At 46.4% G+C, this 71305-nt stretch overlaps 1 protein-coding gene, 1 non-coding gene and 2 pseudogenes across 2 annotated transcripts; 3 read left to right on the top strand and 1 right to left on the bottom strand.

The window, feature by feature from the left end:
- Positions 1-15335: 15335 nt before the first annotated feature.
- Positions 15336-30941, top strand: LOC113888139 (annotated as a pseudogene).
- LOC113888272 lies at positions 29451-29536 on the top strand. Its single transcript, XR_003509908.1, has one exon. It is a non-coding gene; the product is annotated as a small nucleolar RNA SNORD62 (small nucleolar RNA).
- A 7176-nt stretch (positions 30942-38117) lies between the features above and the next one.
- On the bottom strand, positions 38118-39345 carry LOC113887795 (EKC/KEOPS complex subunit LAGE3-like). The gene is made up of 3 exons (XM_027535017.1): positions 39086-39345; positions 38628-38756; positions 38118-38451 (listed from the first exon to the last, which is right to left on the bottom strand). Exons 1-3 carry the CDS (start codon positions 39304-39306, stop codon positions 38328-38330), a joined length of 474 nt encoding a protein of 157 aa, XP_027390818.1. The 5' UTR covers positions 39307-39345; the 3' UTR covers positions 38118-38327.
- On the top strand, positions 39319-59020 carry LOC113888138 (annotated as a pseudogene).
- The last annotated feature ends 12285 nt before the right edge of the window (positions 59021-71305 follow it).

Genomic DNA, 71305 nt, shown 5'->3' with positions numbered 1-71305 from the left:
TGCAGCTGTGAGAGTTCCCGTGTCCAAGAGGCTGAAGCTGAGGTGCAGAGGGTCTGTGTGCTGGAACACCTTTTGGTGTGGGACCCAGAAGAGTGATCCCAGGACCATGTCTGGGGTGAGCATTGTTGACGGGCTTGTCATTTTCACTTTGCAACCTTCTCTTGTGGGCTTCCCTGGTTAGGTCAGCTGGTAAAGAGTCCACCTGCAATGCAGGAGACTCTGGTTCGATTCCTGGGTTGGGAAGATCCCATGGAGAAGGGACAGGATACCCACTCCAGTATTCTTGGACTTCCCTGGTGGCTCAGATAGTAAAGAATGCGCCTGCAATGCAAGAGTCCTGGGTTCAATCCCTGGGTTGGGAAGATCCCCTCAGGACAGCATGGCAACCCACTCCAGTATTATAGTCTCAAATGTCAGAAGCAAGCTACCAAAGACAAGAATCAAACCTTTTTTGGTGGCTGCCTGTCACCTCCTCTGTCTAGAGCCCTGATGCCTTCTCTGCCCCAAGAGGGAACCTAGTCCTGGGAGGGCGCAGGGCAGGTCATCACCACAGTTGCTTCTGTGGCCTCACCAGGGTCCCTGCCCATCCTGTGGGCTTCACCTGGAACCTGAGAGGGCAGCAGGCTGACTAAGAGGAGGCCAGGCAGAGGATCCAGCCTAATAGCTCCAGGGCCAGCCTTGCCATGCTCACCAGGTGATCCCCACATGGTAGCTGCCACACAGCACCTTCAGGCTCCTGGGAACAAAGCACTGCTCTGCTGTTGGGTCTGCCCTCCTTCTCCCACCCCCTTCTGACTGTGTGATGTGATGCTGGAGGCACAGCAGCCCCCCAGGCACCAGGGGGGCACGACTCATGTCAAGGAAGACATGAGATGCCGAGGAGGAGATGAGGAGCTCCCTTCCTGGTGTTGTCCCTAGGCCTTCTGGCAGGTGGTGGGGCCTTCTGTCTCTGGATTGTGTTACCTCAAGTGACCCTAAACCACTCCTGTTGACTCTTCCAAGTGTGTAGCCCAAAGTGTTCAATCTGAGGGAGTTGAGATCACACAGGTAAAACGTATAACAGCACACAGGGTGCTCAGTACCATGAAACTGACAGTCCTTCTGGGCAGCCATGACCCTAAGCAGTGATGAGAGACTTGTCCCCTCGTGGTCCCAGGGAGAAGGAAGCTGGTCTACCTGCTGTCCAGGTCCCAGCCAGTGCTGGGAGGTCCCTGCCTACCCTGATCACTTGAGTGGCCCAGGTGAATCCACCCTCTCGGGCCCCACCAAGCCCCTGCTCCACACTTGTCTGGAGAGTCCTTCCAGGCCTCCGTGATGGGAATCTGTGGTGGGAACTCAACAGAAAGGGCGTGAAGGCAGCTGGGACCTTCCTTCACTGAGGATGTGACATTGCCAGGTACACTGAGGCAATGTAGGTGTCAGGAAGGCCATTTCAGATGGTGTTATGTGCTGAGAAGGACACAGGGCACGGGGTGGCAGAGGCTGATGGGTGGTGAGTCCAGAGAGGCGCCTTCTTGGAGGAGGGGGAATGTTCAGACGGAACTGTGTCTGGAGGCCAGAGCTCCAGCAGGGCCGGCCGGTGGGCTGAGGAGGGTGAGGCCGGGGCTTGGCCACAGGAGGGGTGTATTTGGCCTCTGGTAGAGTTTCTACTCCCCAAGGACTGGGGTTATTGTCTGTCTCCTCTTGGCTGTCCCGTGCCTGGAACACGACCTGGCCAGAGGCAGGTGCTGAACAAATATCTGTGAATGAGTGGACAGTCTGAGTGTGGAGATGCACAGGACAGATGGCTTCAGGCTGCAGAGTGGGTGTTAAGTAGATTAGGAGGCAGAAACAGGAGAGTGGCATACAGGGTTTCTAAGCCCAGACTCCCAGCCCCTTGGGCTCAGCTCCACTCAAGCCCGTCTGTTCCCCCAGACACTCTGTTTTTTTTACAGTAAACTCCCTCTGGCCTTAACTCACCTGCATGTCCTGCCCTGCATGACTTAAAAGAGTCTCCAAGTCTGTTCCCAACACCTGTGACTGAAGCGTCTTTATGCTTAAGCTGGGGATCCCAAGAGCTCCCCCTGAGATGGGGCCCCTTCCTTGCCTAGGGATGGCTATACCTTGTCTGTGCCATGAACTCTGCTCTCTTCAGTTGTCTGCCTGTTCGGGTCACTGCCTGGCCCAGGACTGGGAGTGTTCATGGTCAGTGTCCCTGCTGATTCTAGCAATCCTCCAGGCTGAGTCCCGCTGGCCTGCATTGTGATACTACCATTTACTGGTGACACAGGGGCCACTCTAGAGCACAGCTGACAACATGTCCACTGGTCTCAGCTGGACCTCGCAGTTGGGCCAAAAGCCAGGTGGTCGGTGCTGTTGATGCTTGTGGGCATGGCTGCAATCACAAACCTTCATCTTGGAGCTCAGCAACTGAGCTGTCAGGATGTGTGCAGAATGTGCTGCAGACCGGCACAGGGGGGTTAGCGCTGGGCCTCAGCCAGAAAGCAGAGGTACCGAACATGGGGGGCCTCCCTCCATTAGAACACTTTCTGGCCTCCTGGGTGCTATTTTGTCTGATCTTGAGGGATGGGATGAGCTGCTGTGCTCATCCTGGCTCATCCTGGCTTACCGTGCTACAGAGCTGCCTTCACAGACCTCCCCTGGATTGGGATCTGACCAGTACATTCCTGGTCCCAGCACCAAGCCAGGGCGTCCCAGGGCCCCTTCAGTTAAGGGGTCAGGGGAAGCAGAGCCACTTCATTTTGAGCTGGAGGAGGAGTCATATTGGTAAAATTTTCATTTTCTCCAGCGACACTCATGGCTTAGGGCACCCAAGGCTCGCAGCCAGCCTGTGGGCCACTCTGAGATCCCGTCTCCTGTCGGCCCCTCTTCTGACTGGTTGGTCCATGTTCTGACTACTCAGGATGCTGTGCTCCTGGGTTGAGTATCTGTTGTAATTGGCTAGGGTCTGTTTTTTTTTTTTAATAATCAGGATTTTTTTTTTAATTTTTGAAGTATAGTTGGTTTACATGTGTTAATTTCTGCAGCACAGCTCAGGGATATACTTATACACATATATACATTATTTTTAAAAATATTCTTTTATGGTTTATCATTGGATACTGAGTATTGCTCTCTGCTATACAGTAGAACCTTGTTTATCCACTCTATTTATAAAGAGCTACATCTGCTCATCTCAACCTCCTACTCCATCCCTCCACCACCCCCTCCACCTCAGAGAACACTAGTATATTCTCTCTGTCCATGAGTCCATTTCTGTTTCACCTGTGCATGCTCACTCATGTCTGACTCTTTGCAACCCCATGGACTGTAGACCACCATACTCTTCTGTCCATGGGATTCTCCAGACAGGAATTCACTGCTGGGCAAATGCATCCTCATGGTAACTCTGGTCTGTTACAGACCTCTCAGAGGCTGTCTGCTGGGTGAGTGCAGGCTCATGGTCACTCTAGCCTGTCACAGACCTCTCAGAGGCTGTCCACTGGGTGAATGAAGGCTTGTGGTCACTCTGGCCTGTCACAGACCTCTCAGAGGCTGTCCACTGGGTGAATGAAGGCTTGTGGTCACTCTGGCCTGTCACAGACCTCTCAAAGGCTGTCTGCTGTGTGAGTGCACACTCATGGTCACTTTGGTCTGTCACAGACCTCCCAGAGGCTGTCCTCTGGGTGAATGCAGGCTCGTGGTCCCTCTGGCCACACAGTCTCCACAGGGCTGTCAAGAGACACTGTGTGGCTGCCCCAGCTTAGGGCCCTTAGTTCACTGTTTCTATCTCCAGGCTAGGTCTGGAGAAGGCCAGTCCCACCGAGAAGCTACTTTCTGACTTTATGTCACATCCCAGGAACTAGTCTTCCAGCTTAAGCAGGTTATTCGGGGTTTCCTCTGTTAGTGCTCATGCCTTATGTCCCCTAGAGAGAGTGCTTGAGCTAGGGGTCCCCTGCCTCTAGAAGTGACATGAGACTGTGCTCCCAAGGATGGACCACAAGAGAGGATGTGAGAACTTGTTCCCTACATGCTTGGAGGCATTGTGCCCCCAGCCCCTGCCATCTCCTCACTCGGGTGTGGAATGTGGGAGTACAGGAGGGGGAACTTGCATCCCCAGTGAGACCCTCTCAGCAAAGCTGGGGCTGGGTTGGGCTTGGAGAGTGTGACTGAGAGTTTGCTGAAAAGGATGCCACCTTTAGAGGGCCTCCTGCACTGTAAATTTCAGGGCTATATAGCAACTAAGTGCAGAGCATGGTGGCTGAGCTGATGGCTGTGGATCCTGCAGGCTGAACGCTGAACCCTGAACATTGGAAGATTGTCTGGAGTCACAGGATGTGCTTGCTGTCTCTGCTGAGATGATCTCAATGGGGACCCAGGTTCCCCTCCTACTCTCTAGAAGCTATCAGACTGCAGCCATTCCCCACAGTAAGCCCTGAGGAAACTCGGGAAAGAGAAGAATACCTGCTTTCTAGCAGCCATCAAAGAGCAAATACCCCCCACAGTAAGCCCTAAGGAAACTCGGGAAGGAAAACAATACCTGCTTTCTGGCAGTCATCAGACTGGAGCCATTTCTCATGGTGAGCCCTGAAGAAACCTGCTCTTTACCAGCCGTCAGACTGCAGCCACTTCCCAAGGTGATTCCTGAGGGAAGAAGACAGGATACTGGTCCCAGGTGGTAAGGTGTGCATCAAAGGGAACGATTTCAGTGAGATGGCTGGTGCATCTTTGCATACATAGAAAAGTGCTAAATTCCTTAACTTTAGATGCTGCCTTCTGGGTTTGAGTTCCTAAAAGATTCTTACTGAATAAAACATAACTGTCAACACCTATGTTATAAATATTTTTATGTCTAAACATATGAAGTAGAGACTTTTGGAACACTGGCACCAGTAGTGGGCACACCCCAAAAGATGTAACTCATGGAGAAATTAGAACAGTCATCATCCCTTTTTCCATAAGATTGAGGAATGGACACTGACACTGGGGAATTGTTACATGGAAGAACAAAATCTGTCTCCATGTTGAATGTTTTACTTTAGCCTTTGTTTCCTGTTGGTTTGTATACTACAGGGATACTGTCCATACGTAATGGCCTGCCTCAGGAAACTCTGACCCTCTGCCTTTGTTCAGGACCTGTCCACTTGTGGATGGCTAGATGAAGGGAGAAAGTAACACATCTTCTGAGACTGGCCATTCCAGGAGATATTTGCCAGAATAATGGCCTTTTTACTTTATTTGATCACCTCCCCAGCTCTGTGTTCTATAAAAGAACTGGCATCCAGACCTTTACAAGATGGTTTCTTCGAGATATTAGTCTGCTATCTTCTCAGTCTGACAGCTTTCCAAGTAAATTCGTATTCCAGGCCTCAGCACCTCGCCTCTGATTTATTGGCCTGTTGTGAGACAAGCAGAGTGAACTTGGACTTGGGAACAATCCCACATGCCTTGCAGTCAAAAAATCAAAACATAAAATCGAAGCAATATTGTAACAGATTCAATAAAGTCTCTGAAAATGGACCATATCAAAAAGATCTGAAACCAAAACCCAAAAGGAACTCAGTGGTTGTGTGAAATATTTATAAAGGAGTTAGTGCCCCTCCTGCCCATACGCCCTGAAGCCACACTGGAGAGTTAGGCTCTGTCCATTTAGCACACCCTCTCCATACCCCAGGTGGAGGTGCTCTGCCCCCAGTGCCCTGGGTCTCAGGCGGTAGAAGAGACACAACCTAGGGTGTCTCTTCTCTGGTTCAGGGGAACATCACACCAGCCACCCTGTCTCCCTGCCCATAATAAATAAGGAGGGTTGTTGGCACCTGGGGGAGTGATGCTGTGGGCACCTGGACTGCCTTGTCTTTGTGAGATTTGATGTGACGACAACACAGAAAGAGAACCAGCCAAGAAGGATCCAGTCAGGAGTAAACCCCTCTTTACCGGGAGCCTGTGAGACCCAAGCAGTCACTCTGCCCACTCTGCTCAGACTTTTGGGAACTGGCCTTTGTCATTTTCTGGGCAGGAGGTGGAAAGGACAACCCAGTGTCTCTTCCACCTCCTGAGACCCAGGTGGGGACTGGCGGCAGCAGCACTTCCACCTGGAGTCCAGAGAGGGTGTCCTGAATGGACAGGGCCTAACCATTCAGTGAGGATGGCCCTTTTCCATAGTGCACTGACCTGCTGCAGGGTCTCGGGGGCCAGTGGGACCCACATTCTTTCTTTCCTGTACCATCCAAAGGCTGGCCGGCCGGTCCCTCCTTCCCTGTCACCCTCAACTGGTGTCTTATTCATTGTCTTCAATAGACTCAGGTCTTTCCTGGAAGATCAGGGACTTTTGTGGGCACCACATCTCTTGGTGTGCTGTCAGGAGGCACTGGCAGTCGTTGCCCTGTCTCTGGGCTCCTGATCCTCCTCACCTGCCTCATCTCCCTCTACCTCTGGAGCATTTGTGCATGTGTGTGTGCATGTGCACATGTGCACATGAGCACATTTATTAGCTGGGCCTGACTCCCTGGCTTTCTCTGTACTCCCGCTGGGCTTTTGGGCACCACTTTTGCAGTTGAAGAGGTGCGAGTAGATGCACATATGTTTTGTCACAGAGCCTTTGTTTACACTGCAGCCTGTTAAAGTGAGCACTACTCATTGAGCCTTCCTGTAGCCTCTGCTGGGCATCTGTCTCCTCCTCCTCCATGCAGTGTGTGCATTGCTCCTCTTGCTCTTTCCAGTGCATCACACAGCAAGCCACCTTCTGCTATTGTGAGGGACATTTGTTCAGCACTGGGATGGGGCTTTGGCATAGACAGAAAGCCCAGGAGTGGGAGTCCTGGGTTCAACTCTGTTAGCTGTTTCTTGTGAACAGCTCCCAAACATCCTGGAGGCTCAGTAACCAGTCATTTAAAATGGAGGAAGTAGAGGCGTTTTTCTTTGTTTGTTTTTGCAGTACATGAAGTAATGGGTGTGAGGCATCCTGCCTGGAGCTGTGTGTTTAGGGCTGACTTGGTAAAGATAAACCTGTATGCAGGTCAGGAAGCAACAGTTAGAACTGGACATGGAACAACAGATTGGTTCCAAATAGGAAAAGGAGTACGTCAAGGCTGCATATTGTCACCCTGCTTATTTAACTTCTATGCAGAGTACATCATGAGAGACACTGGGCTGGAGGAAGCACAAGCTGGAATCAAGATTGCCAGGAGAAATATCAATAACCTCAGATATGCAGATGACAGCACCCTTATGGCAGAAAGTGAAGAGGAACTAAAGAGCCTCTTGATGAAGGTGAAAGAGGAGAGTGAAAAAGTTGGCTTAAAGCTCAACATTCAGAAAACGAAGATCATGGCATCCGGTCCCATCACTTCATGGCAAATAGATGGGGAAACAGTGGAAACAGTGGCTGACTTTATTTTTTTTGGCTCCGAAATCACTGCAGATGTTGATTGCAGCCATGAAATGAAAAGATGCTTGCTCTTTGGAAGAAAAGTTGTGACCAACCTAGACAGCATATTAAAAAGCAGAGACATTACATTGTCAACAAAGACTTGGAAAGACTGAGGGCAGGAGGAGAAGGGGACAACAGAGGATGAGATGGTTGGATGGCATCACTGACTCAATGGACACGATTTTGTATGGACTCCGGGGCTTGATGATGGACAGGGAAGCTTGGAGTGCTGCCGACCATTGGGTTGCAAAGAGTCTGACACGCCTGAGTGACTGAACTGACTGGTAAAGTGGTTGCTGTGTAGGTGCTCAGGGCATGTCTTCTCACCCGTAAAGTGGGTGTGGGGTGGATCTTTTATGAAGGAAATCGGTTTGTAGAAGCTAATTTTAGAATTCTTAATGGTCTGACCGGGAAGATGAGACTGTGCCTGGGCCAACCAGGAAAACCAACACTTTGTGATTCCTCCTAGGAACAGTTGGGACCCCAGGAGGCAGCGGCAGTTGTCCTTGAGCTCTGGAAACAGTGCTGATGCCAAGTGCACCCAAGAGGAAGGAAAATACTGGAGTGAAACAGGAGGCATGGCCCGTGTCATCCGGAAGGTGCCAGAACCTGAGCTGCCTTCCAGGAAGCTGCACACTTGGGCGTCAGGCCCTGAGTACTAGGTCCCATGGGCACTGGGGAGGGGGAGGGATTCTGTGCCCACTTAGCTGGGGGACAGACATGTGTGTGAGTACACACACAAGCCCTTTCCAAGTTCAGTTGACCAGAGATCCAAGGCAGAGACTCCAGCAGGTCACCTGAAAGGCTGTTTTGTGCATTTACAATGAACAGAAAGGGTTGGAGCCAGGGAATTTTCGGGAGCCCATCATGGGCGGGGGAGTGCAGGAGGAGTCTCAACCTGTTTAGAGAACACTGAGTAGTGGCCGGCTTGGGGACTCAATGTGGTGTGTACCTGGTCACTACAGACAGAGTCTAACTCTTTCAGATGGACATTCAATTAGGTTTCACTGAGTTTAGTGGTCTGGTCGGTTTTCAGAAAAATCCTAAGTGGACATTTCTCTCTCTTTTTTTCTAAGCTATTTTAAATTGGAGGATATTTGCTTTACAGTATTGTCTTGTTTTTTCCCCTATTTCTGAATCAATCATAGGTATACATATGTCCCCTCCCTCTTGAACCTCCCTCCTTTTTTTTTGTTTGTTTGTTTTTTGACTGCACTGTGCAGCATGTGGCATCTAGTTCCCTGCCCAGAGACTGAACTCCAGCCCCCTGCATTGGAAGCGCAGAATATTAACAACTGGACCTCCAGGGAAGTCCCAGGGAAGTCCCTCTTTTTTTTTTAAGTTAAAAATTATTCTTTTAAGATTTTGAGAACAGTCACAAACTTACAGAAAAGGTGGTGTAATACACAGAATATTTTTTCCTGAGCCATTTGAAGAGTAAGTTGCTAGTCTGAACAGGCTCTGTCATCACAGGACGCCTCTTAGATAAGCACAGTCAAGTCTAGGAAGCTAGCATTGACGTACCACTGCCACCTTGTCCTCAGACCCCGTCCCACTGTCCCCACTGTCCAGTTGATGGTCTTGATGCTCAGGAATCGGGGTCGGGGTCAGGGTCAGGCATCCTTCAGTGTGAAGCATCCCCTCAGCCTTTGCTTAACTTTCCTGAGGTTGAAGCTCTGGAAGATCAGAAGCCAACTGCTTTGTGCAGTGTGCCTCAAGTCGGGCTTGTCTGAAGCTTCCTTGTGGTAGGGTTCAAGGCTTCCCTTTTCTGGCTAGAGTCTCTCAGAACTGGCACTGACTCTTCTCATTGCTTCATGTAACCAGAGTCACATGGGTGACTCTGGTCCCTCTCTGCCCACTGTGACAGCCTTACTTTGATCTCAGGATTGAGGTGGTGGCTACTGGGTTTCATAACATGGAGCTTTCACATGCACTTCAGATTCGTAATTGATAGCAGTTTTGCGGCTAGTTACTTTAAGACTATGAATATCCTGTTTCTCATCAAATTTTTAATTAATTAATATCATTGTTTCTTTGGATGTTCAGGCTGTCTTTGGTTTGGGAGCTTCAGGCTGGCAGCCTTGTGCTTTTCACATGTCTCTATTATTTTCACATGTCTCTATTATATCCTTGCTTTCTGGTAGAACAAGCTTTTCCAAGCTCATTTTGTCCTTACCTAACGTTGGCCTTGGAGTCAGCCTTTAATGACACTTATAAACCAGTACATGGGCACCAGGAGTGCCACTGCTTCTGGCCATTTCCATGGACAGGGAATGTATGTATGTGAAAGAGAGACACACACACACATGTGAGAGAGAGACACATACAGGGAGAGTTAGGGAATGTATGTTTGTGAGAGAGTGAGACACACACACACACACACACACACACACACACACTTCATTCTGGCTGTTCCCATTATCTCCCTAGTCTCCCTATTTCTACCCTCACCCTCTCCCTTGCATAGGTGCCCTCCTCAGCTCCTCAGATGCCAGCCCCCCCCTCTCCTGGAGGTCCTGAATTTCCCTGCTGAGCCCTCTCTTCTAGAAGTTCCTTCCTCACCCCACTTGATTGGGTTTCACCTTCCTCATCAGCCGGGACTCTATGTGAACACCCTGCTCACCTGCCCTGAGGGCTCTGACCACCTGCCCTGAGCTGTCTGACCCCCCAGTACCAGGTGCTGGCCTGGTTCTGCCACATTGCATGACTTCGGGATGATACTGAGCAGGAAGATCAGAGCTGTGGAGGGGAAGGTATTAGTTTAAATAAACTTGGCAGACTTGCCATTTTCTATTTGCTATTTTGCTATTTTTCTATGTGCACTTTGCTATTTAAAGGACTCCTGTTCCACATCTTCCTCTAAAGTGGAAATTCCCTTTATCCTGAGCCTTTTGTGCTGAGCACATATCATATATCACACTAAGCATCGTGCTCGGTACAGGGGACACAAAAGTGAAAATACACACAGTACAGCTCTTATAAATTACGTTGCAATTAACCCAGATTTCATTCACATATTTGGATCGCTCCGTATTCAAAAGAAGCCTTTTTTTTTTTTTTTAACTTTGATCTGCGCATAAGAACACTGAATTATCTTGAGTGTTTTTATTATTATCTAGACTGGACAAAGATAAAATCTCTTATCATTTCATAAATCCAAATTTTGGAAAGGATTGTCATAGCTTAAATGTTTTACAGAACATTTAGCTTATAAAATGATAGCTCACTTTAGGCAATTTTGAAAGGCACATCTGTAGTCTTGATGATATGCACATACCCTTTGATTCTGGTATTTCATTTCCGAGAAATTCTGAAGGGAATAATCAGGGGTGTGCCTTAGGGATAATCTGAAAGGTGTCCTGAGTACCAGGGGGTGAGATGTGTCCTGGTGGAATCTCGCAGTGAGACAGTACATGGGCATTACCGTCAGTGCCTGGACAGATGGCAGCAGTCAGGGCAATGTAGGAGAGTACACACTTGGCCCCAATTATATTATGTAAAAATTACCTTTGTGCTTCTGAATTAGACATTTATAATCGTGTGGTAATTGTTTCTGGATTATGACAAGTTAGGTTTTAGGAGAAAAGTCACTGTCTACAGTCACTGTTAGTTACTGCTTTTACGGAGGTGTACTTTACATAAAGGGCTTCCCTGGCTTCTCAGTGGTAAAGAGCCCACCTGCCAATGCAGGAGACATGGGTTTGATCCCTGGGTCGGGACTATCCCATGGAAAAGGAAATTGCAACTCACTCCAGTATTCTTGCTTGGGAAATGCTTATGGCCAGAGGAGCCTGGTGGGCTACAGTCCATAGGGTCGCAAAGAGTCGGACACAACTGAGTGACTGAGCACGATTCTAAACCAGTGGCAGCTTTTCTCTTGAACCTTATAGTCCATGGGGTTGCAGAAGAGTCATACAAGACTTAGCGACTGAATGATAACAACTGAAATACAAGAAAAGTCACAGATCTTGTTTTTTTATGTCTGATGACTTTTGACAGTTACATTCATCTGTGTAGCTATCACTCAAAACAAGAAGTTGTCTGTTTTTCTGCCAGTCGTATGTCATTAGACTTCCAGCGGCTGGGGTCCAGGGACCCGGCCCATCCTTTGTACTGCTGCATATTCTGCCTGCAGCCTCACTTCTTGCAAATCAGTGAGAAATCTTCCCAGAATTGAGAGGTTTTCACACTGCATCATTGGCGCCCTGGTGGTTGTCTAGTAACTAACAATCAATGAGAGACTCAAAAGTAGATAAAATACCTCAAAGAGACGTTTTTAGAGATTTTTGTTGTTGTTGTTTGTTTGTTTTTACGTATAATCACTTTCAAACCTCACGTGCCAGATGATAGGTTTAGTTGCTGAAAGCTTCTAAGATGGAGGGCGTACTGGTGACCTGGTGGTCGTCTGTGCCCTTCTGGTCAGGGAACTCAGACTCTGGTCCTTCTGTAAATGTTGTGTCACTGACGTCTAAGTGAAGCCTGGGCCCAGAGTAGGGACTCACTGTGGTGGCAGTAGAGAGTCAGGGAGTGGACAGCAGGGTACAGACTGGGTCTGGGTGTGGGGTGTGTCCCCTGCTCCTTCACACCCGCCCTGCCCATCAGCATGCCTCTGGGAAGCTGCCACCACCCCCAGGCTTTGCACTGGTGTTTGCTCTCTGCAGTAGATTTCTTAAGAATGCAAACGTCAATTATAATAAAGCTGGAAAAAAGAATGCAATGCTGGGATGGGGAAGACAGCAGGGGATTCCAAGGGGCACAGTCTCAGAGACTGTGGGGAGCATTCCATTTGAAGTGCACTCTGTGGACCGGCCCACTTAATGCTCGCAGAAGCCCCATGGGGTAGGTGTGCTGTCATCCTCAGAGGGGCTGCCTGGCCAGCCTGACTCACATGGCTATGGGTGGAGGTGGGGGCACGTGGGCTCTCATTGAGGCCCCAACTGCTCTGTTGTGCTGGGTCCATTTTAATAGACTCTCTCCCACCTGGAATTACATCCCAGCTCTACTCCCGACCGTGCAACTTCAGGCAATTCAGCTGATCTCTCCACCCTTCATTTTCTCATCTGTGATGTTGGGGGACTGGGGGAGTCTTTGAGCTCGGGCATAGGAAGTGTTAGCCCAGTGCCGGGGTTTGGAGATGCAAATAGTTTAGCAGTGGAAAGTATATGCCAACAAGAAAAAGCATTTGCCATTAAATACTCACTCAGCCAAGCTTCCATGAGCTCACCTGGCTGCTTCTCCACTTACTTGTTCTGTAGGCTCCCCTGAGTTCTCTGCCCAGGAGACCACCAACACATTTTCAGAAGACGCCCCCACAGCTCCTCCAGCAATGGCTAAGAGCAGCAGCAGTGAGGAGGGGCCCAGGGAGGCTGGGTCCCTTGAGCAGGCGTTTAGCAAGTAGCAAAAGTCACTCCCTGCAGGTTCCAGCAGCAGCAGGTAAACAGGAGATGCTTAGCCCATATGGTAAACAGACCTGCCCTTCCATCTTCCAGGCCCCTTCAATTAAAGCAAATGACACACACCGTCCTGTACCCCAGTTGCCAGCAGGGATGTGGAGAGTGGGAGCCTCAGAGATCAGCCCCAGCCTTTCATTTCTCCAGGTAATTCATATTCTGAATGAAAACCTTTGTTGGTAGTTTACGGGCCCTGTTATCTAGTGTTGAAAGGAATGGTCGGTGGTGTCTGAGTGGTTTTTTCATTCAGAGTTGTACAACGTGGCTACTCTTCACACTGACAGCAACCCCGCCCTGGAGTCTCCACAGGAGGAAGAGACCTGGGGGCTGTGTGGAGAGCACTAGAGAGGCATGTTGGCTTTGACTTAAGGGCAGAGGTTGGTAGGTTTCATGTCAAACAGCTTTGGATTCTGGTCCTAACAGTGCTGCTTATCTAGCTGTGTGCGGCGTTGGACAGGTCAGTGTGAAGCAGAAGGAATGAAGCCCTGACACTCTGCGTGGCAGTGAGGGGTTCTTCGATGCCGGTAGACTAGTTTATAAGTAGTCCAGTAGTATCTTTATTGGTGTTCCCTCAATGTTTTTAAAATATTGAGTCTTTCTCTCTGTTTTGGCTGTGCTGGGTCTTTGTGGTGGCACGTCAGCTTCTTCGGTTGCAGAACATGGGCTTAGGTGCCCTGTGGCATGTGGGATCTTAGTTCCCTGACCAGGGATCAAATCCACATCCCTTGCATTGAAAGGTGTATTCTTAAACACTGGACCCCCAGGGAAGTCTGGTACATTATTGTTAGTAGTCAAAAATTGTCAGAAAAGAAAGTACTCAGTCATGTCTGACTCTTTGCGACCCCATGGACTCTAGCTTACCAGGTTCCTCTGTCCATGGGATTTTCCAGGCAAGAATACTGAAGTGGGTTGCCATTTCCTTCTCCAAGAGATCTTCCCAACCCAGTGATTCAACCCTGGTCTCCTACATTGTAGGCAGACACTTTATCATCTGAGACAGCAGGGAAGTCAGGGGAATTCTGTCTCCTTACAACAAAAATTTGAAGTGATGGACCTTAAAGCCCTTGGCATGTCACAGCTCTGGGACAGACTGTGTTACGGCTCCTTGTTTTGTGCGTTTTTCCTCCCCCTGGGCCTGCCCTATGTAAATTGGGCAAGCCAGGAGTGCTCTTTGTTCTACCTGAGATCCTCACTCTGGTCCTCAGACCTTCCTTTGTTCTATTTCATGGGCTTTCCCCTTCATTATCTTTTAGCCACCGCCTTTCTGGGCTCCTTTTTCCTATTCTAACTACTTAACGAAAATGTTCCAAAGTGTGGGTGCCCTGGGGAAACAGATGAAGATTCCACCTTTCCCCAGAATTTTTTAAAGGTGCCTTTACAACCTTCTCCCCAGACCCTATTTTTCTTGGGCTTCTAGGAAAAAGAAGCCCACTGTGGCCTATGTTCTAGAGAGTTACGTACATTCATTGTGCTGTTGTAGTTTTGTACTGTGGGCAGGCACCATGCTCACTCCTCGGTTTGGTGAAGATTTACTGCTGACTGGAGAGATCTCTGGAGTCACTCCAGCCAGACACAGTCATAACAGCTGCTCTAGGGAAGTTTTCTTGGGAAGATATGGATGGGCAGTGGCAGGTAAATCTTTCCTGAAGAGTAGGAGGAAGTCTGAATGTGCCAGAGTAGCCTGGTCAGCTTCCTCTGGGGACCTGGGGTCTGAACAGGAGGAGGAGCTGTGGGCAGATCCTGGGAGAGCTCTGCTTACTAAGTGCCGAGCGTTCCTAAGAGGTGCTGTGAGCACTGGCGAGCCGTCCAGGGAACCCAGCCCAGGCTGCAGTTGAGCCAGCAGGCTGGTAGGATAGGGTGTGCCAGGTCAGCTGCCCTGCTTGTTTGACTGCACCTGTGTCTGGCCAGGATGCTGGTTCGGGATGCACTTGTGAGGGAAGCCCCAGGGGTGCTGTGGACCAGGGTCTGAAATGAACCCTCATTAGGTCTAGATCCTTGAGTTTTAATACTCTATTGATGTGTTATGTTCATCCATTCATGCAATGAACATTTTCTGCACCACCTCCAGTGGTACAGGTGTGTGGACTGCAGTGAACTTGGCACACGATCCCCTGATGTAGGGAGGGGGGCCACAGGAGAAACCACAGGAGAAACACCAGTGCAGTGAGAGCCGAGAACAGGGGACCTGATCTTCCTTGGAACCTGTGTCAGGCTTCCCAGAGAAAGTGCTCTTTAAGCTAAAACCTGAAGGAGGGGTGTGGGTGAGTGGGGCCCAGGGAAGAGATGGCCCAGCATGTTTCCAGGGCCTGAAGCAGGTGGGCAGGCAGGTATGTCGACTAGAGGCCAAGGCAGTCATGGGAGGTTATGCTGGAGAGGCAGATGGGTCAGGACCCACAGAACCCTGTAGATCACATGCAGCCCTGTGGGATTCCAGCTGTTAGATGGAGAGCTGTGGAGAACCCAGGAAGACTCCGGCCATGGTTAGGGCATCGGAGTGTGGAGAGTGGATTGAAGAGGCAGTGGGGGTTGGGGGCAGGGAGGAGCATCGGGGAGCGTTGCTCTTGGAGGTATGCTGGTCATGTGTCAGCACCAGGAGAGCCTTTGATCTGTGTGCGCACCCAAGCTACCGCATGTAGTGGAGGAGCCCCAGGGTCCCGTGTGACAATGGCATGACCATGCATCCGTCCTGGGAGAGGGCCTGGGCCTGAACGTTGTCATGCATACACTGGGGCCTCCCCTCTTTGGTCTTCTGTCTGGGTGGGTTTTTCCTGGAAGAGTGTGTGTGCGTGCACACACAGACTGTCTGCTCTGCAGCACCTGTGCAGCCGGGTTTCTGTCTCTGCCAGGAGCAGCTGTACAAGATGCAGCACTGGCAGCTGGCATACCCTCTGCCATTCCACCTGTAGCACACCTTCTACCCACACCACCCCCAGATACTGGGCTTCTACATGGACCCACGGATCCTGCCCGCTCAGGCCCCAGTGGATTTCTACCCGTAGGCCCTGCATCCCTCGGGTAATCACCAAGGTGCAGTGGAAGGCCAGGATATGTGGTGTGGTCAAGGGCCTTGCCTTTGGAGGTAGACAGACCCCACCAGGATTCCAGTATGACCTCTTTGCAACTCACATATCCATTCTGAGTTTTAACTTCCTTGTTTGCAAAATGAGGGTATATTAGTACCTCTCCCAAAGAATTGTTAGGAAGAGACTTTAAGATTATGAATCATAAATTGTCTTAATTAATTTTCATATCTCTGCCAGGTAGTTTTGTCCCTCTTTCCGTTCTTTAGTGTTCTTTGTGTTCTCTCTTTTCCTTGATTAGTCTTTCCCAAGGTTTGTCGAACGTCATTTTTTTAAATGTCATTTTAAAAAACGTATCTTTTGAAGTTCTTAATTCCTGTCTTTTATTTGTTTTTTATGTCATTAATTTCTGCCTCCCCCCATTTTTCCACTGAAATTATTTTGTTATTTATCCAATTATGTTGGATGCTTAATTAGATCACTAGTTTCTGAGTTTTCTGATGTATTTAAGTCTCACCTGAGTTTATGAACCACTGAATTTTAAAATAACATTTTTATTATTGTTCAGTTCTAAATATTAGTCTGATTTTGAGTGATTTTTAATGGTACACTGTAAAGTTTCCAAATACAGAGTTTTAATATCACCCTTATGATGCTAATTTCTACTGTGGCTGCCTTTTGGTCATATATCATGGTCTGTATGATATAGACCAGCAGTGATAATTTTTTTCTATTAATACCAGATAATAAATAGTTTAGTCAATGAACTGTTACTCCAGTTTTGCTGTTGTAGAACAGAAACAGCTACAGACAATAGTAAGTAAATGGGTGTGGTTGCTTTCCAGTAAAACTTTATTTTTAACAAGTGGCAGATCAAACTTCACTCGGGGGCTTGAAAAGAATGTATTCTCCTATTGGACATGGTCTGTTAAAGTGTGCTTGCTAACTGTGCTGTACAAATATCATCACAGTTTTTTATCCCTTTGATCAGTTACTAAGAGGTGTGTGAACATTTTCCACTATGATTGTGGATTTGTCACATGTTATAAACCTGTCAGTTGTTTTACCTACCTGGAAGCATATAGGCTTGGGATGACTGCATCTTGTTTCTTACATCTTCGTGTAGCACATTTGTTACTTGGGTTTTCTATCTTTAATGTCTACTTTATCTGATCATAATTTCATTCCAATTTTCTTTCAATTAGTCTTCGTGTCATATCTTTTTTCCCCAACTTTTTATTGTCAGCCTGAGCCCTTTTTGGAGGAGAATATCTTTGTATATTTAAGATGTGTCTGGTTTTACCCACATTGAGAATCTGTGACTTTAGTTGCCAAAGTTGTTCCCCTTAGATTGAAGGAGGGAGTGTCAAGTTTTCTGATTCTTTTTGTTTTCCTTCTACATTCTGCTTCTACTGTGAGTGGTTAGGTTAAATTCTAACAAGCAGCCTTGACTTAACAAAGGCTTATCAGTTTATCCTGAACCTGAGCTCTAGTTCATGAGTCTTGTAATTTTTGCCTGGAATTTTAATTTTTCCCTTGTTATGATTCTTACCAAATAATCATCTTTGTTCTTTTATTCAATCTATGTTTGTTCAGATCTGCCTGTATGTTCACTAGTTTCTTTGCTGCTTATCCTTTCATCTGGGTTCCATTTATTTTTTCAGAAGGTACATTCTGTCAAGGCCTCTAGGAAACTTTTTTGGCAATATGTATTCTTCACATGGGGCTTCCCAGGTGGTGCCAGTAGTAAAGAATTCGCCTGAAAATGCAGGAGACATGGGTTCCATTCCTGGGTCTAGAAGATTCCCTGGAGGAGAAAATGGCACCCCTCTCCAGTATTCTTGCCTGTGAAATCCCATAGACAGAGGAGCCTGACTGGCTACAGTCCATGGGGCCACGAAGAGTTTGACACGACTGAACGACGGAGCACTATTTTTCACCTACGACAGCCTTTCTCTTGAACGATAGTGTAGCTGGTATAGAACTCTAGGTTTGCAGTTACTTTCTTTTAGGACTGTGAAGATAGTATTCCTTTTCTTGTGGCTCCTGTATCTGGTTTGTGTTACTTTAAGATCTCTCTGTCTTTGGTCTCCTGTAGTTCTTTCTCAAACTGCTGTGTCTAGGTATGTATCTATATCTATCCTTACTTTATTCTGCTTAAAATTCATGGTGCTCAAATCTAAGGTTGTATGGCTTTCATCCCTTCTGGGAGTTTCTCTTCTAATTATCATGTTAACTATTTGCCTTTTTTCATTCTTTGTATCCTTTATTCCTAGGTCATCCACTTAGATTATTTGTACTTATTGTGCTATACAAATATCTGCATCATGATACCTCTCACTTTGCCTCCGAGTCTCTTGAATATATGAGAGCTGATTTATGTGGTGCCTTCTGGGAAAATGCTTAGAAATATTTTCTAATTCCATGTTATCTCCAACTGTGTCTAATCTGATGTTTTTTTTTGTTTTTTTTTTTACTGTCCAGTGGGTTTTTAATTTCAGTGACTGTATTTTTATTACTAGACTTTTCCCCTCAGATTTTTATTCTTGTGTCTTGTATTTTTGTGAGTTTTCAATTCTTTCTTTTATGCTTTTAATAATGTAAAGAGTAATTCTCTGGTGTTTAACATTTTGATCTGTTTTCTGAAGTTCTTGGGGATAGTGCATGATCCTATGAACTTGCTGTGGACTTGTGGTGGACTGCTTTCCCCACAATGTTCTGGGGGTTTTGACTCATGAGTTCATTTCCAGCAGAGCTATTCTTACCTTGGGGATTCTGTGTAGCTTGCTTTGACAGTGTATCCTTCCAGGGTGGCTCTATGTTTTCCTCTGCCCGCCTAGAACTACCTTTTATTGTACCTCAGGAAGTTTCTGGAGAATTCTAGGAGTGTAAATATGAACTCCACTCTGGTGCCCCCAAGCCTGCATGAAAGCTGGCATGTGGCCATGAATTCCTCACAGGTGACTGTTTTCCCTGCCCTGGCCCTGGCTGGGACACTAGTTCAGTCATCTCCCTGTCCTAAAGAGCATGAGGGTTTTCTGTCTTGAAATTGAACACATAGCCCTTTGAGGGTCTTTGTGTAAGCAGCACCTCAGCTATAGCTCTCTGCCTTGTGCAGAGAAGCCCCATCTCTTGTCGGAAGGGTGAGGGGTCGGTGTTTAGGAGCACACCTGTAGATTTCTGCATCTGACAGATGTGTCCCTGGCTCCGCTCTAGGGAGCCCTTGCTCGTGCCTCTGGCCCATGGCTCTTGCCCATGGCTGTGGTTTCAGGTCCCTGGGAGTTTCCTGGTTTTGGGGGAGCAGAGCTCTGCAAATGAAATGTGTAGTATGTTTTGTGCAGCGTTTCTGTGACAGGAGGTTTTTTTCAGGTAATATGAGCTGCCATATTGCCAAAAATAGGTCTGTGTAGTGCTGAACAGTTCTGCATACCTCATAATTAATACTTAGTAAATGGTGTGTAATTTTAGGATTCCAGAGAGGGTCCTCACCACCACATGACTCAGACTACCTTTGTGCTGGAGTCATATATTGATCACATTTGGACAGAGCACTCCAAAACTGAAAGAAAGTATAAAACCACTGGCCTGATGCAGAACCATTTTCCTGATCAGATTATCTCAGCTTTAAAAATGGGCACAAAAACATTGGCAGCCAGTAATTAGCTTTGTGAAGTATCTGAAAAATCAGACCCTCTTTTCTACACAGACTCCGGCCCAATGGGAGACCTTTACTGCAGTCTACAGCATCCCATCAGGAAGAAGTGTACAGACGGGCCCTGGTGGGGGATGCTGTCTCCCTGGCTGGTTTGTATCTGATTGGACTGAGATGTCAGTGTATCCCTGTCTCCTTGGGCAAGTTAAGAGTTGAGTGTCATCTGTGTGTCCCCCTTCTCCCCTTCCCTGGACAGAATGTGGTATATCACTGTAAGCTCAGGGGCAGAAACAGGCGGAGCTGAAGCCCAGACCCCTTTCTGAATCTTCTTGCAGAGTTTGGAGGCAAACAGACACTGGCTCCTTGGTGTGTGTGGACTTCCTGGAGCATAGCTCATCTTTCCTGTGTCTGTGCAAGAGACCGTCGGGCATCTCCTGCTGCTAGCTGCCTGACCCCTTAGCTTTCTGCCACCAGCCATGAGCTCTCTAGTTGGTTGTGTCCTGTTTCCATTTGCAAGTTTCTTATACCCTTCAACATAGGAACTCTTCACTGGGAGCTAATATTGGACCTCCAAGGTCTTTGAACAGGCCTTTCAGATTGTGTGTGTGCCTTTAGAGGTTCTGTGATCAGATGACATGAAGCAGGTGGGGTGCTGCATCTGCGTGATGGTTGGGGCAGCTTGTCTCCTCTGGGCCTGTGGACGACCTATGGCTTGCTGAACAAGGTGAACGATTGGCTGATTGCTTCCTTCAGGATTGATGAAACCCATAAAGCCCCTGGATTCCCTCAGTGGGACCGGCTGTCATGCTGAGGACCAGTGCTGTGTGCCCCCGCTGCCGGAAAGGAAAGTGACTGCCATTGACCCTGCCCCTGTGTGGAGCCCCAAGGATTACATGGCATTGCAGAGAAAGGGCTACTCGCTGACCCACCTGAAATCCAGCGACAGTTTGGCCATGGACGTGTGTGTCAGGTGAGGCGTCGTTTGGTCCTGCTGCCCTGCAGCTGAAGGAGGAATCTCGGTCCTCAGTGAGATGAGCTCTGGGAGGAGGCCCTGTCCCGGGAGACACTGCCTTCAGGGAAGGGGTGCCTTGGGAGGGACCAGTGTGTTCTGGGGAAGGGGAGTGAGATGAGAATGGCTGTGAGAGGCTCTGATGGTGACTGAAGGCCCAGGAGGAACCCTGGGGTCAGAGGCAAATCCCACAGAACCTTGGGGGCAGAGCCATGGGGTGGGGTTGAGCGCATGTGTTATGGCTCCTTCCTGTGAAAGTAAGGTGAGCTGGCAGAAGGGAGCACCCGCCTGTCCCAGGAGATGGGGCCTGTCCATGAAGCAGCTGAGGACGAGGACCAAAAGAATGACCCTGGGCTGGCCAGTGTGGCCCCAGCCACCTCAGAGGACCAGGGCTCAGTCTGTTCCAGCTCGGACCATGAGGCCAGCCGTCCCAAGGGGGAGAACAACCTTGGTGGGGCCCCAGAGTCCAGATCCTTCAGGGAGACCAGCCACCCACTCGTGACCAGGAGGAATAACTGGATCTTCATTGATTAGGAACAAGGCTTTGGGGCCCCGGGGCCAGCCTGCAGGCATAGCCATGGGTTCTGAGAGTTGACCTTCCACTGGCAGCCCACTGGTAGCAGCCTGTGTGTGTGGGGCATCCTCAGGGTGCTGGGCCTCTACAGTGGAAGCCAGAGGAGTGGCCGGGGCTGAGGTCCACGGGAGTTTGAGCCGCTGGATGACTTCCCCCAGGACAAGCCCCAGTGGAGGTTCGCCAGTGAGACCCACAGTGAGGACTCTGAGTAGGAGGAGTTTCCCAAGCGGCAGCAGCAGCAGCGAGGCACCGAGCCCGGGGATAAGGGCATGCTCCGAGAGTGGGAGGAGGCCATGGGAAGGAAGGGCGACTTCAGGGAGTCCTGCTGGTCTAGCAGGATGCACCCCAAGGACAACAGTGGGCCTGAGGCCAATAACTGAGGCTCCCAGGCCTTCAGGCGTGCCCTCCCCCTGGAGCTGAGCAACTGTGTGTATAGCCAGAGAAACTTCGCTGCCAAGGAGGTGGCCTCTTGATTGAGCCAGGGTCCTGGTGCCTCCTGGCAGGATCCTGCATGTGGGGCCCGGTGGCCCTTAGTCAGAGACTACATCCCAGACACCTATAGACACCCTGATGCCTTGGGCTCCCGGGGCTTCAAGAATGGCTGTGTGGAAGCCAAGAGGGCCTTATTCCAAGATGACCAGCAGCAGCTTCTGAAAATGCCGAGAACTGGCCCTTCAGGCAAAGGCGGCCTCTGCACCAGCCACCTCCGCCCCCCCCCGCCCCCCGCCGCTTCCACAAACTCTGACGGGAATGGGAGGCCCAGGGTCCGTGGGGGCCAGAGGATGAGCCACCCCTGCTGGCCAGCCAGTGGCCAGGCCGTCCCAGACCCTGCCCTGGGGACAGGAGCATCGCCATGGGCTGAAAGTCCCCTGAGATCAGCGACTTTAGTGAGAGGTGGGAGTGGAGGGCCGGCCTGAGCTGGACCCCCAGGCTGATGGCCACCCCCGGGGTAAGTGCAGGCGAGAAGAAGGAGCTGGCCAAGCGGACCTTCTTGGGCCAGAGAATCCTGGTGGACAACCTGAGCCAGAAGCTGGAGCCAGGAGGATTTGGGGAGAAGTCTGTTAGGCTAGGTGGCGGTGACACTTCTTCCTGCTATGAGAGTCATCAGAACGGGATGCCTTTGAAAGTCAAAAGGAAAACCAGAAGCAGAGTCCCGGGTCCTTTTCTGTTGCTATGGTTCTGTTAGCGGTGTTTCCAGCAGCACCTCACGCATGCTGTCCTGCAGTGTGTCAGGGCCCGCCCCAACTCCTTCCCTCTCGTAGTGTTCCAGGGGTGACCGCCCACCAAGGCCATCATGTGTGAGCACCTCCATCATTGGCTCTAACCCTGCTGTCTGCTTCTCTTGTGGCATATTGTTGTGGCTTCAGAACTGAGACTAGAGTTCCCATCTGGGTAGTCCCCCTGAAGTTGCTGTCCCAGTACCGGTCTCAAAAGTTCAGTCTCCGTATGTCTCCTCCAAGTCCAGCCAAGGGGTCACCACCACAGGGTTGTGGTCACTCTCTGTGCATGGTACCTGGTGAGCACTGGTCGGTTCACTATACTTCTCAGCCCCCGATTGCTGCCAGGCAGTTTCTTTGCTGGGGCATTGCTGGCCTCCTGGCCCTGCAGAGAGAGATCTTCCCTGAGAGCCTTTGCTTCTCCATGAAAGACAAGCAACCCCACTCTGGGGATTACCCCACACACATTTGGTGATATCCAGGCAGTAAGCAGGGGCCATGAGTGGCTGCTTAGGCCCAAAGAGCGCCTCTCCAGAATCGGAGGCTTTGGGGTGGGTGCCCTGTGCTCAGCATCTGCTCACTGCCCACAGCTGGCCTGCGATCAGGATAGGGGCAGAGCTCATGCAGCCCATATCCCTGACGCTGCTCAGGCCCCACCCAAGTGCCAAAGAAGACAATTTTCCTGCTTCCCGGCCTCCTCAAGAGTTCAGGGCACAGAGGCCTGGCCTATAGTTCACTTGTATCTGAACAAGGTGCCACAGGAGAATGTGGATTCACTCGTATCTCTGAACAAGGCACTACAAGAGAATGTGTGTTCTTGTAGGTGTGGATCTAGAGGAGCTTTTTAGGCCCAAGATGACAAGACCTGGCTTTACTTCTGGTTTCTGCCCCAGGGGACTGGCAGTGAGTGAGGCCTGGGCTCCCTCTGTGGCCCAGTTCTAAGTCTTGCCCCTTATCTCTTTTCTGTAGCTCTACTGGGTTACTAGGCAAAGAGAAAGGATAGGAGTACTAGCCTGGGGAGGGGGTGAGGATAGAGCAGCTTTCCCCATGGGCTTTGCTGGAGCAGTGCTCTGGGGTGGCTTCCCCACAGGCTCGCAACAGCATGTCACCAGCCACCCCTTCTTCTGGGTGGAGGGGACACCAGGAGGAAATGACAGACTGGAGCTGAGCTTGTGTGTGTGCTGTGTGCATATGTGGCTTCTCCTTCTTGAGCCACTTCTGAGCTGACAAGATCCTCCTTCCTCTCTAGGTCCGCAGACGAGGCCTTTCCTGGAGGTCTTGGATGCGGCAGTGGGAGCAGCCACTACACGCTACAGTGGGCAGCCCATGCTGCCTCTGATGTAACCAAAGCCCCCTGTGAGAAGGCAGAGGAGGCCAAGCTGGTCACCCAGAAGTCAGAAGAGCAGAGAGAGACCATGAAATCATTTGACCTGAACTACGGACATGGGTGTCAGCTCAAATCTTCAGGGGAAGAAGGATCCAGGCAAAATGAGGTGGGTCCTGGCCACTGCCATGGGTTGCTGAGTTTGCCCTTTCGCTGAATATCTTAGGTTCTGGGCATGTACTGGGTTAAGAGCAAAACAGAAAGGATTCATGTCCTCATGTTGCTCACAGCCCTGCTGCACTCCCATAACAGCCCTGCAGTGTCCCAGTTTTAAAGATGGGAAGCTGAGTTCCAGAGAAGTTGAGTGGTATGTCCAGGATCACACAGCTGGTTGGGAGTGGAGCTGGGCCTCTGAGGCCTGTTTTCTTCACTGTAGCCTGTTTGGTTCCAGATAACAGTGCATTACAAGGTTATGAGAAGGGTGTAGAAATCCTCTCTGGGTTTCCTAGACCCTGGTGATAGTGAATATGCTGAGGCCCAAGCCAGCTAAGCACCTGGCCTTTTGAGTTGACTCAGTGCTCTTATTTTGGGTGTCTGTAGGGTTAGGTTATTCTTAGCTTGCAGTAAAAGTAACCATTGCCCTTCCTTGTGAATCTTGGTTCAGATACCATCATTGAAAATTGCTGATCCAGCCCTGGGGAGGAGAGTGATGTGGGCTCTGGTGGGCAAAGACTTCATTGAGATCCTGACCAAGAAGCAGCACCGCCTGTTGGAGGAGGAGAGGTGAAAGAAGGAGGAAGCCCTCCAGGTATGGGGCTTGATGCAAGGGGGCTGGGATGCAGAGACCTGTAGCCTGCAGTCAGAATGTTCTGAATTCTGTCTGGGCTGGGAGAGGAAGAATGGCATGCTACAAGCCAGGCGCTGCCTCCCAGGCACTGCCTCCCAGGGCCCATTGTCCCTGTGCTCCATGGGGTAGATGGTGTGATTTCCCTGCTCTCAGAGGGTGACTGGTCCTTGTTGACACCAGCTGAAATGGGCTGAGCAGGACGTAGACCTGTTAGCCCCTGAAACCCAGCCTCCCCCTACTGTGGTCTCAAATCACAGCCCACTGGGCACTTTCAGGGGTGGTTTGGTTGGCATTGCAGTTCCCGCGTGGTGGAGGTTTTAACCGACGGTTGGTGAATTCTCTGGAGCAGTTTTCAGGTGTGGTTTTGGAGCCCAGGGTCGTCCTTTGGGGGGAGCTCATTTTTCAGGTCTGCTATCGAGGCTGGACCCCATCACCCTCTTCTCCATAGGTTCCTGTCAAAGGCCAAAGTCTTACCTCTCAGATTCCTCTTGGTTTGCGAAGAAGCAGAACACCCTGTGTCTGGAGCAGGGCGATGGGCCTATGCCTGGCAGCAGCCTGGGCACCAAAATCTGGGAGAGCAGCACTCAAGGTAGGAGCTTGTGTTCGGACCCCGAGGCTCAGGCCACCTTCCAGGCTTGTGGCCCTTCTCAGGGAGGATTCTCCCTTGGGGCCATGAGCAGAGACACAGCATTGCCTATTTCCTGGCTTCCTCTGCTGAGTCTGGGATTAATGCCATCTGAGCACCACATGCCGCTGCAACCTGTGAACAGTGTAAGAGTTTCCCTGCATGAAGTGTGGTGGTGAGCAGAGCATTCTGCATCAAGTGACGGGAAAGAGTCGTCCCCACCCCGCTTGGCTGATGTCGCTCAGTAGTTGGCTTGATTCTCACCCACATCAGCTATCCTTTCTTCCTTCAGGGCGAGCAGCAGACGACTCTTTGGGAGAACAGGAGTCCAGAGCTTTACCATCTGTACTGTGCGCCCTTTTCTTGCCAGAAGGAAGCTTCTGTCAACCCCTCCCCAAATGTTGTCTTAGACTTGAAACCAGACTAGGGTGGCCCTTAATTTGTAGAAAATCTGTTTCCCTGAATTTAAAAGAATTTCTTATCCAATGGTATTTTTCTGGTAATCTTTCATTTTAAAATAGGAAACCATTTTAATTGAGCAGATTCTTCTTGAGTTCCTGCTTTGGACAAGGCCCTGCAGAGCGGGCAGTGGGAACTTGGTGAAATCATCCATTTCTAGCTCTTTTATTCAAAGCAGCTAAGACTTCCATAGTGAGTGACAACCCCAGAGCCACATGACAGACAGCCTGGGTTCTGAGCCTGGTTCTCTTAGTTTTACCACACAGCCTGTCCTCATGTTTCTGATTAAAACCTTGATTCTAAACATTTCAATGTAATATTGGGAAATAGTCAACTCTGATTGAAAGTACAGTAGTCTTTCAGTAAATTTTGGTATCAGTCAGTTTGGTTTTGTGAGAGTGGTGAGTGTCACAGTGTAAATGTCCAAAGATACGTATCTGCCAGCATGGTCAAGCAGAGTGGACCAACTCGGGAGTTGCCCTTGGCTATCAAGGTTTTCCCTCCTGGATTGTGCAGTGTCTCGTGGTTGCTCAGACCAGGGGTGTGTGGATAGCTTCAGAAGGGCCCTGGATCTTGGAAAAGAGCTCAGGAGGTTTTCGGCACACACAGGGTCCGTGACTTTTGTTGGATTCTCAAGAATGGTTGAGCTAACAACAGTTGAGTAACGATCAGCTTGACTTGTTCAAAGACTTGTAGGGAGGTGCCAATTTGTAGAAATAAATAGTTGGCTTATGTGAAAAAAGCTTTACCACAGCAGAGTGAGAGGTTGCTGGCATGTTTACCTGGAGCTCCTCGTCCATGAAATCATGGGAAGCTCATTTATGGAAATGTTTCTGGGGATGTTGGGATGTTGAGTGAAGGTGTCAGACTGAGGAGGGAGGTGGTTTGGAGACTTGAGTTTGTGTGAGCTGCCTGTAGCCGTGTTTCTGGCTTGGTTGTTCCTCTTTGATGTCCTGACTCTGTCTTTCTCCTAGCAGCCCTCCCCCTTCAGGCCTCGACTAGTGACTCCTGGACCAAAGCTGCCTCTGCCTTCACCAGCACCAAGCCTGGCTCTGCTGAGGTGAGTGGCCCCTAGGCACCAAGCATCTGCTGACTGTCTAGGGCCATTCCAGCGGCCCACTCGTGCTCTCCCTGGCCAAGTGGTGACCCTGGCTCATCGCTGGTCTCCAGTCTTGCTTTCAGGTCTGGAGGAGGTGCCTTTGTGGAAGGGAGAAAGAAGGGATGGCCAGGGAGTACCCACCCTGGGTCCTTGGCGTCTGGCCATGCTCACAGTGCAGGGGCCCACATGTACCTGTGATCTCGGACTCTGGCCAGGAGACATGTCATGCCCCAGGTCTTGCTCTTCAGGACTCAGTTGCTGACTGGCTGTGTGTCCTGCATGCTGCTGCTGCTGCTAAGTCGCTTCAGTCGTGTCCAACTCTGTGCAACCCCATAAACAGCAGCCCACCAGGCTCCCCCGCCCCTGGGATTCTCCAGGCAAGAACACTGGAGTGGGTTGCCATTTCCTTCTCCAATGCATGAAGTACAAAGAGAAAGTGAAGTCGCTCAGTCGTGTCCGACTCTTAGCGACCCCATGGACTGCAGCTTACCAGGCTCCTCCGTCCATGGGATTTTCCAGGCAAGAGTACTGGAGTGGGGTGCCACTGCCTTCTCCATCATAGCAGGGCTTTAAGAGCAGCCAGGGAGACAGTGGTGTTGACCTGAGCACTGAGTCCTGAGAGTCCTCAGCAACCTCCTCACAGCGCAACTCCCCATGTGGCACCCTGAAGCCCGAGGACACAAGCAGGCCTAGCCTGGAGCCCAAGGCCAATAGCCACAAGGAGCAAACTCAAAAGCAGTCAGAACTGAAGGTAATCCGGAGCCCAGCTCTCAGGGGCCAGGCTAGGCAGAATGGCTGGTGTGTCTTCTTTTCTGGCTCCAGGTTCCTTGGAAGCTAGAGGTCAGAGTCACTTCAGGCTATGTGTCTCAGTCTTTTTGCTTTTCCATCAAGGATTCAGAACAAGGCTCGGGACAGAGCAAGGAGCACAGACTGGGACTCATTGGCAATGAGTGCTCTCTGAAAAACAGAAAGGGCTTGGAGGGGGCGAACGGCTACAGGGGGCTATGGTTCTCCCTGTTAACGGGGTGGAGATTCACGTGGGTTCTGTGCTGCTGGTGCTACCCATTGAATTTGGAGTCAATCCGACGGTGAGGCTTGAAATGTTTCTCGTACCCACCTCCCCAACCCCTCTTTTTGGTGCTTGGAGAGGAAGGAGGGGCCTTTCCTGGAGGAGCAGGGTGGTAGGTGCTGGCAACACTGCAAGGGATGTTGTGGGGTGGTATTGTGGGTGAGCCACTGCTATGGGCTGGTCCTCTGTCTCCCTGCCAACACCAGGCAAGTTCTCAGACCAAGCAGGAAATCAGGCAGAGAAGGGGATGGCCGCCTTGCTTGGGAGCTCTCATGAAACAGCTGGCCATTTTGTTCACATGGTGAATACTGCTTTATTTATTTTTAAATATTTACTTATGTGGCTGTGCTAGGTCTTAGTTGCGTCACATGGAGTCTTTGATCTGAGTTGTGGCATCTAATTCCCTGACCAGGATTCGTCAGGCCCCCTGCGTTGGGATCCCAGAGTCTTAGCTCCTGGACCACCAGGGAAGTCCCATACTGGGTTTTTTTGAGCTGCTAAGGCTATGGGTCTACTTCATGTGTGTCTCTGCCAGAAGACGAGCCAGGGTGATTTCTGTGGGCTTTGTTCTCTTTTTTTTTTTACAGGACTCTGATTTCAGCTTGCAGCCTGGCTCTGCCTCTGGTCCCGTGGGGATTCCAGTTGTCAGACTTCAGGACACGTTGGCCAGTAATGTAAGTCTATGCTTCTACTGCCCAGCTTTGTGGTCCCTGTGCCAGCAGGCCCTGGGTGAAGTGAGCCTTGTCAATGTGGCCTTGGGGTTGGGAGGGTCGGTTTGTGTCTTGGTGCTGTCTCTAGCTAGTTACACACCCATGGCAAGTTGTTCCACACCCTGATTTTTTGAACTTAAAATGGAGTGGTGTAACTCCTAAGGTCTGGTGTATTTGGCACTTTGTGATTCAAAACTTTCTGGGTTCCATGGTCATGCATGTTTGAGAATGCTGCGCTAATTTAAGTAAACAAGTTTCTTTACTCTGTGGTTTCTCAGAAACCCCATGACCTGCAGGTGGGCACTGGACACTGCAGGAAGGGGGTCTAGCACTGTATTTCTGAGCATCTTTCCAGGGCCTCTTTTTCACAGTTTGGGGGAAGGGGCTGAGACAGGAACTGGGACCTCCATGCCATGCAGTGGGGCCTGCGTGCAGCCCGCTAGCTGTGGTTCTGTTGCTGAAACATGGCAGTCCTGCTGGAAGGCTCGGTTGCACCTTCTGCAACCCTTCCAGGTACCTCTCCCCTGGTCCAGCTCAGGGATCCTTCTTCATTCCCTCAAGGGAAACATGGGTTTGTAGCCCTGAGGCCCCCCGCCTTGACCTAAGGAGAGTGTTCTTGGCTGGGGGCCATGGGTTCCTATGTGCTCTGGTCTCTGTCACTTGCTGCTTTCAGCTTCTGACCCTGGGAGGCAACAGGACTCTGTGACCTCCGCAGGGCTCTCTCAGCTCCTGCAGAGATGTCCTAGCAGAGACTCTGTTGCATGAGCAGTTGTCTGAGCCTTGCTGTCTACTCTCTGAAATAGCACAGGGTTGTGATGGCCCCGTGTGGGGTCACTACACCGATGAGATGAGCTCACATCCAGGAAGGGTTTGTATCAGCTGAGCCTCAATAAGCAGGAGCCAGTTTTACCCCAATGGTCACAATCCTCATCACAGTCTTAGTGCCCACAGGAGCCCGTGGGGATTCAGGGGGCCCAGCTGCCAGCGTCTCAGTGATGCGATTCCAGCAGATCCTTCTGACTCTCCACTGTGGACTCAGTAGCAGGGAGATGAAGAGGACCGTGACTCAGAGACCATAACAGCCTCCTTTATTACCGAGCCCTTCCTGGGTGTGCGGGGTGGTGGGTGAGAGGGGAAGGCTGGCTGCAGCGGCCCCTCCCCCCTGGGCTCTGGGCTGCACAGGAGCCCAGGGCCAACTCTGCCATGTTCCCTCCCCCCACTGCTTTGCGGGACCTTCTGGGACAGTGAGACTGGATCCTGTTCCCCTGCCTTGAATTCTGTTACAGGCAGCCACCTGTCACCTCTCTACCTGGATGGCCATGTGTTTGCGAGGCAGCCCTGGCTGATTCCTCAGACCATACCTCAGCAGCAGAGTTACCAACAGGTGATGCCAGGGAGATGGGTGACCCAGGGATAGAGGGGAGGCTGCAGCACAGGGCGTGATTGGCTGCTTCATGTAGCTGTTCATGGCCTGTCTCATGTTTTGCACCCCTCACATTACTGCAGCATATCTGGCGCATTACGGCAGCCAGTCTGTGCTTCCGGAGTGAAAACGTGAGAGCCAAGGAGGGAGGGATGGAACTGAGTGCTCTGGACTGCCTAGTTTTCCTTTCTTGATGCTCTCCCTCCTGCACCCTAGCCAGGCAATTTACTGAATCGGAATTCTTTTTGGGATCAGGTATCCTTCTGATGAAGAGAAGAAAGGCCTAGACTCCCAGGCATGGATGTGTTAGAAAGAGGTAGTTGTAGAAGTGAGCAGGTGTCTGTGTTCATGCATAGTGGGCACACTGCTGTGCTGCCAGGGGCCGAGTGTGGGGGACTCTCCTGAAGCTGCTGTTGGGCCTTCCATGGGGGTCCTGTGCCCGCCAACCCCTGTACCTGCAGAGCCCAGGGTGAAGCGCTGCCCCAGGGGCAGAGGACATGGCCTGTCCTGATCTTTTCAGAGCGTATTCTTAAACATTATGTCATTTGGTTCTGCAAGGTCTCATAACTGGGTCATACCACACATATTCCTCTGTCTGTGGTGTTTTCCACCCACTGTTCCTTTTCTGAACCCACCTCTGTTGGGGGTGGAGCTTGGGCTCGTTTGTCCCCCTGTGCAGGGTCCAGTGTAGGGATGGTTGTAGTGCTGGTTTGGGGTTGCTTGCTGCCAGTTCTCTGCTCTCTCCCGAGAAGGAAGGAAGTGTAGGCAGGCTGTGTTGAGTTCGCTTTGTGGGCAGTGTTGGATCCCTCAGGGAGAAAGACCAGAGTGGAGGTGAAGGGGTGCCGGTGATGGGGTGTGAGAAGCAGCTTGCAGGGCAGTGTGGTGACCTGCCTGCCTCCCTGCTGCAGGCTGCTGCTGCCCGGCAGATCCCAATTTCCCTTCCCACGTCTCTGCAAGCTCAAGCCTGGCTGGGACTGAGGGAGGGCTGCCCATCTCCTGGTCTCAGGAGATCTTCAGCTTCTTATAGTCCTTCAGGTGAGATGCCCGGGTCTGGGGGGCGGGTCTTTGTGGCTTGCCCCCAGGGGTTCCAGCCTTCACAGACTGTGGGGATGTTCCCTTGTCCACCTGTTGTTGTGAGCATGTCCACGGGGGATGGGGGTGGGGGTAGAGGGTGAGCTGTGGTGTGTTAGAGGCCACGAGCCCAGCCTTGCCTTTTGTCCCTGTGTTCTCCTGCCTCCCTCCCTGCTCTCCCTCCTTGCTGCCCTTGGCCCACTCTCTCAATGTGTCTGTCCTGTGCTTTTGGCATCACACAGGTTTTCCTGTGCCTCATACAGCCTGTATGTCTGCTTAATCCGGCGATCTTCAAACTGGGGTCCCTAGACTAGCAGCAGCAGCATCTAGGAGCTTGTTGTAAATGCAGGTTCCCAGGCCCCATCCCAGGCCTCTGAGTCAGAAACCCTGGGGCTAAGCTGACAGCTCATGTGGGAGAGAATGCTCTGGGGTCTGAGGTGAGAACAACCAGTTCAGCCGCTTACCTGACCCCGACCATCCTTCTGGCTTTCACAGACACTTTCTTTGGGGCTTTCAAAAGACAGGTGGAGCTAGTGGTAAAGAATCCGCCTGCCAATGCAAGAGAAGCAATGGACACAGGTTCAATCCCTGGGTGGGGAAGATCCCCTGGAGAAGGAAATGGGAACCCACACCAGTATTCTTGCCTGGAAAATTCCGTGGACAGAGGAGCCAGGCAGGGTCCAGTTCATGGGTCACAAAGAGCCACACACATATATACACTTATACTTTTAATCCAGGAGAAAGCAGAGGGTAGAGAAGTGGTTACAGTTCAGGACAGAGCAAGATAAAACATGAGGACTTCCCTAGGGGTTCCCTGGACAGGAATCCACCTGTAAATGCAAAGGAAACTGCTTTGATGCCTGGTCTGGGAAGATCCAACATGCCACGGAGCAACTGAGCCCATGCTCTGCAACTAATGAGGCTGTGCTCTAGAGCCCATGTTCTGCAATCAGAGAAGCCATCACGATGAGAAGCCTGTGCTCAGCAACTAGAGTGTAGATGCCACTGGCCACAACTAGAGAAAGCACATGTGCATCAGCGAACACTAAGCACAGGTCAAAGTATATAAATAAAGTCAACATGATGAGAGGAGAGCAGGCCAGCTTCTCCGAGTAAAGGGCAGTGCTGAGCTGGGCTAGGGATCATGTTCAAAAGCCAAGTGGAAAGTAAAGCCTCACAGTCGCTTACAGACAACTAAATGAGCTCTTTGTCCCAGGCTCCCTTGTCGGTGCTATAAATGGGGAGCCATGAGCAGACGCTGTTGCAGTTTTAGTTGTAGTTTTAGCAGATATTAATAGGTTTTTGCCGTCATCCCTGGAGAAAAACATGTCAGGGCAGAACCAGAGTCACATGGGTACGTACAGTAGGTGTGGACACTCTGGTCAGACATGTGTCAGGAAAGCCCAAAGAACGAAGAACGTACCAAGCAAGGGTCTAGTGTGTTGGCTTCTGCTGTCCTCCATACCACAAGTGGAAGCTCATGAATTAACCAGGCCCACCTGAGGGTCTGACATTAGAGCAGAAGGAGAGGCAGTGGGTCGTTTAGGTGGCTCTGACTCCCGCCTCCACAGGCAACACCATGAGGACACCTTTGTATATCCCCACTGAGGGGACTGGTCACAGTTTCCCAGGAGCAGAAATGCTGGAGTTCAGGGATGTGCAGGCTTCACTGGATTCAGTCTTGTCAGGCTGCTCCCTGGCACACTGCGCCCATCTCCACTCCTACCATATTCTGTGACCCTTGTGGGTTTTCTCTTCTGTAACTAGCATATTTGTATCCTTTGCCCATTTCCACAAATCAGAATTGTAGTTATATTCTTGATGCTCAGCAGGATATTGAATATATTAGTACATTCTTGATTTAACCTGTTATGGGCTTAAAACAATGTTTAGAAGTACTTCCCCACTCCTAGCTCACAAGGATATTTTCTTACAGTTTCTATGCTGCTAAGTCACTTCAGTCGTGTCCGACTCTGTGCGACCCCATAGACGGGAGCCCACCAGGCTCCCTCGTCCCCGGGATTCTCCAGGCAAGAACACTAGAGTGGGTTGCCATTTCCTTCTCCAATGCTTGAAAGTGAAAAGAGAAAGTGAAGTTGCTCAGTTGTGTCTGACTCTTAGTGACCCCATGGACTGCAGCCTACCAGGCTCCTCCGCCCATGGGATCTTCCAGGCAAGAGTACTGGAGTGGGGTGCCATTGCCTTCTCCAACAGTTTCTATAGCCACCCTCCACCACCTCCCACTTCACTCTGAGCACAAGCCCTCAGCATGGGCCCTGAGGCCTCCACATCCAGTCCCTGTCAGCTCTCGGCCCCCTGGAACAGTTTTTGCTGGACACCTTTCCAGGCCTCCGTGGAGGTTCCAGTCCAGCTGGAAGAGACTGTCAAGAAATGAGAAAAAAACTGCACAATGTAACCTGTGGAAAGGTGTTGAGATGTCTGGCCAGAAGTGCAGCAGGAGAAAAGAGAGGTAGCACTTAGAGAGGAGTGGTTTTCCATTTTCAACTGGGTGGTTGGGGTTGGCTTCGTTGTGAAGCAGACGGAGTGAAGACTTGAGGGAGGTTTGGGAGCGTGAGGAGACCAGTGTGGCCGGAGCAGAGTGGGTGAAGAGGAGAGCAGCAGGACAGGGGGCCAAGAGCTGACAGGGACTGGATGTGGAGGCCTCAGGGCACATGCTGAGGGCTTGTGCTCAGAGTGAAGTGGGAGGTGGTGGAGGGTGGCTGTGGGTTGGATTGTGTCTCCCCGAAAAAGATGTTCAAGTCCTAAACCCTGGAGCCTGTGAATGGGACAAAATCATGCCATTTTGAAAAACTCATGGTGTTTTTACTATTTCATTTCTGGCAGTAATAAAGGTCATAAGGAACAATCATGACCTAAGTGTCTTCTTGTTTTAAGTAATGACCTCTGATAAAAACTTGGAACACGTTTTGAAGGCTGAGTGTTGAAAATAGACTTTCTTGCTGTTTTCAAGTACAACAGGCCTAACCTGACTCACATGGAATGCCCCACATCCATGTTACTTCACTGCAAGCAGTTCAACAGGTGGCTGGAACAAGCACTGTTTCTGGTCACCCAAACAACGTCTTTTTTCTGGTTCAGAAACTAGCATCAGTAGTTGACAGTAAAATCAACAGCCCTGCCAGATACCACAGATAAGGTGTTCTTTGGTACTGACATTAAAAGGCAACAGCACCCAGCCTGCCTCCCCACAGCAGGGGTCTCTTGTGCCCTCACTTCTCTTTCCCCACGGCTGGTGCTCCCAGCTGCCCTGGGTGCCGGGTCAGCAGAGTCTCTAGGCCATGACGTAAGGCAGAGACAACCAGAGTAGCTGGGGCTCGGGTTTGGGGGAACCAGGCCAAAGGCACAGACTCTACAGCCAAGGGGAATCCTGGTGCTGAGAGAAAGGAGGGGAAGCCACGTGAACTTCCTCACCCTAGTCAAGGACCGGGCTGATTACCACAAATGGTTTTTCCTGACACTCCAGACCAAGGCCCCAATCCAAAGAAGGGTATGTTGGCCTACAAGGCTAACCTGAGAAGCAAGGGCCAGGAAACCTAACCTGAAAGTCTCTGAGCCCAGGCCCCTTGAGCTCTGGCCTCTTAGTCCACCAGGCACCTCCCTAAGTTTCCAGCTTTCTACTTTATTTTCTTTGATCTTAAATTGCATTTATTATAATTTCTTTAATTGTGCCATTTGTTTTTATAAATTTAATTTTTATTTTCTGAGACAGAGTGGCACTGTGCAGGCTGGAGCAGGGGGCCTGATGGGGGAGAGCAGAGCTGAGACACAGACCCCTCCCACATGGGCACCTCACTGATGGCAGATGGGGCATTGGAGAGCCTAAGGGACAGGGTGTCCTTTCCAATAAAGGCTGCCAGTCACTGGAACTCCACAAGGCCAATCGTGAACCCGACTCCACTCTGGAACCACACACAGACATCGCTTCCTGGGAGACCTCCGTGGGGAAGGCAGGGAAATCCATGGGACGTGTCCCTTCATTTCACTTCTGTCCAGCACTGTGTTCTCATGGTCTTTGTGTCATGGTCAAAACCTCTTATTTCAGTGAGTTTTAGTCTCTGTTTACTTTCATGTAAAAGAACACAACCTAATTGTTTTATATGTCTTGAAATTTTAAATATTTCCACTTTTTTTGTTCTTCAATATGACTTTTAATTCGTTTTCATACTCTATGGTGATAGAAGTTAGAATAGTGGTTCTCTCTATTGGGAAGAGGCAGGAAGTAAAACAAATTTTTAAATTATACTGTATTATAGAAGGGGATGAGTGGTGTGGGAAAGAACAGCATGAAGAGGATTGACTGCCCACGGGGCTATGGGGACGGCGGCCGCAGGAGGAAGGCAGGTGAGAAGATGAGACCTGAGCAGCCTCGGAGATGACGGAGGTGGCCAGGAGCTATATTTGAGAATTAAGTCAAGGCAGGGAGAACAGACTATGCAAAAGTACTAATCCCTCAGAAAACCTGGAATGTTGAGGGTGCAGCCAAGCAGCCAGTGTGGTCAGCATGGAGTGAGCAAGAGTGAGCACAGCAGAGGAGGTACAGAGGTAATGGGGATTCATAGATGAGAATGTGGGGCCTTTCTGGTCATTATAAGGACCTCTGGCTTATATTCTGAATGAGAATAAAGCCAGTGAAGGGAACTGAACAGGGGAGACATATCTGGCTTACATTTTGAAAGGAAGGATCACTGTAACCACTAGAGGTGCTGGGTGCTGACAGGTGAGATAAGTCCATTACCATCACCCCCAGCATCATTGCCATCATCCCTGGCAGCAGCACCTGCCTCCCTCCAGCCCACAGGGGCAGAGCTCTCTGAGTTCTGTCATGGCAGACTCTCTTCATGCGTATGGAAGAACAGGAGTGGCTCTGCCCTGACACCGACCTCAAAGATCTCCTTAAAACCGGCCAAAATATATGAAGCTCAGGCTGTGAAAAAACTGGGCATCAGGCCAGGGAGGATAAGCAGTGATCTCTAGGAGCTGAGACATGGAAGAGACGAGCTGTGCAGCTGCCACAGCTTGCTGTCTACACAGACTGCCAAGGCCATGTCCTGCCGGCCCCCTGGGTGTTGAGGGGGGATTGCAGAGCAGAGGCTGTTGGAGCTGGCAGGTGGCAGGCCAGAGAGGAAAGGGTGGCAGAGGGAGGAGAGAACCCTGCACGAGAGAGAGCCTCTCTCTCCAGAGAGTCTGCTGGAGCCATAGCAGAAACTTGTCATTCAGCTGACATCATATACAGTACTCAGAGGGATCTTGTCTCAAACTCCCACTGATCAACCCTTAAGGCAAGACTCAACAGGATCAAAGTGTTTCTAAGTGAGTAAATAACATTACATTTTTAAAAGTTGTGGAATACACCTAGGGAAAAATACACCCAGCACCCAAGGAAAAGAGTATGCCAAGAATGAGAAATATCCAAACCATTATGAGGAGAGAAATCAACTGATAAAAGGCATCTCAATTGGAAAGGAAAAAGTAAAACTATCTGCAGACAACATGATTACCTATGCAGAAAATCAAATGGAATCTACAAAATATTGACAAGAACTAATCAAATTTAGCAAGATTATAGGATAAAAGATATATGAAGAGAGAGCTAACTCCCCACATGCAATCAGTTAACTAATTGTCCCAGCACTTTTCTTCACTGACTTGAAATAAGTACAGTCGGCCACAAAATTTTTATTTTAGTGTGCCTAGATGTTTTGTCTCCTCATACAAACTAAGTTTTTTATTTTAGTAGGGAATCAAGCCAGTTGTGACAAAGATGTTGGGCAACCAGAAATCTGGTAGCAGGTATATTTTCTGAAAAGAAATTGTGATCAAGTCTTTTTTTTTTGGAGAGAGTCTGTTTTCTCTCTGTCTTTTGTTTTGTTGCATCTCATGGCTTGTAGGATCTTAGTTCCCCACCATGGGACCAAAGCCATGCCTCCTGCAGTGGAAACCTGGAGTCCTGACCACTGGACCAAGACAGAATTCCCTGTGATCAATAGTCTTAAAAAAGAAATAGAGAAAGAATCATTTAGGTCAATATTTCTAACTTTTGGAATATATTAAAACTTTAAGGAAATAACCATTACTGGAAAGAATTATATATAGGAATTCCACTGAATTATTAACCACAGTAATGAAAAAATTGTAAACAACTTAAATGTTCAATAATTACATTATTATTGCTGTTGTTTTTATTTAATAACCCAATTTTAATTTTTTGGCCATGCCACATGGCATGTGGGATCTTAGTTCCACTACCAGGAATTGAACCTACAGCCCTTGCACCAGAAGTGCAAAGTCTTAACCACTGGACTGCTTGGGAAGTCCCCAATAATTACATTATGATGCAGCTTATATCTATTCAATGGAGAAGGCAATGGCAACCCACTCCAGTACTCCTGCCTGGCAAATCCCATGGGCGGAGGAGCCTGGTGGGCTGCAGTCCATGGGGTCACTAAGAGTCGGACACAACTGAGCGACTTCCTTTCACTTTTCACTTTCATGCACTGGAGAAGGAAATAGCAACCCACTCCAGTATTCCTGCTTGGAGAATCCCAGGGATGGGGGAGCCTGGTGGGCTGCCATCTGTGGGGTTGCACAGAGTTGGACATGACTGACGTGACTTAGCAGCAGCAGCAGCAGCTGCATATCTATTCAATAACACATTTTTGAAGAGCTTTTAGGAAGTGGAAAAGGTAGTATATTAAATTTAAAAAATCAGGAAAATCTTTAATCCTAAACTTGATAGAAGACAAGAGGGGATGACTGAGGATGAGATGGTTGGATGGCATCACCAACTCAATGGACATGAGTTTGAGCAGGCTCAGGGATGTGGTGATGGACAGGGAGGCCTGACGTGCTGCAGTCCATGGGGTCCCAAAGAGTTGAACACGACGGAGCGACTTAAATGAATATTACATGCTTTTATAAATTTAATGCCCAAGTACAACTAGAAAATAGTTTAATGTTGACCGTATTTAGTGCTGAACATAGGGCTGTATTTTTATTTTCCTAATTAGCTTTGAATTACCTTGTCCTACTGGAATATATGAATTTCAGAACCTTCCCTCTAACATGAGAACAAATATAAAAAGTTTTTTTTTTTTTTTTTTAATCTAGAAGCGCATTAGCTGAAAAGAAACTGGGGCACATAAAGTAACTTAGCTTTATTTTCTGCTATAATAAACACTGAAGCATCCCACTCCTCAAGCAGCAGGGAAACAAAACAAGTGAACCAAGAGAGACCAAAGGCCACTACAGGCAAAAACTTAGACTCAAACAACAAAATGGCAATGACTCGAGTATGAATTCCCTATGCTTTGCCGAGTAGAAGACACAAGGTTAGGCTTCAGCCCCTTTCCTCAGCCTAGGCTTTGGGGAGGTGGGGTCGCAAGGCTCCGAATGTTATCAATCACCACGAAAAGCTGATCGAGGAACGGGTTGATGGAAAGTCGGATGAAAGCAAGGTCGTCAGCAGTCCATCTACTAAAAGTGGGGAAAATCAGGTTAAAGGGGAGTTTGTTCCTGTAGGTCCAGGGTACCAGCCCCGCTCCTTACACCAAGCCCCTCAGTGTCCATCATAGCACTCTTAAGAGGGAGCTGACACCACAGCACCCGCCGCCTACCCCCCACTCCCCAAGGCAAACTCATCTGGAACTGACACAATCAGGTCACTGCCATTCACTAAAAATTCCTTTCGAATAATTCCTTGGTGGCGTTGGATATCTGGGAGCAGAGATCTGCGAGCCAAGTATACCTCCAGTGGGGATTGGAAAGGCACTCTGAGTGTGCTGGGAGAGACACGGTTAAGGCACCATCCATTACAGAATTTGCTGCTATCTCAGGCTTCCTCACACCTCAGAGGCCCGTTTTTACCCCAGGATGCCCATGCTTCCAACCACAACCTGAGACCACCCTGAGCTGCCTCCGTAACCCTTTGGTCCATCTTCCCCACCCTCCAGGCTCTTCAGTCCTTGACAATCTCCTTTCCTTCCAGGCTGCCCAGTCCTGCTGCCCCGGATCACCCCCATGCTCCCTTCTATCCCTTCCTCAGGCTGCCGGCATGTTTCCCACCACCATACCACTGACCGTGCCCAGAGAGGCTCCATGAAAAGGATACAGCACCACCTCTCCACGTCTAGGCCTTACAGCCACAGGTGCTACATCTCCACCAGGTCCTGGGGCATCTGGTGCCCGCTCACCCCGGGGACGAGCTCTAGCAGCTTCCATCAGCGCTCTTTCTCTGCCAGGCCCACCCCGGCGGCGTAATGGGGCCCGGTAACCACTGCGGCCCGGGCCCTCACCTTCAGCACCACCAGCGCCACTACCCGATGCCTGCATGGCTGCCGCACGATGCCCTTAGATGCCACCACAATGGGCGGAAAGACTGAGCTCCTCAGGAAGTCCCTCCCCCTCTGCGTAAGGACGGTAAAAGTGCGCCTGTGCAGACACGCCTCAGGGCGCCTCCTCACACCGGATTGGTTACTGCCCAGCCTGCCCAGCTACCCATGGGCCGCTATGGAAACCCCGTGGGGCTGGAGGGACTTGGCTCCCCCACAAAGCCACGCACCTTTCAGGTGCCCCCAGTGCTCCTGCACACTCGGGCCCCTCCAGTGCTCGCCCAGACGGCATGGAATGGACCCTGCCAAGTGTCCACAGAGACGCCACTGAGACGCATGTGACAGCTTTCCAGGCTCAAGTCCTAAAGCTAGTTCCACAATGCAACTTTGATTTCTCCAACATATGCCACAGAAGGGTCTCACTAGACTAAGATGCCAGTCGAGGGCAAGGGACCAAGCCACACGACCCACCAACAGCCCCCCTCTGCCTACTCCACATCTATACCTGTGCTGTTTGACCGGAGTGATAGCTAGCACTTCCTATGGTCCATGCGCTGTTTCAGCTGCTTTCCATGTGTTCATCCATCATGTCAGTTTTCAGACAGTACGGCCATGTCGGTGTCCTGTCTCCCGTGATGCAGGTCTCCTCCAAACAAATCACACACACCCACTCTTTCACCAACACCAGTGGATAAAAGTTTTGTGCATTTTTGTTTCTGCATGTCTCAAAACAATGATGACTGCAGTACTCCATCAGGCACTGGACTGAAGTTGGGTCTGAATGGTGAGATCTGCAAAGGATAATGATAATGACAGTGACAAATAATTTGAGTGACACAGTGACAGAACTATGAAGGAAAGAGAGTGTGTGATAGAGTGAGTTTCACAGAGAGTTTACCACCATGACAGGCGAATGCTTTTGAGTGAGTGTGACAGAGTGAATGTGTGATTGGGACAGAAATTTATAGGACAGAATGTCATGAGAAGAGACTAAGATGCAGAAACCAAGACAGAGGGAGTGTGCAGCAGAGTGTCAGAGATACATTCTAAGAGAGATAAGGTGTGAGAGAGAATATGTGTGATGGACAAAGCATTATAGAGTGATGCAGGAATATTATAGAAAGAGTGTATCTGACAGATAATCTGACTCAGTATGAGAAAGTAAATGTGAGAGACTGTGTGAAAGAAAATGGGTCTGTCACACATATCAGAGTGTGACAGGGAATGAACCTGACAGTGGGAGGCAGCAGCCTGGGCAAGTGGGTCAGTCCTTGGAGCCCATGTTTCCCCCAGGGCGGCCATGCCCAGGTATCCATCTGGGGGAGGTCAGCAAATTGACTTTGTTCAGCTGCCCAAGAAGCACTGATGTTAAAAAAGCTAGTGGATGTGATGAAATTCCAGCAGAACTTGGCAAATCCCTAAAGGAAGATGCCATCAAGGATTTGCATTCATTATGTCAGCAAATCTGGAAGACCACGGGACTGGAAAAGATCGATCCTCATCCCAATTGCCAAGAAGGGTAGTTAGTACCAAAGAATGTGTTAACCATCAGACAGTTGCACTCATCTCCCATGCTAGTAAGGTCATGCTTAAAATCTTGCATACTAGGCTTCAACATTGTGCAAACCAAGAAATTCCAGATGTCCAAGCTGGGTTTAGAAAAGGAAGAGGAACTGGACATCAAATTGCCAAAAATTGCTGGATTATATAGAAATCAAGTGAAGTTCAGAAAATCATCTCATACTGTTCCTCGACTAGGCTAAAGCCTTTGACTGTGTGGACAATGAAAAAATTATGGAAAGCTCTTAGAGAGATGGAAATAGCAGACCATACTACTTGTCTCCTGAGAATCCTGGGTGCGGGTCAAAAGGAAACAACCCTATATAGAACAACTGATAGGTCAAGATTGAGAAAGGAGTATGACAGGGCTGTCTTCTGTCACCCTGTTTGTTTAATCTATATGCTGAACACATCTTGAGAAATCCCAGGCTGAATGAGTTACAAGCAAGGATCAAGATAGGTGGGAGAAACATCAACAACCTCAGATACATGGATGATACCACTCTAATGGCAGAAAGTGAAGAGGAACTAAAGAGCCTCTTGATGAGGGTGAAGGAGGAGTGTGAAAGAGCTGACTTAAGACTAAATATTTAAAAAACAAAGATCATGGCATCTGGCCCCATTACTGCATGGCAAATAGAAGGGGAAAATGTGGAAGTAGTGACAGATTTCCTCTTCTTGGGCTTCAAAATCACCATGGATGGTGAGTACAGCCATGAAATTACAGGATGATTGCTTCTTGGCAGGAAAGTGATGACAAAACTAGACAGGGTGTTGAAAAGCAGAGACATCACTCTGCAACAAAGATTCATAGAGTCAAGGCTATGGTCTTCCAAGTGATTACATATGGTTGTGAGAGTTGGGCTGTAAAGAAGTCAGAGCACCAAAGAATCTGTGCCTTCTAGCTGTGGTGCTGGAGAGGACTCTTGAAAGTCCCATGGACAGCAGGAAGATCAAACCAGTTAATTTTAAAGGAAATCAACCCTGAATATTCACTGGAAGGATGGATGCTGAATCAGAAGCTCCAATATTTTGGTCATTTATGGGAACAGTTGACTCACTGGAAAAGTCCCTGATACTGGGAAAGTTTGAGGGCATAGGAGAAGAGGGTGTCAGGGGATGAGATGGCTGGACGGCATCAGGAATGCAATGAACATGAACTTGGGCGAACTTCAGAAGATGGTGAGGGACAGGGAGGCCTGGCATGCTGCAATCCATGGGGTCACAAAGAGTCACACAGGACTGGGTGACTAAACAACAACAAAAGCTGCCCAGGCCACGTTGTTTCCAATCAGATTCATCAGTAATAAAGCTGATATTTGGGTTGAAACACATGTCAAAGGGTATGTGTCAAAGGTTGCAGATGCTAAGCTGGACCTGTTTGAAAGGAGTGGGAGAGGACCGGCAGCAGGCGTGAGTGGATGGTGTCAGTGAACTCCTTGTAGAGGAAATGATTCAGGTGGTCCAATTTATAAAGCCACACACTTTCTTTTGGGCTTTCGAAAGACAGGTGGTGATAGTGGTAAAGAATCTGCCTGCCAAAGCAAGGGATGCAACAGACAGGTTCCATCCCTGGTGGTGAAGATCCCCTGGAGAAGGAAATGGGAAGTCACTCTAGTATTCTTGCCTGGAAAATTCCGTGGACAGAGGAGCCTTGTAGGCTATAGACTGTGGGTCACCAAGACTCAGACATGATTGTGCCCACACATAGATATACACATATACTTTTAATCCAGAAGAAAGCAGAGGTTAGAGAAGTGGCTACAATTCAGGACAAAGCAAGATAAAACATGATGAGGACTTCCCTGGGGGTTCAGTGGACAGGAATCCACCTGTCAATGCAAGGGACACTGCTTCAATGCCTGGTCAGGGAAGATCCAACATGCCATGGAGCAACTGAGCCCATGCCCCACACCTACTGAGCCTGTGCTCTCGAGCCCATGTTCTGCAATATAAGAGAAGCCACCACAATGAGAAGCTGGTGCCCAGCAACTAGAGAGTAGCCCACATTCCCTACAACTAGAGAAAGCCTGTGCGCAGCAAGGAAGACCCAGCACATGCAAAAATAAATAAATAAAATCAACAGCAGGAGAAGAGAGCAGGCCAACTTCTCTGACTAAAAAGCAGTGCAGAGATGGACTAGGGAACCTGTACAAAAGCCAAATGGGAAGTAAAGCCTCTTAGTCACTTACAGACAACTAACTGAGCTCTCTATCCCAGGTTCCCCTGTGGGTGCTACAAAGCGGGAGCCACGAACAGTCATTTTTACAGTTTTAGTTGTTGGTTTAGCAGATATTAATGGGGTTCACCATAATCCCTGGAGAAAATCATATTAAGGCAGAAGCAGATTCACATGGGTATGTAGAGTACGTGTGGACACTCTGGTCAGACATGTGCGACGAAAGCCCAAAGAACGCACCGAGCAAGGGTCTAGCATGTTGACTTCTGCTGTCATCCATACACAAGTGGAAACTCATGAATTAAACAGACTCATCTGAGGGTCTGACTTTAGGGCAGAAGGAGAGTCAGTGGGGCATCTAGGTGGCTCTGACTCATGCCTCCACAGATGACACCATGAGGACACCCTCATAAACTCCCACTGAGGGGACTGGTCACAGTTTCCCAGGAGCAGAAATGCTGGAGTTCAGGGATGTGCAAGCTTCACTGGATCATGCCTGGCTGCTCTCTGCTATGGCTGCACCCATCTCCACTCCTACCATATCCTGTGGCCTTTACGGGTTTCCTCTTCTATAACTAGCCTATTTGTATCCTTGCCAATTTCTACAAATTACAATTGCAGTTATCTTCTTGATGATCAGCAGGATATGAAAAATATCAGTATATTCTTGATATTAATCTGTCATGGACTGAAAACAATGCTTAGAAGTACTTCTCCACTCCATGCTCACAAGGATATTGTCTTAAATTTTCTATAGTAGCTATAACTCACGCAACATTTTTGCTGGACACCATTCTAGGTCTCCATGTAGGTTACAGGCTAGTCAGGAGAGACTGTCAAGAGATGAAAAAAAAATGAGGGATAACCAGATGGTGGAGGAGTAGGTGGACATGGAGTACATCTCTCTCCATGGATACATCAGGAATACACCTTCAGAATACGAAGTGCATGAAGAACACCAACTGAGAACAGACAGGAGTACCTGACCAGCAGTAAAGAGTATATATAGAACCACGCAAAACTCAGTTGGATGAAAGAGCTAGGGGGAAAAACAAGAGTGTTAGTAGGATTAGAACTGCTCTCAGTGGGTGGGGGAACTGATGCATGGGCCCGATCCCCACATCAGGGCAATTATCTGAGTCAGAGGAGAAACGTTTAACGCTGGGAGTGAAACACCTGATCTGTGGCAGCCTAAATGGAATGAGAATAAGACAGTCCTTGCTGCCACCATAGATAGCCTGGACAGGGACACACGTCCCCTGGAAGGCACAGCACAAAAAATAAATCTATAGGCCAATATCACTGATGAACATAGATGCAAAAATCCTCAACAAAATTTTAGCAAACAGATTTCAGCAACACATCAAAAAGCTCATAAACTATGATCAACTTGGGTTTATTCTAGGGTTGCAAGGATTCTTCAAAATATGCAAATCAATCAATGTGATACACCACATTAACAAATTGAAAGATAAAAACCATACAATGTTGTAAAGTAAATAAAATAAAATAAAAATTCAAAAAAGAAAACCAATATGATAATCTCAATAGATGTAGAAAAAGCCTTTGACAAAATTCAGCACCCATTTATGATGAAAATTCTTCAAAAAATGGGCATAGAATGAACCTACCATAACATAGTAAAGGCTATATATTATAAGCTTAAAGCAAACATTATTCTCAATGGTGAAAAACTGAAAGCATTCTCCCTAAGATGAGGAACAAGACAAGGATGTTCACTTTCACCAATATTATTCAACATAGTTTTGGAAGTCCTAGTGACAGCAATCAGAGAAGAAAAAGAAATAAAAGGAATTCATATTGGAAAAGAAGAAGTAAAGCTATCGCTGTTTGCTGATGATATGATACTGTACACAGAAAACCCTAAAGACAGTATCAGAAAATTACTAGAGCTAATCAGTGAATTTAGCAAAGTAGCAAGATACAAAATCAATACACAGAAATCACTTGCATTTCTATATACTAGCAATAGAAAATTAGAAAGAGAAATTAAAGAATCAATCTCATTCATCATTGAAACAGAAAGAAATACCTAGGAATAAACTTACCTAAGGAGACAAAAGAAGTGCACACAGAAAATTATAAGACACTAATGAAAGAAATCAAAGATGATAGAAACAGATGTTTCCTGGGTAGGAAGAATCCATATTGTGAAAATTGCTATACTACCAAACACAGTCTACAGATTCAATGCAATCCCTATCAAATTATGAATGACATTATTCACAGAACTAGAACAAAAAATTTCACAACTCATATGGAAACACAAAAGACCCCAAGTAGCCAAAGCAGTCTTGAGAAAGCAATGGAGTTGGTGGAATCAACCTTCCTGACTTCAGATTATACTACAAACATACAGTCATTAAGACAGTACGGTACTGGCACAAAAACAGAAATATAGACCAATGGAACAAAATAGAAAGCCAAGAAATAAGCCCGTGCACCTATGGGTACCTTATTTTTTGCAAGGGAGGTAAGAATATACAATGGGGCAAAGACAGCCTCTTCAATAAATGGTGCTGGGAAAACTTGATGGCTACATGTAAAAGAATGAAATTAGAACACTTCCTAACACCACACACAAAGATAAACTCAAAATGTATTAAAGACCTAAATGTAAGACCAGAAACTATAAAACTCTTAGAGGGAAACATAAGCAGAACACTCGATGACATACATCAAAGCAAGATCCACCTACTAGAGTAATGGAAATAAAAACAAAAGTAAACAAGTGGGACCTGATTAAACTTAAATGTTTTTGCACAGCAAAGGAAACACTAAGCAAGTTGAAAAGACACCCCTCAAAGTGGGAGAAAATAATAACAAATGAAACAACTGACAAAGGATTAATTTACAAAATATACAAGCAGCTCATACAACTCAATACCAAAAAAACAAACAACCCAATCAAAAAGTTGGAAAAAAGACCTTAACAGACATTTCTCCAAAGACATACAGGTGCCTAATAAACACATGAAAAGATGCTCAACATCACTCATTATTAGAGAAATGCAAATCAACACTACAGTGAGATATCACCTCACACCAGTCAGAACGGCCATCATCAAAAAGGCTACAGACAATAAATGCTGGAGAGAGTGTGGAGAAAAGCAAACACTCTTGCATTGTTGTAATTGATATAGCTACTATGGAAGACAGTATGGAGATTCTTTTAAAAACTAGGAATAAAACCACCATATGACCCGGCAATCCCACTCCTAGGCATATACCCTGAAGAAACCAAAATTGAAAAAGACTCATGTATCCCATCATTCATTACAACCATTTACAATAGCTAGAACATGGAAGGAACCTAGATGTCCATCAAATGGATAAAGAAATTGTGGTAAACATACATAATGGAATATTAGTCAGCAGTAAAAAGGAATGCCTTTGAGTCAGTTCTAATTCTAATTTGGATGAACCTAGAACCTATTATATAGAGTGAAGTAAGTCAGAAAGAGAAAGAGAAATATCATATTTTAACATATATATATATATATATGTGTGTGTGTGTGTGTGTGTGTGTATATGGGATCTAAAAAAATGGTACTGAACAATTTATTTACAGGGCAGCAATTGAGAAACAGATAGAGATTAGAGTTTTGGACATGGGGAGAGGGGAGGAGAGGGTCAGATGTATGGAAAGAATAACACGGAAACGTATATAACCATGTGAAAAATAGATAGCCAATGGGAATTTGCTGTATGGCTCAGGAAACTCAAACAGGGGCTCTGTATTAACCTAGATGGGTGGGATGAGAAGGGAGATGGGAGGGAAGTTCAAAAGGGAGGGGATATATGTCTACCTATGGCTGATTCATGTAAGGGTTTGACAGAAAACAACAAAATTCTATAAAGCAATTATCCTTCAATAAAAAAAATAAATTAAAAAATGTGAAAAAAAGAAACCAAAAAACAACTACACTGTGTAACCTATGGGAAGATGGTGAGAACTCTGGTAGGAAGTGCAACAAGAGAAAGGAGAGGGGGAACTTGGAGAAGTGGTTTTCCATTTTCAACTGGGTGGTTGGGGTCAGCTTTGTTTTGAAGCAGAGACTGAGTGAGGACTTGAGGGAGGTTTGGGAGCATGAGGAGAACACTGTGGCTGGAACAGAGTGGGTGAAGAGAAGAGCAGCAAGACGGGGGGCCGAGAGCTGACAGGGAGTGGATGTGGAGGCCTCAGGGGACATGCTGAGGGCTTGTGCTCACAGTGAAGTGGGAGGTGGTGGAGGGTCCTGTGCGTTGAATTGTGTCCCTCAGAAAAAAAATATAAAAGATTTTGAAGTCCCAACCCCTGGAGCCTTTGGACTGACTTGATTTGGAATTAGGGTTTTGCAGTTATAATTAGTTGAGGTCACACAGCATTACAGTGGACATAATCCAATGACTGTTACATTTATAAGAAAGCCATGTGAACACACACACAAAAAGGCTGTGTGAAGACAGAGGAAGAGTTGGAGTGAAGCATCTACAAGGCAGAGAAGGCCAGGCGCTGCAGGCCACCACCAGAAGCTATGAGAGAGGCCTGGAACTGACTCCCTCGGTGCCATCAGAAGGAATCAGCCCTGCCAACATCACAGTCTCAGACTCCTGGCCTCCTGAAATGTGAGAGAATAAATTGCTCTTGTCTGAAGGCGTCTCCTTTGTGGTACTTTATGATGGAAGCCCTAGGAAACTCATACAATTATCAACAGAGTAGTGATATAATCTGACTGATATTTTTGATTCATGAAGTCCGGGTTCATATTATTTGTATTGTTTTACATACTTACTGATATTGATTTCATACATGAAAGACTTGCCTACTAAAAGGTCACAAAGTTCTCATCTGAGTCCTTAATTTTTTATCCTTTTAGCTTTTGCCTGTAGAGCTCTGAGCATTTGAACATAATCTTTGTGAATGTCTAAAGGTAAGTACACAAGGAAATGGAGGTTTGTTTTTCCACATACGGATATTCCACAACCATTTGTTCAACAAAAGACTATCCCACCTCCATTGAATTATCTAGACTCCTCTGCCGAATATCCACTAACCACATATATATGTCTGGAAATGCTTCTGGACTGTCAGTCCTGTCCCATGAATCTGCAGCTCCAGTACTGGACATGTAGAGTAAGTTATGAAATTAGGCTGTATTAGTCTTTTCACTTTGTGCAGAGCCACAATTGTTTGGGCTATTGTCAGGCTTCTGTTCTCACATAAATTTCAGTATCAGCTCATCAGGGATTTCTCTGGTTGTCCAGTAGTTGAGACTCTACTTGCCAATGCAGGGGACACAGGTTCAACCCCTGCTCCAGGAAGAGCCCACAAGGTGCAAGGCGACTAAGCCTAAGCACCACAACCCCTGAGCCTGTGCTGTAGAGCCTGCCAGCTGCAACTACTGAAGCCAGAGCGCCTGGAGCCTGTGCTCTGCAACAAGAGAAGTCATTGCAATGATAAGCTTATCTGCTGCAACTAGAGCGTAGCCCCTACTCACCACAAATAGAAAAACCCCATGTGTGCAGCAGCAAAGACCCAGCCCAGCCAAAATTACATAAACAAACAAAAAATGAATATTTTTAAAAAAGAATCTGCCTCACAATGCAGGGGACATTGCTTTGATCTCTGGTCAGAGAACTAAGATCCTACGTGCAGTGGAGCAACTACTGAGACTGGGCATTGCGACTGGAGTGTCTGTGCACTGCAACAAAAGATCCTGTGTGACACAGTGAAGTTTTCACATTCCCCAAATAAGACTCGATGCAGTGAAATAAAGAAAGAAAATATTTGTTTAAGAAATCAGGTCATCAATTTCTACAAAAACATTTGCTGGCATTTTGATGGACTCTACAGATGAGTTTGGGGGATATTGAGCCCTAAACAGTATCAATTTTTCTCAGCAGACATGACTGAAGAACATGCATGTGATCTATCTCTGCATTTTTAGGTCTTCTTCATTTTCTCCCATGGCTTTCACACACAAATTTGTGACAAATTTTCTTAAATATATCCCAATGTTTCATAAAGGGCAAGGAGCCCTGTGTGTCTCAGTCCAACTAGGAAAAGTGGTACTGCAAATGGGAAGTTATGAAGCCAGAAAAGATGCAGGCTGGACCACGTAGGACTTTTTAGGCCACTGAAAGGCTGTGGCTTCATCTCTGACTGAGAGGGAGCCAGCTGGAGGGTTTGGAAAGAAGTAATTACAGGACCTGGCAAGTATTAAAGCAAACTAGCAGCTTCAGCAGTCCATGTATAGGGTGAAAGTAGCTGAATGATTCCAAGTTTGCTGACTAAATAAAGGAGAATCAGATGACAGTCGCATCCCCCTGGTGAACTGGCTTTACAATTCAGGGCCAGTTTGAGGAGCATTGTCTAGGAAGGGCAGTCCCCAGTGCCTCTTCTCAAGGTTTTGCCCTTTGCTCCAGCTATCCCTTGTAAACTCTTCTCTCCCGCTTTGGTGATTTACCCACAAAAACTCTCATTTGTCTCCTTTATACCATACGGTTGGTGGTTTCTTAGCTAATAGCCAATTCCCTTAGCAAGAAAATTAAGTAATACACAAAACTGTGGTACCTCAATTCAATAATAGTGAATACTTTGCTATTGCAAGTGAAAAAAGGAACAAATCAACAACAACAGCAACAACAAAAACCATCTTGGTTTAAGCCAAAGGGAGAATTTCTGGGTCTGTGTAACTACAAGGTACAGAGGTAGTTTCTGTCTTCAGGCAAGGCTGGATCCAGCATTTGGTTCCCTGAGATCTGCCTTCTTGCCCCAGCTCCCCCCTCTGTCCCTTGCCAGCTTGCCTCCCGCACAGCTCCCAAACTGTCACTGGTTGGATGATATCAACACAGCTGGAGGAAAGTAGTGCTCCAACTGGCCTGGTTTAGCCACCTGCCCACTCCTGGAATCAGAGGTGAAGTCAACTCTATCATAAACATATTGGGTGAGAGAAAAGGAAAGGGGTGACTTCCCAGGGTGACAGGAGGATACCAGAACCAAGAGAAGGAAAATGGACGCCAGGTGATTAAATCCACTGATGTCCTCGATGGTGGTATACACTTTTCATCAAATTCAAAATCAATTTCTAATGTTATTTTTTTAAAGCGAGATAGGAAAGATTCTTCATTCATGGGAGCATGGGCCCTGCTGCAGACCCTCTTATCAGCTTCTGTCCCCTGACTCTGGGGGTCCACATCCACTTCTTGGGGAAGTCCTCTTCCCAACGTTCCCTCACAAATCTTTGCTGAATTAAAGTTTCCAAGTGTTTTTTTCAAGGGGGAAATGGAGCAGACCATTATTTTCCAAAGCAAAATCATTTCAAAAATCATGATTCTTTATGAAGATATTTAATCAATGTGGAAATCTAAATATTGATATTTTCCCCTAATGTCCAGTGATGACATTGGCAGTTAAGGGGTGCTCATCCTGGGAGGTTATACTCTGCACTGCCCCACATGTTCATATGGTTGGAATGTACTGAAAGACAGGAGTATGCCAGACCCAGAATTCTGCAATTTGCTTTCATCTCTTTCAGTACTAGTTCCCAGCTATCTGGTTTGCTCTCTGATTGTCATATGTTATTCCAGCAGGATGAACTCACCATGATTTTTACTCAACATTTCCCCCTGTATTTACATTCTACCAATTTTTCACAATGACAAACAATGCATTAAATAATACTGTGGCCGATTTTGCCTTGCTCATATATACAAGAATTTTCTTATGATACATTAACAAAAGAAGGTCAAAGGATATGTGCATCTTAAAATGTAATAGCAAGTGCCAATCAAATGTCCAGATAGATTTTACTACCACTCTGATACTGTATAAGGGTCCTTGTTTTGGCTTCCAGTGGCTTCCTGGTGATCCAGTGGTATAGAGTCTGCCTGCCAATTGAGGGCACATAGGTTCAGTCCCCAGGCCAGGAAGATCCCACATGCCCAGGGTAACTAAGCTCTTGTGCCACAACTACTGAGCTCACCACGATCTAGAGTGTGTGTTCCTCGACAAGAGAAGCCTCTGTAATGAGAAACCTGAGAACAGCAATTAGAGAGTAGCCCCCTTTGGCTCCAAGTACAGAAAACCTGCACACAGTTAACAACACGTTGCACAGCCAAAAATAAAGAATCTTCATAAATAAAACTTTTAAAGAGTCCCTGTTTCCAGCTATAGCCTTCTCAGACATTGAAGATTTCAGTTACTTACGTTCATCCTACATTAAGATATGCTCTGTTCCTACAGAGCACATCTTAAAAAGTAAGACCAAAAGGATCAAACTGTTTCCAAGCAACTTAACAAGATTCGAGAATAAAGCTCAAGAATAAGTTTAGGAATAGAAAAATATCAAGCATGGAAGGGAAATTTGATATTGCTTCGCATCCAATCTAAAATTACCAGGAGGCAAAGAAGCAGGAAAGTCTTATCCATTAGGACAGAAATCAGTGTGTTGTTGTTCAGTCACTCAGTCATGTCTAACTCTTTGGGACCACATGGACTACAGCCCTCCAGGCCCTCCTGTCCTTCACCATCTCCCGGAACTTGCTTAAACTCATGTCCATTCAGTCATGATACCATCCAACCATCTCATCGTCTGTTGTTCCCTTCTCCTCCGGCCTTCAATCTTTCCCAGCATCAGTGTCTTTGCCAATGAGTTGGCTCTTCATATCAGGTGGCTAAAGAGTTGGATATTTCATCTTAACAGAAATCAGTTAAAATGCATAAACTGGAAAGGAAGAAATAAATGTGCATTTATTTACAGACAAAATGATTTTCTTAAGTAGGAAGTTCAATGGGATCTACAAAAGAGCTATTACAATTAATTAGTGAGTTTATCAAGGTTTCAGGATACAAGGATACTCTTGAGAGTGCCTTGGACTGCAAGGAGATCAAAGCAGTCAATCCCAAAGGAAATTAGTCCTGAATATTCATTGGAAGGACTGATACTGAAGCAGAAGCTTCAACACTTTGGCCAGCATATGCAAAAAAGCTGACTCATTAGAAAAGACCATGATGCTGAAAAAGATTGAAGGCAAAAGGAGAAGGGGACCATAGAAGATGAGATGGTTAGATAGCACCAGCAACTCAGTGGACATGAATTTGAGCAAATTCCAGGAGACAGTGGGTCTCAGAGCCTGGTGTGCTACAGTCCATGGGGTTGCAAAGAGTCGACTGGACACAACTTAAGAGACTGAAAAACAACAACATTCTGGTATTTTATGTATAAATGTAACTATAAAACTGAGAAAATATTCCAAAATCAATACTGAATGGCAGTACACAACTTTCTTATTCTCCCACTTCTTTTTCTTTTAATTCACTCCTGATCATTTACTGTCTGTAGTGAGTTCCAGGCACACAATGAATATGAAAGAATCAGAGAAGTATTGTGCTCAAACACATAATAATATATATAAACTGATACACGCAGAGACCATGGAAATGTCCTGCTGATGGTATAAATCAAGAACCATGCCAGAAATCCAGGAGGAAGAATACCTCTCCTTGGGGATGCTGGGAAGGTTGCAGTAGAGGTGATGTTTGAGTCTTTTATTAAAATTTTCTGTTTATTTATTTTACTTTACAATATTGTATTGGTTTTGCCATACATTGACTTGAATCTGCCATGGGTGTACATGTGTTCCCCATCCTGAACCCCCCTCCCACCTCCCTCCCCATCCCATCCCTCTGGGTCATCCCAGTGCACCAGCCCCAAGAACCCTGTATCATGCTTCAAACCTGGACTGGTGATTCGTTTCACATATGATAATTTACATATTTCAAAGCCCTTCTCCCATATCATACCACCCTCGCCCTCTCCCACAGAGTCCAAAAGACTGTTCAATACATCTGTGTCTCTTTTGCTGTCTTGCATACAGGATTATAGTTACCAACTTTCTAAATGACATATATATGCATTAGTATATTGTATTGATATTTTTCTTTCTGGCTTACTTCACTCTGTATAATAGGCTCCAGTTTCAACCACTTCATTAGAACTGATTCAAATGTATTCTTTTTAATGGTTGAGTAATATTCCATTGTGTATATATACCACAGCTTTCTCATCCATTCATCTGCTGATGGAGATCTAGGTTGATTCCATGTCCTGGCTATTATAAACAGTGCTGCGATGGACATTGGGATACACATGTCTCTTTCACAGAAGGAAAGAAATCTTAAAAATTAGGGCAGAAAAAATTGCAAAAGAAACAAAAGAGACCATAGCAAAAATCAACAAAACCAAAAGCTGGTTCTTTTAAAAGTTAAATAAAATTGACAAACCATTAGCCAGACTCATCAAGAAACAAAGGGAGAAAAATAAAATCAACAAAATTAGAAATGAAAATGGAGAGATCACAGCAGACAACACAGAAATACAAAGAATCATAAGAGACTATTATCAGCAACTATATGCAAATAAAATGGACAACGTGGAAGAAATGGACAATTCTTAGAAAAGTACAACTTTCCAAAATTGAACCAGGAAGAAATAGAAAATCTTAACAGACCCATCACAAACATGGAAATTGAAACTGTAATCAGAAATCTTCCAACAAACAAAAGCCCAGGTCCAGATGGCTTCACAGCTGAATTCTACCAATACTTTAGAGAAGAGCTAACACACCTATCCTACTCAAACTCTTCCAGAAAATTGCAGAGGAAGGTAAACTTCCAAACTCATTCTATGAGGCCACCATCACCCTAATAACAAAATCTGACAAACATTCCACAAAAAAAGAGAACTACAGGCCAATATCACTGATGAACATAGATGCAAAAATCCTTAACAAAATTCTAGAAATCAGAATCCAACAACATATTAAAAAGATCATACATCATGACTGAGTGTGCTTTATTCCAGGGATGCAAGGATTCTTCAATATCTGCAAATTAATCAATGTAATACACCATATTAACAAATTGAAACATAAAAATCATATGATTATCTCAATAGATGCAGAGAAAGCCTTTGACAAAATTCAACATCCATTTATGATAAAAACCCTCCAGAAAGCAGGAATAGAAGGAACATACCACAACATAATAAAAGCTATATATGACAAACCCACAGCAAACATTATCCTCAATGGTGAAAAATTGAAAGCATTTCCCCTAAAGTCAGGAACAAGACAAGGTGGCCACTCTCACCACTACTATTCAACATAGTTTTGGAAGTTTTGGCCATAGCAATCAGAGCAGGAAAAGAAATAAAAGGAATTCAGATTGAAATAAAAGGAATTCAGATTGAAATAGAAGTCTCACTGTTTGCAGATGACATGATCCTCTACATAGAAAACCCTAAAGACTCTACCAGAAAATTACCAGAGCTAATCAACAAATACAGTAAAGTTGCAGGATATAAAATTAACACAGAGAAATCTCTTTCATTCCTATACACTAACAATGAGAAATCATTGCTACCCAAAGCAATCTATAGATTCAATGCAATCCCTATCAAGCTACCAATGGTATTTTTCAGAGAACTAGAAAAAAATAATTTCACAATTTGTATGGAAATACAAGAAACCTCGGATAGCCAAAGCAATCTTGAGAAAGAAGAATGGAACTGGAGGAATCAACCTGCCTGACTTCAGTCTCTACTATAAAGCCACAGTCATCAAGACAGTATGGTACTGGCACAAAGACAGAAATATAGATCAATGGAACAAAATAGAAAGCCCAGAGATAAATCCACGCACATATGGACACCTTATCTTTGACATAGGAAGCAAGAATATACAATGGATTAAAGACAATCTCTTTAACAAGTGGTGCTGGGAAAACTGGTCAACCACTTGTAAAAGAATGAAACTAGAGCACTTTCTAACACCGTACACAAAAATAAACTCAAAATGGATTAAAGATCTAAATGTAAGACCAGAAACTATTAAACTCCTAGAGGAAAACATAGGCAAAACACTCTCCAACATAAACCATAGCAGGATCTTCTATGACCCACCTCTCAGAATATCAGGAATAAAAGCAAAAATAAACAAATGGGACCTAGTTAAAATTAAAAGCTTCTGCACAACAAAGGAAACTATTCTCCCACTTCTTACACTGTCTTCACTTATGTTGTACTCCTTGAATACCTGGATCACAAAACCTCTCCTCCTACTGAAAGATAAATGCAGTATGAGGAAGTGCAGAAGATAAAAGTAAAGTCAGAGACAGCTCAGTTTTACTTTCTGCAGTTAACAATCACCAAACAAACTATGTGGACACTGAGCCCCCAAGCAACACCACAGGCACAAGATGAAGCCCAGTGAAACTACTGCAGAAAGCAATGCCCTGGGGAAGGACACTTGAAGCTAGGTTTAAGGCCCTTTTCCGTTCTGAGGCTTAGCAAAAAGCGGGGGGGGGGGGGCACAAAGTGCTGCAAGGTCCACATCACCAGGGAAAGCTGGTCCAGACAGAAGGCAATGGATGTCTGGAGGAGGCTATGGTCTTCAGCAGGCAATTGGCTAAAAGGGAGGTAAAATGAAATTCAAGTCTCCGTGGAGGAAAAGAGAAGCATGTCCTCCCTCTGTCCCCGCACACCGATAAGCCCAGAGCACCACACTTCTCCTTTAGGCTTAACCCGCCATTTGTCTCCTCCTGGGCCGAGACTGGCCTTGGCCACCACTCACCACGCCCTCCCAGGCCCTGGCCCCCTTTAGAACTGACAGAACCAACATGTGGCCATTAACACTGAGCTCCTTCTGAACTGGTGCTCTCAGTGGAGTACTTTGAGACAGGAAGTTGCAGGCGATCTTTGCCTGAGCGAGCGATGCAAAAGGCACAGTGAGGCTGCTGGTGGAGATACGGTTAAGGCACTATCCACACTAGTCATTTTGCCTGTACTTCAGGCTCCTTGCTTGCGGAGAACCGCCTTCTCCCATAAGGCCGCCGTCAGACACCCTGGATATCACCGCCTGACCCTCTGGATCCCTTCAGGTTGCTTTTCTTCACCATCATCCCTAGGCAGCCAGACCACCCCTGACCCATACCATCCAGGCCCCCAGAGTACCCTCCTCCTACACTTTAGGCCCTGCCACCCACAGCCCCCCAAACCACCCCTAGCCCACACCCCGACCCCCAAGGCTGCCCAGCCAACCGGGGCTCCTGGAATAGGATACAACTGGAGAGGTCGGTTACTCAGAACTCTGGCTTCGGGTCCAGCATCTCCACCAGGCCCAGGAGCGTGGGGTGCCCCCAGGATCTGCCAGAGCCACCAGGGACTTCAGGACTGACAGCGTCACCAGGGCCATCTCAGCCACCAGTACCACCTGGCATGCTGTGGTCGTCACGTGCTGTGCCCGCTGAAAAGGCCATGGCAACTGCATCTTCATCAGCTGCCCTCGTGGCTCCTTCACTGTGTGCCTCGAACCCTCCCTACAGAGCCCAGCCCTGTAGTACTAGCAAGGCAACTCAGCATCAGCAGAGCGCCTGCACAAATTAATCTTGGTCTTACCTCACGATTGGTTCCCACTGACAATGGGCGTCCCCTGCTGAAGCTTCACGTGTTCACATGCCGTGTCGCCCCAATGTGCGTGCAGAGACACATCCACGTTGTCTGTGCCCTCTAAGTCAGCCTTTCCTAAGGTCCGGAAACCTGATAAATGGCTTAGCTGTCGTGAGGCCTCTGGGTGGCGCTACACCCTTAGTGTGGGAGCAGCTCCTCAGTGCGCATGCCCAAACAGACCCTGCCCCACTCCTCCGTGCACACGACTATTTCCGGTCTGAGCCTGCAAACCCCAAGTGAACCCCGGTCCCTGTGCACCTCCAAGACTGCGCTGTTGCCAACCTGGCCATGCTCACGGGTGAGCATCCTGCTGAGTTCAGGTCCTTGTCATTGACTTCTGGAGGGGAGTCGGGCACCCCTTGGTCAGGGCCAGTGTGTCCATCTGGTGTCCCACACGTAGCTCATGTGTGTGTATGTGCTTCTATGTGCATGAGTGCATGGACAGGTACATGCACATGGGTGTGTGAGATGTGTGTCCGTGTGTCTGCCCAAGAGAGAGTGCCCATGCACAGGTGCCAGTGCATAGGCGTGTGCCTGTGTGTGTGTGAGACAGCATGTACACAGGTGCATGCACATAGGGGGTGTGCATGTGTATGTGGAGGTGCATGCGCATAGGCATGTGCATGTGTGTGCAGGTGCTTTCACATGGTCATGGGCATGTGTTTGAAAGAGAAAGCAGGCACATGCTCAGGTGTTGCACATTGGTGTGTCTGTGTGTGTGTGTTAGAGTTTGTCATCAGGTGCATAAACATGTGTGTGTGCACGAGAGAGAGTGCATGGTTCAGGTGCATGCATGTGGGCATGTGTGTATGTGTGCGTGGGCACATATGCAGGGCCCCACCCTGGACGCATGAGGCCAGGGATTCAGAGCGGGCTATGCCTGCTCACCTGGGGAGGGAAGCGGGGAATGCTGTTGGACTCATTGGGGATGTCATGGGGATGTCATGGGGCTCTGGGCACACAGACCACAAGGGACTCTAGACTGTGGGCTTCCTACAGCCCCCCAGAAGCACGGGAGGGACTGGCTGGACCCAAGGGCTGCAGGAGGGGCAGTGACCCCCGGGACATCCCCAGTCTCTTGGCCCTCTGCTGACACAGCCTTCGTGGGTTCACCCTCCCCAGGAACAAAGTCGTGGGGCTCTCTGGGGGCCTGGAGGAGTCAAGTCAATAGGAAAGGTACAGCTGAGGGTGACAGCAGGACTGGAGTAAGTGTTTATCTCTTTCCCTATAACCCTCTGCCCACAAGTCAGCAGGGTCAGCTGATTCATTACAGTGGGGATCTTGGGCTGCCTACCTGGCCTGCTCATGCTGGCCCCCACCCTGCCCTCTGGGATGGGCACCACTGCTGCAGGGACCTGAGGTGGGCACCCGCCTGGGTGTGGCTCCTACATGAGAGCTTCAGGCTGATGCCTTTTCCACATCTCAAATCCTCCATGTGGCAGGTTCACTGAACCCTGCGTGTCTGTCATGTCCAGTCCCGAGATGGCTGAGGGGGCCCTTGAAAGGCTTCCCTCACACTCTGACATGGGCTGGACAGGTGGGGCTGGGTGAGGGCCGGGGTCCAGTGGGGACACCCTTACTGTGCTAAAAGCCGCTGCAAACATAGCAATAAAGATGTCATTTCCAGCCTGGCTGGGGAGCTCTGTGTGGTTGGTCCCCCTCTGCCACCCCGCTGTCCTAAGATGCTTTCCCTCCTTCCCTCAGAGGATCTCCTCCTTCCAGCTCAAACTCAACCCACTCAAGGAGCCTCTCAACTTCATCAAAGTACTCAAATGGAATGCTTCTATCTTTGCCTTTGCTACCTGCGGAGGTTGTAAGGGCAAAACAGAAATTCAAGGGTCTTATGCCTGAAGACTAGAGACGAGAACGACTCTAGACTCTCTAGAGTCTCTTTCTGAGACTAGAACGATTCCAGCTACTTTTGGTTATCCATTCACCTTGGATGAAGCATTGTTTCAGACGCCTCAAGGTGTAAATGTCTGTAATGTCGATTGGTAAAATTATGTCCTTATTGGAGATTACTCTTTTGCATAGTTCTGTGTTACTTTTGCAGTCTTTGTCTTCCTGTACTGCATTGCTGCTCTTCTGCTCTATGTTGGTTAAACAAACCTGCATCATGATAGTTGAAAGCTTTCCATGACTGACTTTGTAATTACTATTGTTGCCACTTTTTGTGGTTGGTGTGCACTTCAACTTGGGTTAAAGATCTTAAAGATACTAAAATAGCTACCAGTCACTATATTGTCCAGGAACTTAAGCCTTGTAATCTTCAAGAAGTGATGTGTCATTTTGTCTGTGACTAATATGGGATGCCTAAATGTATCTGTGATCTTTGGCTTTCTGAATATGCTACTTTGGGGAGGAAATGCATGGTTTGTGTACAAGGAGACCAGCTTTCACAGTCCACCAAATAATTCTACTTCTCAAGGAGGTATTCCTCCTCCAACTGGAATATAATTGAAGGGAGAAGTCCAATCTATGAAATAAGTGTCTATACCATGACCTGTTGTCAACATCTTAAGAAGCACTTTTTGTTTCTAAAAAAAGTAATGGTTTTTTCAATAAATTGATGGGTTTAAAATTTTTCTGCTTTGTTACATAAAACTTGTGCCTTTCCTACAAATTCAAGATGTAAACATATTCTCACATGTGAATTTTAAAATTCAGGGACCTATTATGAGATGATATACATTTTTAAATGAACAGTAAATTTTTCACTACATTGTTTTCCCTCCAAAGTGTTTACACCTTAAGCCTTAATGTATATCTTCACTCAGAAAACAGTTTTATTGTCATATCATAATAGTAAGAAAATCTCTATTGGAACATACACTCAGTTCAGTCTCTCAGTCATGTCTGACTCTTTGCAACCCCATGGACTGCAACATGCCAGGCCTCCCTGTCCATCACCAACTCTGGGAGTTTACTCAAACTCATGTCCATTGAGTCGGGGATTCCATCCGACCATCTCATCCTCTGTCGGCCTCTTGTCCTCCCACCTTCAATCTTTCCCAGCGTCAGGGTCTTTTCCAGTGAGTCAGTTCTTCACATCAGGTGGCCAAAGTATTGGAATTTCAGCTTCAACATCAGTCCTTCCAATGAATATTCAGGACTGATATTCTTTAGGATGGACTAGTTGGATCTCTTTGCAGTCCAAGGGATTCTCAAGAGTCTTCTCCAACACCACAGTTCAAAAGCATCAGTTCTTCAGTGTTCAGCTTTGTTTATAGTCCAACTCTCACATCCATACACAACTACTGGAAAAACCGTAGCCTTGACTAAACAGACCTTTGTTGGCAAAGTAATGTCTCTGCTTTTTAATGTGTTATCTAGGTTGGTCATAGCTTTTCTTCCAAGGAGCAAGAGTCTTTGAATTTCATGGCTGCAGTCACCATCTGCAGTGATTTTGGAGCCCAAGAAAATAAAGTCTCTCACTGTTTGTATTGTTTCCCCATCTATTTGCTATGAAGTGATGGGACCAGATGCCATGACCTTAGTTTTCTGAATGTTGAGTTTTCAGCCACCTTTTTCACTCTCCTCTTTCACTTTCATCAAGACGCTCTTTAGTTCTTCTGTCTGCCATAAGGGTGGTGTCATCTGCATTTCTCAGGGTATTGATATTTCTCCTGGCAATCTTGATTCCAGCTTGTGCTTCCTCCTGCCCAGTGTTTCTCCTGATGTACTCTGCATATAAGTTCAATAAGCAGGGTGACAACATACAGCTTTGAGATAATCCTTTTCCTATTTGGACCCAGTCTGTTGTTCCATGTCCAGTTCTAACTGTTGCTTCCTGACCTGCATACAGATTTCTCAGGAGGCAGGTCAGGTGGTCTGGTATTCCCATCTCTTTCAGAATTTTCCACAGTTTGTTGTGATCCACACAGTCAAAAGCTTTGGCATAGTCAATAAAGCAGAAATAGATATTTTTCTGGAACTCTCTTGCTTTCTCTATGATCCAATGGATGTTGGCAGTTTGATCTCTGGTTCCTCTGCCTTTTCTAAAATTACCTTGAACATCTGGAAGTTCATGGTTCATGTACTGTTGAAACCTGGCTTGGAGAGTTTTGAGCATTTCTTTGCTAGCATGTGAGATGAGTGCAATTGTGCAGTAGTTTGAACATTCTTTGACGTTGCCTTTCTTAGGGATTAGAATGAAAACTGACCTTTACCAGTCCTGTGGCCACAGCTGAAATTTTCAAATTTGCTGGCATATTGAGTTCAGCACTTTCACAGCATCATCTTTTAGGATTTGAAATAGCTCAACTGGAATTCCATCACCTGCACTAGCTTTGTTCATAGTGATGCTTCCTAAGGCCCACTTGACTTTGCATTCCAGGATGTCTGGCTCTAGGTGAGTGATCACACCATCGTGATTATCTGGGTCTTGAAGATCATTTTTGTACAGTTCTTCTGTGTATTCTTGCCACCTCTTCTTCTTTTTTTTAAAATTTAATTTTATTTTTTAACTTTACAATATTGTACTGGTTTTGCCATATATCGAAATGAATCTGCCACAGGTATACATGTGTTCCCCATCCTGAACCCTCCTCCCTCCTCCCTCCCCATACCATCCCTCTGGGTCATCCCAGTGCACCAGCCCCAAGCATCCAGTATCGTGCATCGAACTTGGACTGGTGACTCGTTTCATATATGATATTATATATATTTCAATGCCATTCTCCCAAATCATCCCACCCTCTCCCTCTCCCACAGAGTCCAAAAGACTGTTGTATACATCAGTGTCTCTTTTGCTGTCTCGTATACAAGGTTATTGTTACCATCTTTCTAAATTCCATATATATGCGTTAATATTCTGTATTGGTGTTCTTCTTTCTGGCTTACTTCACTCTGTATAATAGGTTCCAGTTTCATCCACCTCATTAGAACTGATTCAAATGTATTCTTTTTAATGGCTGAGTAATACTCCATTGTGTATATGTACCACACCTTTCTTATCCATTCATCTGCTGATGGACATCTAGGTTGCTTCCATGTCCTGGCTATTATAAACAGTGCTGCGATGAACACTGGGGTACACGTGTCTCTTTCCCTTCTGGTTTCCTCAGTGTGTATGCCCAGCAGTGGGATTGCTGGATCATAAGGCAGTTCTATTTCCAGTTTTTTAAGGAATCTCCACACTGTTCTCCATAGTGGCTGTACTAGTTTGCATTCCCACCAACAGTGTAAGAGGGTTCCCTTTTCTCCACACCCTCTCCAGCATTTATTGCTTGTAGACTTTTGGATTGCAGCCATTCTGACTGGCCTGAAATGGTACCTCATAGTGGTTTTGATTTGCATTTCTCTGATAATGAGTGATGTTGAGCATCTTTTCATGTGTTTGTTAGCCATTTGTATGTCTTCTTTGGAGAAATGTCTATTTAGTTCTTTGGCCCATTTTTTGATTGGGTCATTTATTTTCTGGAGTTGAGCTGTAGGAGTTGCTTGTATATTTTTGAGATTAGTTGTTTGTCCGTTGCTTCATTTGCTATTATTTTATCCCATTCTGAAGGCTGTCTTTTCACCTTGCTTATAGTTTCCTTTGTTGTGCAGAAGCTTTTAAGTTTAATTAGGTCCCATTTGTTTATTTTTGCTTTTATTTCCAATATTCTGGGAGGTGGGTCATAGAGGATCCTGCTGTGATGTATGTCGGAGAGTGTTTTGCCTATGTTCTCCTCTAGGAGTGTTATAGTTTCTGGTCTTATGTTTAGATCTTTAATCCATTTTGAGTTTATTTTTGTGTATGGTGTTAGAAAGTGCTCTAGTTTCATTCTTTTACAAGTGGTTGACCAGTTTTCCCAGCACCACTTGTTAAAGAGATTGTCTTTAATCCATTGTATATTCTTGCCTCCTTTGTCAAAGATAAGGTGTCCATATGTGCGTGGATTTATCTCTGGGCTTTCTATTTTGTTCCATTGATCTATATTTCTGTCTTTGTGCCAGTACCATACTGTCTTGATGACTGTGGCTTTGTAGTAGAGCCTGAAGTCAGGCAGGTTGATTCCTCCAGTTCCATTCTTCTTTCTCCAGGTACCTTTGGCTATTCGAGGTTTTTTGTCTTTCCATACAAATTGTGAAATTATTTGTTCTAGCTCTGTGAAGAATACCGTTGGTAGCTTGATAGGGATTGCATTGAATCTATAAATTGCTTTGGGTAGTATACTCATTTTCACTATATTGATTTTCCAATCCATGAACATGGTATATTTCTCCATCTATTAGTGTTCTCTTTGATTTCTTTCCCCAGTGTTTTATAGTTTTCTATATATAGGTCTTTAGTTTCTTTAGGTAGATATATTCCTAAGTATTTTATTCTTTCTGTTGCAATGGTGAATGGAATTGTTTCCTTAATTTCTCTTTCTGTTTTCTCATTATTAGTGTATAGGAATGCAAGGGATTTCTGTGTGTTGATTTTATATCCTGCAACTTTACTATAATCATTGATTAGTTCTAGTAATTTTCTGGTGGAGTCTTTAGGGTTCTCTATGTATAGGATCATGTCATCTGCCAACAGTGAGAGTTTTACTTCTTCGTTTCCAATTTGGATTCCTTTTATTTCTTTTTCTGCTCTGATTGCTGTGGCCAAAACTTCCAAAACTATGTTGAATAGTAATGGTGAAAGTGGGCACCCTTGTCTTGTTCCTGACTTTAGAGGAAATGCTTTCAATTTTTCACCATTGAGGATAATGTTTGCTGTGGGTTTGTCATATATAGTTTTTATTATGTTGTGGTATGTTCCTTCTATTCCTGCTTTCTGGAGAGTTTTTTTTTTTTTTATCATAAATGGATGTTGAATTTTGTCAAAGGCTTTCTCTGCATCTATTGAGATAATCATATGGTTTTTATTTTTCAATTTGTTAATGTGGTGTATTACAGTGATTGATTTGCAGATATTGAAGAATCCTTGCATCCCTGGGATAAAGCCCACTTGGTCATGGTGTATGATCTTTTTAATGTGTTGTTGGATTCTGATTGCTAGAATTTTGTTAAGGATTTTTGCATCTATGTTCGTCAGTGATATTGGCCTGTAGTTTTCTTTTTTTGTGGGATCTTTGTCAGGTTTAGGTATTAGGGTGATGGTGGCCTCATAGAATGAGTTTGGAAGTTTACCTTCCTCTGCAATTTTCTGGAAGAGTTTGAGTACGATAGGTGTTAGCTCTTCTCTAAATTTTTGGTAGAATTCAGCTGTGAAGCCATCTGGACCTGGGCTTTTGTTTGCTGGAAGATTTTTGATTACAGTTTCAATTTCCGTGCTTGTGATGGGTCTGTTAAGATTTTCTATTTCTTCCTGGTCCAGTTTTGGAAAGTTGTACTTTTCTAAGAATTTGTCCATTTCTTCCACATTGTCCATTTTATTGGCATATAATTGCTGATAGTAGTCTCTTATGATCCTTTGTATTTCTGTGTTGTCTGTTTTGATCTCTCCATTTTCATTTCTAATTTTATGGATTTGATTTTTCTCCCTTTGTTTCTTGATGAGTCTGGCTAATGGTTTGTCAATTTTATTTATCCTTTCAAAGAACCAGCTTTTGGCTTTGTTAATTTTTGCTATGGTCTCTTTTGTTTCTTTTGCATTTTTTTCTGCCCTAATTTTTAAGATTTCTTTCCTTCTACTAACCCTGGGGTTCTTCATTTCTTCCTTTTCTAGTTGCTTTAGGTGTAGAGTTAGGTTTTTTATTTTATTTTATTTTTTATTTTTTTAAAGAGACGGGGTCTCGCTATGTTGCCCAGGCTGGAGTACAGTGGCTATTCACAGGTGCGATCCCACTACTAATCAGCACGGGAGTTTTGACCTGCTCCGTTTCCAACCTGGGCCGGTTCACCCCTCCTTAGGCAACGTGGTGGTCCCCCGCTCCCGGGAGGTCACCATATTGATGCCGAACTTAGTGCAGACACCCGATCGGCATAGCGCACTGCAGCCCAGAACTCCTGAGCTCAAGCGATCCTCCAGCCTCAGCCTCCCGAGTAGCTGGGACTACAGGTGCGTGCTACCGTGCCCAGCTAGAGTTAGGTTATTTATTTGACTTTTTTCCTGTTTCTTGAGGTATGCCTGTATTGCTATGAACTTTCCCTTAGGACTGCTTTTACAGTGTCCCACAGGTTTTGGGTTGTTGTGTTTTCATTTTCATTCATTTCTATGCAAATTTTTATTTCTTTTTTGATTTCTTCTGTGATTTGTTGGTTATTCAGCAGCATGTTGTTCAGCCTCCATATTTTGGAATTTTTAATAGTTTTTCTCCTGTAATTGAGATCTAATCTTACTGCATTGTGGTCAGAAAAGATGCTTGGAATGATTTCAATTTTTTTGAATTTACCAAGGCTAGATTTATGGCCCAGGATGTGATCTATCCTGGAGAAGGTTCCATGTGTGCTTGAGAAAAAGGTGAAATTCATTGTTTTGGGATGAAATGTCCTATACATATCAATTAGGTCTAACTGGTCTATTGTATCATTTAAAGTTTGTGTTTCCTTGTTAATTTTCTGTTTAGTTGATCTATCCATAGCTGTGAGTGGGGTATTAAAGTCTCCCACTATTACTGTGTTATTGTTAATTTCTCCTTTCATACTTGTTAGCCTTTGCTTACATATTGCGGTGCTCCCATGTTGGGTGCATATATATTTATAATTGTTATATCTTCTTCTTGGATTGATCCTTTGATCATTATGTAGTTACCGTCTTTGTCTCTTCACAGCCTTTGTTTTAAGGTCTATTATATCTATATGAGTATTGCTACTCCTAATTTCTTTTGGTCCCTATTTGCATGGAAAATCTTTTTCCAGCCCTTCACTTTCAGTCTGTATGTGTCCCTGTTTTGAGGTGGGTCTCTTGTAGACAGCATATGTAGGGGTCTTGTTTTTGTATCCATTCAGCCAGTCTCTGTCTTTTGGTTGGGGCATTCAATGCATTTACGTTTAAGGTAATTACTGATAAGTATGATCCCATTGCCATTTACTTTATTGTTTTGGGTTCGAATTTATACATCGTTTTTGTGTTTCCTGTCTAGAGAATATCCTTTAGTATTTGTTGGAGAGCTGGTTTGGTGGTGCTGAATTCTCTCAGCTTTTGTTTGTCTGAAAAGCTTTTGATTTCTCCTTCATATTTGAATGAGATCCTTGCTGGGTACAATAATCTAGGCTGTAGGTTATTTTCTTTCATTGCTTTAAGTATGTCTTGCCATTCCCTCCTGGCTTGAAGAGTTTCTATTGAAAGATCAGCTGTTATCCTAATGGGAATTCCCTTGTGTGTTATTTGTTGTTTTTCTCTTGCTGCTTTTAATATTTGTTCTTTGTGTTTGATCTTTGTTAATTTGATTAATATGTGTCTTGGGGTGTTTTGCCTTGGGTTTATCCTGTTTTGGACTCTCTGGGTTTCTTGGACTTGGGTGATTATTTCCTTCCCCATTTTAGGGAAGTTTTCAACTATTATCTCCTCAAGTATTTTCTCATGGTCTTTCTTTTTGTCTTCTTCTTCTGGGACCCCTATGATTCGAATGTTGTAGCGTTTAATATTGTCCTGGAGGTCTCTGAGATTGTCCTCATTTCTTTTAATTCGTTTTTCTTTTTTCGTCTCTGATTCATTTATTTCTACCATTCTATCTTCTAATTCACTAATTCTATCTTCTGCCTCTGTTTTTCTACTATTTGTTGCCTCCAGAGTGTTTTTGATTTCACTTAATTGCATTATTCATTATATATTGACTCTTTTTTTACTTCTTCTAGGTCCTTGTTAAACCTTTCTTGCATCTTCTCAATCCTTGTCTCCAGGCTATTTATCTGTGATTCCATTTTGATTTCAAGATTTTGGATCAATTTCACTATCATTATTCGGAATTCTTTATCAGGTAGATTCCCTATCTCTTCCTCTTTTGTTTGGTTTGGTGGGCATTTGTCCTGTTCCTTTACCTGCTGGGTAATGTGTTATGAGATGTCTATGGTTTTGGGGTGACTTTGGGCAGCCTGTATCTTGGAGCTCAGGGCTGTGTTCCTGTGTTGCTGGAGAATTTGCTTGGTATGTCTTGCCCTGGAACTTGTTGGCCCTTGTGTGGTGCTCGGTTTCAGTGTAGGTATGGAGGTGTTTGATGAGCTCCTGTCAATTAATGTTCCCTGGAGTCAGGAGTTCCCTGGAGTCAGGGTTTGGACTTAAGCCTCCTGCTTCCAGTTATTGGTCTTATTTTTACAGTAGTTTCAAAACTTCTCCTTCTATACAGCACCATTGATAAAACATCTACATTAAAGATGAAAAGTTTCTCCACTGTAAGGGTCACCCAGAGAGATTCACAGCGTTACATGGAGAAGAGAAGAGGGAGGAGGGAGTTAGAGGTGACCCGAATGAGATGAGGTGGAATCAATAGAGGAGAGAGCGGGCTAGCCAGTAATCACTTCCTTATGTGCACTCCACAACTGGACCACTCAGAGATGTTCACTGAGTTATACACAGAAGAGAAGAGGGAGGAAGGAGACAAAAGTGGCCAGGAGGATAAAAGGGGGGAATCAAAAGGAGAGAGACAGATCCAGCCAGTAATCAGTTCCCTAAGTGTTCTCCACCATCTGGAACACACAGAAATTCACAGAGTTGGGTAGAGTAGAGAGGGGTTAGGGAGGAGACACAGGCGACCTGGTGAAGAAAAAGGAGGGTCCAAAGGGGTAGAGAGCAGTCAAGCCAGTAATCTCGCTCCCTAGTAAAAAATGGGTACTGAAGTCTGGGTTCTTAAAGATACAAAATTGGTAACAAATACATAAAAGCAAAAATTAAAAATCTAGAGTAGAGTTTGGAATTTCAAAAATACAGTGTTAAAGAAAAGAAGAAGGAAAAGAAAGAGAGAGAAAAAAAACCAAAAACAAAGTCACAAAAATTATAAAGAAAATGTAGGTACAAAATTGATAACAAATACCAAAAAGCAAAAGTTAAAAATCTAGAGCTTGGAACTTCAAAAATACAATGTTAAAAAAAAGAAGAAAAAGAAAGAGAGAAAACAAACAAACAAACAACAAACAAACAAAAACAAAGTCACAAAAATTATAAAGAAAATATTAATAAAAAATAGAGAGGAAAAAATTATAAAGAAAATATAGATACAAAATTGATAACAAATACCAAAAAGCATAAATTAAAAATCTAGAGTAGAGTTTGGAATTTCAGATATACAATGCTATATAAAAGAAGAAGAGAAAGAAAGAGAGAGAGAAAAAAAGTCACAAAATTATAAAAAAATATATAGGTACAAAATTGATAACAAATGCCAAAAAGCTAAAATTAAAAATCTAGAGTAGAGTTTGGAATTTCAAAAATACAATGTTAAAGAAAAGAAGGAAAAAAAAACAAGGTCACAAAAATTATAAAAATATATATATGAAGTTTGCTTTAAAAAAAAATAGGGTCTTTTTTTTTTGCAAAGTAATAGTAGGTTGTAAAATTAAAACTAAAGCAATAATAGAGGACTTAAAATTTTTTTAAAAAATTAAAAAAAAAGAAGACAGAATGATCGTAAAAATAGTAAAAATATATCTAGGACTTTCTCTGGTTTTATTGTGGGTATTGTTGGGTCAGTTCATTTTCGGCTAGTTCCTTGGTCCGACTTATATTTCTCAAGATCTATAGGCCCCTTCCTATGTAGTTGGTACTAACCACAGGGTTTTAATCTATTGCCTGTAGCTTCCAAGGCAGTTCCCTCTGTTATAGCTTCTTCTGTTTGCTGGTCTCTTCAGTGTCTGGTTTCCGCCCTGACACAAAGGGGATGGTGGTGGACACTTTTTTTTTTTTAGGCTCACTTGTTCAGTTGCGCTGTTGGGAGGGAGGGACGCTGCAAACAAATAACACTGGCGTGTACTCGCAGTGCCTCAGCCACACTGGGCCTGCCCCCGCTCACGGCGTTTGTAGCCTCCCTGCCCACACTGCTCAGGCTCTAGGTTGCTCCGCCGGGAACCATCCATGGCCGGCCCTGGGCTGCCTGCACCTCCCACGTCTAAGCCTCTCAGGTTCTGGCACTCAAGTAGTCCTCAGAGGTGCAGACTCAGTTGGGCCTGCGTTTTTTGCCCTTCCCAGGTCCGAGCAGCTCAGGTGATGAGGTGTTTGGCACGCGCGATTGCTGTGATTATCGCCTCCCCGCCACTCGGTTATCTAGGTGTACAACTGGCGCACCTTCTCAGGCGCATGTTGACCGTCCAGACCCCCAAGAAGTTTTAGTTAGCAAAGAAGCCTGCTTACAGTTTTGTAGATAATGTCTCTCTGGGGCTGCGATTGCCCCCTTCTGGCTCTGGCTGCCTGTCACTGAAGGGGGATGGTCTGTAGCCGGCTATCTCTGTTCAGTCCTTTGTTCGTGCGCGGGCCTGGTGGTGTCTTAGGTTAGGGCTGGCTTTTCGCGTGGTAGATATCCCACAGTCTGGTTGCTAGCCCAAATTATTTTGCTCAGATAGTGCTCGGGGTTTTCAGGCCAGATCCTTACTCTAAGCGCTGCAGCCCGCGCTGTGCCTCCCTGCCCAGCCCCTGCTTGCTAGTGGCATGTGCAGGCGTCTGCGCTGCTTCTCTGCTGGGGGAGTTACCGTAGGGCTCGTAATCAGCAGGTTTTAATTGTTTATTTATTTTTCCTCCCTATTATGTTGCCCTCTGTGCTTCCAAGGCTCAGCACAGATTAGGCAGTGAGAAGGTTTCCTGGTGTTTGGAAACTTCTCTCTTTTTAAGACTCCCTTCCCAGGATGGAGCTCTGTCCCTCTCTCTTTTGTCTCTTTTTTTTATCTTTCATATTTTTTCCTACCTCCTTTCGAAGACATGGGTTGCTTTTCTGGGTGCCTGATGTCCTCTGCCGGCATTCAGAAGTTGTTTTGTGGAATTTACTCGGCTTTTAAATGTTCTTTTGATGAATTTGTGGGGGAGAAAGTGCTCTCCCCGTCCTACTCCTCCGCCATCTTAGCTCCTCCCCCCTTGCCACCTCTTCTTAATATCTTCTGCTTCTGTTAGGTCCATACCTTTTCTGTCCTTTATTTGAGCTCATCTTTGCATGAAATGTCCTTTGGTATCTCTAATTTTCTTGAAGATATCTCTAGTCTTTCCCATTCTATTGTTTTCCTCTACTTCTTAGCATTGATCACTGAGGAAGGCTTTCTTATCTCTCCTTGCTATTCTTTGGAACTCTACATTCAAATGGGTATATCTTTCCTTTTCTCCTTTGCTTTTCACTTCTCCTCCATGCACAGCAATTTGTAAGGCCTCCTCAGACAACTATTTTGCCTTTTTGCACTTCTTTTTCTTGGGGATGAACTTGATCCCTGCCTCCGGTACAATGTCATGAACCTCTGTCCATAGTTCTTCAGACACATTGTCTATCAAGTCTAGTCCCTAGAATCTATTTCTCACCTCCACTGTATAATTGTAAGGGATTTTATTTAGATCATACCTGAATGATCTAGTGTTTTTTTCCCCCCCCTACTTTCTTCAATTTAAGTCTGAATTTGGCAATAAGGAATTCATGATCTGAGCCACAGTCAGCTCCCATTCTCGTTTTGCTGACTGTATAGAGCTTCTCCATTTTTGGTTGCAAAGAATGTAATCAGTTTGATTTGGGTATTGACCATCTGGTGATGTCCATATGTAGAGTCTTCTCTTGTGTTGTTGGAAGAAGGTGTTTATGATGACTAGTGCTTTCTCTTGGCAAAACTCTGTTAGCCTTTGCCCTGCTTCATTCTGTAATCCAAGGCCAAATTTACCTGTTACTCCAGGTATCCCTTGACTTTTGCATTCCAGTCCCCTGTAATGAAAAGGATATCTTTTTGGGGTTTTAGTTCTAGAAGGTCTTGTAGGTCTTCATAGAACCATTCAACTTCAGCTTCTTCAGCATTACTGGTTGGGGCATAGACTTGGATTACCGTGATATTGAATGGTTTGCCTTGGAAATGAACACAGATCATTCTGTCATTTTTGAGACTGCATCCAAGTACTGCATTTTGGACTCTTTTTTTTTTTTTTTTTGACTGTGATGGCTACTCCATTTCCTCTAAGGGATTCTTGCCCACAGTAGTAGATATAAAGGTCATCTGAGTTATATTCACCAATTCCAGTCCATTTTAGTTCCCTACTTCATAAAATGTCGATGATCATTCTTGCCATCTCCTTTTTGACCACTTCCAGTTTGCCTTTATTCATAGGAACATTCCAGGTTCCTCTGCAATATGGCTCTTTACAGCATTGGACTTTACTTCCAACACCAGTCACATCCATAGCTGGGTATTGGTTTTGCTTTGACTCCATCTCTTCCTCCTTTCTGGAGTTATTTCTCCACTGATCTCCAGTAGCAGATTGGGCACCTACCAACCTGGGGAATTCATCTTTCAGTCGACCCAATTTCCCCCTCAGTCAGTCTCTCCCATCAGGAAGCTTCCATAAGCCTCATATCCTTCTCCATTAGAGGGCAGACAGACTGAAAACCACAGTCACAGAAAACTAGCCAATTTGATCACATGGATTGCAGCCTTGTCTAACTCAATGAAACTATGAGTCATGCTGTGTGCAGCCTCCCAAGACAAATGGGTCATGGTGGAGGGTTATGACAAAATGTGGTCCACTGGAGAAAGGAATGGCAAACCACTTCAGTATTCTTGCCTTGAGAACCCCATTAACAGTATGACCAACTTAGACAGCATATTAAAAAGCAGAGATATTACTTTGCCAGCAAAGGTCCATCTAGTCAGAACTATGGTTTTTCCAGTAGTCATGTATGGATGTGAGAGTTGGACCATAAAGAAGGCTGACTGCCGAAGAA

The sequence above is a fragment of the Bos indicus x Bos taurus genome, chromosome X (assembly GCF_003369695.1).
Source record: "Bos indicus x Bos taurus breed Angus x Brahman F1 hybrid chromosome X, Bos_hybrid_MaternalHap_v2.0, whole genome shotgun sequence".
Lineage (NCBI taxonomy): Eukaryota > Metazoa > Chordata > Mammalia > Artiodactyla > Bovidae > Bos > Bos indicus x Bos taurus.
This window is presented reverse-complemented; position numbering and strand designations above follow the sequence as displayed.

What these genes read in the sequence shown, in the direction of transcription:
- LOC113887795 (XM_027535017.1), bottom strand. Translation starts at nt 39,306, where the DNA reads ATGCAGGCATCGGGTAGTGGCGCTGGTGGTGCTGAAGGTGAGGGCCCG. An exon ending in AGACGTGGAGAGGTGGTGCT is followed by an intron (nt 38,757 to 39,085) that starts GTATCCTTTTCA and finishes TGTCTCTCCCAG; the next exon opens with CACACTCAGAGTGCCTTTCC. An exon ending in AATGGCAGTGACCTGATTGT is followed by an intron (nt 38,452 to 38,627) that starts GTCAGTTCCAGA and finishes CCCCACTTTTAG; the next exon opens with TAGATGGACTGCTGACGACC.